The 72,089-nt window shown below is 38.9% G+C and overlaps 1 protein-coding gene across 1 annotated transcript; it reads right to left on the bottom strand.

The window, feature by feature from the left end:
• Positions 1 to 8,377: 8,377 nt before the first annotated feature.
• On the bottom strand, positions 8,378 to 40,300 carry SLC30A8 (solute carrier family 30 member 8). The gene is made up of 8 exons (XM_045560672.1): positions 40,230 to 40,300; positions 32,833 to 33,032; positions 26,295 to 26,441; positions 22,508 to 22,661; positions 18,542 to 18,692; positions 16,772 to 16,877; positions 9,991 to 10,125; positions 8,378 to 8,632 (listed from the first exon to the last, which is right to left on the bottom strand). The coding sequence occupies exons 1-8, from the start codon at positions 40,298 to 40,300 to the stop codon at positions 8,487 to 8,489; spliced, it is 1,110 nt and encodes a 369-aa protein (XP_045416628.1). The 3' UTR covers positions 8,378 to 8,486.
• Positions 40,301 to 72,089: the final 31,789 nt, after the last annotated feature.

Here is a 72,089-nt window from a genome sequence, read left to right on the forward strand (position 1 = left end):
ATTTGATTTTTCAAATAAGTCCATAAATACTTCTTTTTAAGTAAAGACCCCATACGTTCTACGACATTGTCAGTGTGGTTTTAAGAGCAGGTATCTAGTTCAGAGAGAAACCAACTTTAATGCTCTCAGTCCACGCTGTGTGCCAGCCACTGGGCTGAGAGCAGCACATTTGTTATCTAATGATTACAACAAACTTGTGACATGAGTGTCATCACTCCCATGTTATCATGAGGAAACTGAACTCTGCTTCATAACATGGCCAAAGCCATACAGCAAGAAAGATATACTGGACTAGAACCAGGGGCTGTGTGCATCTAAGTCTAGAGTTTAGACACAGACATCTGATGCTTACAGTGAAACATACGAAAGAATTAAAACACCCTTCTATCTTGGTGATAACTATTGATGTCTGCTAGATGAGGGTATGTTACTGCAGATGCGGTGATTCACTGAATACTGCTCTGTGTTAGGCCCTGTGCTAGGTGTTTTTATTCAAATGTTAATAGAAATTTACACTCTCAGGAGAGAAACAGATAAAAACACGACAGGATACAAGGGACAAAAGCAAAAGCATAAGAAGGTAAGTGGTTGGAAAGGTAACACTGAAGACAGAATGGCATTGGGTCAAGTGTCAGAGAATGCCTTCTGGAAAAGGGGCTACCTGAGCAGGTTCTCAAAAAATGGTAACTAGAATTTATTGAAAACTTACTATGAACAGTGCATCACATGAAGTGCTTTACATATAGCTTCCCATTTAATCCTCACAACTACCCCAAAATGGTATTATTAATTTTTTTTACCATGAATAAAACTAATAATTAGGTTGTTGACTAGCTTGCTAGTGCTCAACCACTGTATCAGATAGGGTTTAATGAGACCACATCAATTATTTTATATTACATATATATTTTTTTAGCCAGGTATTGAAGAAATGAAAGGCAAAAAGAGAATACAAAAATAGCAGAGGTAGAATTTCAGACTGCAGCTAACTCCCCTAGGGTTTGGGGAATTAATAAAACTCAAAAGCTTGGAGATAACCCCCAGTGGAGCTAAAACCCTGCCCTCTGAGGAGGAGGCACTGATCAATTGATGCTGGTATCTTAGCCCGCAGAGGACCACCACGGAGCTGGGATCTAGACTGCTAAGGAAAGAATACAACAAGGTGGTGCTTTTCTCTGAAGTTTTGTGATGAGGATGGTTCTACAAGTGTTGGGTAAACTGCAACCTGGTAATACTGCAGGAATGAGAATGAACTGCTGCTGCCAGGGTGAAGAAGCATTGCTGGGTTGACAGTGTTTGAAAGAGGACCGAGCAGGACACAAAACAAGAACAATGTCCCCTCTTCCTCCCTCTAGGCTTCTGATCTCCCTCTAGGGCCTCCTAACAAGGAGCAGTCAGCAAAGGCTAAATAGTTAACACAATCCTTGGCCCAGAATCATAAAGCCAAAGATAAATGATTGAGTTGGGAGCTGAGAGACAACAGCTTAACAAGTGGTGCAACCAGGCAATCATGCTTTCATCGTTGTGTTTTCACTCTCCACTCTCCTAGTTGATGATTTCACTCTTACTCCTCTTGTTTTAAATCCCAACATCTTCTCCTTCATTGTCACTCTCAGTTGATGACCTTGCTTCCTACTTCACTTGGAAAAATGAAGCAATCAGAAAAGGATACCAGATTGCCTCCACCATATCTACCTGTCTACCGGCAGAATTCTGTCACTGTAGACACTCTGTGTTGTGTGTAAATACCCCCACCTGGAGCCAGGCCCGCTACTTGTGCAGTATATTCCACCCTTTCTTGCTTACTCATGTACACCTCTCCCGCAATTTTCTCCTTTCTCTCTGAGTCAGTGGAAGTTAGTACCCGCCAATAATCCATGTGTTTCTCTATATTTCCCACCTTCCTTTCACTTGGGTTGGGCCTATGTGATTACTTTTGGCCAGTGGACTCTGAGCAGAAGTGGGAAGTACCCCCTTAAAAGACACTGTAAGTGACAAGTGGCTAAAAGCCAGAATTTCTCTCCTCTCTCTCTTCCCCTGTTACCTCAGAGGCTAAATGTCCCAGATGCAGCAATTACAAGATGGAAGAGTCTTCATCACCATGTACTGCATGATTGTGTGAAACCAACAAGACTACTACCCTTGTAACTGTAGCCCAGAGTCATACAAACAACTGCCTGTCCGACATCTTTACTTGTTTGTTTAACAGCTCAACTTGCCCAATGCCGAATTCCAATCCCATCCCACCTCATAGGCATCCCCTCCTCTACCCTTTCCCCAGGGTATTTCTGAGATCTATTCCAGAACTAACATTTCAAGATGAACACTAACACTCACATTATTGCACGATATTTGCTGTTGTACAATGCAGACACTGACATCTCAGGAATGGGAGAGGGGATGTGAAGTGAAATACCTCTCCAAGTCCTGGAACAAACAGGAAAATTTCATCAGGAAATGTGACTAATTCCATAATTTGATTACACTTGAGCAATACCTTTATGAAATGTAGTTTTTCAAGGGAGAAGCAGTGCAAGTGTATTTACTTGTTAGAGTCAATGCCTACCATATGAGTAGTAGCCTTTTGTTTAGGACCTCTAGGATTTAGCAGTTCAGTAATTTTCAAATCCCTGATATGAATAATAGTCTTCTGGACTAATATAAACTTATCTAAAGCAATATTATACTCCCTGACATTGTGCTTGACATGTAGTTGATCAATAAATATTAGTAAAATGAGTTAAATAAATGAATTAAGTAAATGAATGAATGAAAAGTAGCAGGGTACAGGATTAGGAGTTTTCTTTAAAACCTACATATTAAAGTGTCTCTATTATTGTGAAAATGTATACTCAGATAAAAAGACTTTCATAGTTGAGGGGTAAGTGGTAAATTCTAGGGTGTTTAAAAGCCACCAAGATGAAGAAAAAGAAGGAGAGAGAAATAGAAAAAGAAGAAAAATAATTGTATGTCCTCATCAGCTATGTTTGGTCACACACACAATGCCTCCCTTAGAAGTTTCTGTTTAGTCAACATCGAAGATTATCTAATATAAGATCCTGAAAAATCCTCTTCATGGCGTTATGTTTATAAAAGATTGGAAATTGAATGAAAAGGAAATCTGCTTCTTGTTTATGAACTCAGAGTTTACTGAGCTGGGGAAATCCGAACTGTCCTTCCCCCCATCCAAATTGATACAAGGTGCTGAACTCCATGAGAAGGTGGAAACCAGAAAAAAGAGATTTCATCTTTCTGGGCCATTAATTATTCATAGAAAGTATTGCTCTAAAGAAATGTCAACACAGGGTATTCAAACTTTTTTGATCATGGACTTTTGTCATGTCAGAGGCAATTTTGGAGTGGAGAATAGGAAAGTAACAGAAATTCTTGTTCATCATTCCCATGTATATGCCAAATAAAATCCCCTCTTCATTTCTGAAAAAATGGGAGAGGGGTTGGAGAAGAAACAGGGCATTGGTTTATTAAATTTCTACTGATTCCTATTTGAAGAATTCATTTTAACTTCAAATGAGACCCCAAATTCACATCTGATCCTAATTCCATTGTATGGGTTAACTCGCCATGGTTTATAATGTCTTCAGTACAGCTAGTACTTACTCTTTCTTCTTCTGCAATACCCCCAAACTCTCCTAAACTCTATAGACATAGGGAAATAGCATTTGACGGCACCATTGGCTGTGTACAACCACCACATGGTTTTAATGGCTGTAAATAGGACAATTATGTTTTCAGCAAATGGGTACCCCTTTGAAGAAAGGAAATATAGGGCAATTATACTGATACATTGTCTCCAAGGCTTGACTAACACTCCTGAAAGGGGTGCAATTCAGCTTCACATCTCTCATCACTTCCTGGTCTTTGTGGTGGAAGAAGCACAAGTTTGTTTTTTACAACTGTCAAGAGCTACCACTGCCTCTGACCACCATCTTCCTCCCCCGCTGGGGTTTCATGCCTATGACCAGGATGATTTCAAAAGTGCCCCCAATTCTAACACATCATCTTCTATTTCTCTTAGAAGAATCTTCTCCCTAAATGGGTTCTTTCGTCCGGTAAAAGATGGAGAGTGGAAGAGTGTTATTGTCATTACAGTCCTCATTGCTGTCATGAAGAGCATTTTCTGCCATGATTTTGGTGATAAAAAGATAATGACTTAACCCAACTCTCTTTTTTTTTTTCCTGACTTTGTTTTAAACAACATACATTACCATTTTAAAATAGAATTTAAACAGGTGCCCAGTAACAGAATGACAAACGTTAAGTGTGAAATCGGAAAGTTAAGAAACTAATCCGCAGATGGTCACCTTTTTATTTTTTTCACATCCGCCTGCGCTGGACTGTTGAGTGGGCTCGTCACTGTCAAGCCAAGAAGGACTCGTAAAACTCAGGATGTGGGCATTCAGAGACAACATTTGCTTGCTGCCTTTAATGATTTCTGTAATTAGTCATTTAAACAGATTGCCCTGTGATCCAAAACAGGGAATACAGAGAGATGGGCTAAGAAAATCATTTCCTGAAGGCGCTTTAGAGCTAATTGTGGAAAATGAGGCTTGTCTCTTTGCAGGGTTCTCTGGATCACATTTCACTGGGTGAGAGGGAACTGGAGAGCAGCAGCATCTCCAGGAATCTATAAAATGGATATGACTGGGAGCCTGGTTTTCTTTTTGACACCAGAGTGCTAAAGGCCTTTGTTGGTTCCACATCATTTAACAGATATTAAGAGTCCTAAATTTGCCATTGGCGATTTAGAAACCAGAGGAAGGAAATGCACCTGGTTAGAGCAAATAGGGGCTACAAGAGAGAGAAAGAGAGAGGGAAAAGCCAAGAAGTGATATTTCACAGGAAGAGAGTAAGACTTGGAAGACTTATGACTTTGCCTTCTTTGAACTAGACAGTTGTACTTAGTGTTAATAAATGTACTTTGAGTGACTAATTCAGCTTTTACTTTCAAGATAAAAGTAGACATTTCCAGAGACTATCAAAAAGGGATTTGACTATTTTAATTAATCCACAACTCTCACTAGGTAACACACTCTCAGTAAATGGCTTTATCTCAGCAAGTATCCAGTGCTCCATGTTAGAGAAAGGCCTATTTAATTCTCACCACTAATTTTGCCACTCTTTTGTGGGAGTTGTGTTGATGGCTCAACATTTCTTAAAAGTTAGGATGATTTAATACTCTGTGATTGTACCCACATACATATACACTCACTTTTTATATAGCAATAAATAATGGTTAATATGTACCATGTGCTAACTACATGCTATGCCCAACTCCAACCCCTTTAAATGTCTTAATTTATTAAATTCCCATACACTTGGGTAGGGAGGTTCTACTGTTCAGGAAATAGAGGATCAGAGCGTTGAAGTAACTAGCTTGAGATCACAGAGCTAATAAAGGGAAGAGCTAAGATTCAAACTCAGGCAATCTGACTTCAGCACTGATGCTTAATGTGTAAACATTCTTTCCTTCATGTCCTTCAACATCCTCATTTCCCATCTGTAACCAAACATATGGAACACATAAATTCCTTTTACAGGCCCTAACATCACCACAGAGCCCTAGATAAATCTTTTCTGGATGCTGGGTGACAAAGAAGCATATTAAAGAGGGAGAGTGGCGGTAAAGTTGACCTGATTTCAGTACCTAGAAGAATAAAGTGTGTTTCATTGAAAGACATGAAAGATCATTAAGGTTTTGAGAGCTGGAGTGAATACAACGCCACGAAGTAAAGAATTCTACTACCCTATTTCACTAACTTCAATGGCCTGGAGTTCTGACCACACCAGGGAAGGGGCTGGGGAGAGTCAGAACTTCAAAACTGATACACAGTGCATAAAACCCCTCGGTGGCATCTGTGTTTTCATCTTAAAATCCTGAAAATCCCCATTGCAGATTGTCCTGCCACTTTACCACAAAAACATCCACCGTTCAGAGTTTTCTATTTTTTTATTTCAGAATATTATAGGGGTACAAACGTTTTGGTTACATGAATCACTTTTTTACAGTTTGAGTCAAAGTTATAAGTATGTCTGTCACTCATATAATGTGCATTGTACCCATTAGGTGTGAATTTACCCATCCCCTCCCCACACCACCTGCTTGATTTCCATTGAATTTTACTACCATGTGTGCACATGAGTGTTGATCATTTAGTTGCAGTAGTGAGTACATGTTGTGTTTGTTTTTCTACTCTTGCTATACTTTACTTAGGAGGATGGTCTCCAGTTCCATCCAGGTTGTTACAAAAGGTTACAAAAGGTTCACCATTTTTTATGGCTGAGTAATACTCCACGTTCAGCATTTTCAGTCTAGCAGACTAAGAAAGTAGAATTTCAGGGAAATAGCAGAAAAAAACCCAGGGCCATGGGACAATTTCTTTTTTTGACACACAAATCTCTCTCCCTTAAGATTACCTGACATTGAGTGCATTTGTGACATAAAATCAAATCTCAATATAATTTTAAAAAGGAAGCAGAATCAAACAATTACACTGGAACGTGTGATTTGCCAGGTCATCTGGTCTTCAGAGCCCTGTCCTGCACAAAATATGGAAAAGCAAAACCATCCAGTGGCCCTGGAGACAGGAGCGATGATGTGGCGTGAGTCCTCGCTTCCATCTTGAGAGCCAGATGTAGCAGCAGACATTAGGAACCTGAGCAGCTCAGATCCCGGTTGCCTTAAACGTGCTCACTGAGGTGGGGGACAAGTATATTTGTCTTCACTGAGCAGGGAAAGCCGTCAGCAGAATGCTAAGTAGCTGTTTCAGCGGCGCTGATTGATTTGCAGAGATGGCACAGATGTGACCTCCTCAGTCAAAGTCAATGTTTTCTTGGCCCTCAAATTTCAGAAAAATACAAATGTAAATGAAAAATAATGACAAGGCCCACACATAGCCCCAGAGTCAGTGCCTCACCAATTATTAATGCCTGCTAGGTTTCCAGCACACTGCTAGAGGCTAACGATGACATAAAAATCATCTAAGGCATAACTCCTGTTCTCTACAATATTAATAATCATGAAGTTGCAAAATTTATAGAGTTTTAAAAATTACAGAGTTGAGAGCGTTCTTTGCCACATGTAGTTTTCTTTTTGAAATGAAAAACCAACAGACAAACATACAGCATGCCTTGCGCATAGTCTTCCTTTTGTCTAGAATGCTCTTCTCTTCTTCAACTGCCAGGAGAATTTCCATACATAATTCAAAGTTCAGCCAAGTGGCTGTCACCTCAATGACATGAAGCCTTGCTGGCAATGCCCACTCAGCAATATTCATTGCTTTCCCTTTATAACCCACCACATCATTGCAATTCCAGATACTGTTGTAGTTGTCTGGGTATATGTCTGACTCCCCTGCTAAGTGACTGTAGTTGAGGTTCTTTAGAATCAATTATCCTTAGGTAACTTTAAAAAAATGCCGAAGTCCAGATTCCAAACTAGACCCATAGACCAAGGATGTCCAACATGTCAGCTTGCACATCTTATTTTAGTTACTCTCCACAGGTGGTGTTGAGTTACAACCAGGACTTAGAAGCACCCACTGCATCCTGTTCCTCTTTAGAGCTCCAATTTTGAACATAATGCCTGTAGCACAAAGTGGGACTCAGATCTTGCTTGTGGAGTGAATTAATTCATTGCATCTGCTTTATTCCTCCTTGAAGGCAAATATCTAAATTATCTGTGGCACCAACTTGCTGGAGTGAACTTGGATGTTTCTGTAGGCTCTTCTTGGAGATCTCTGGGTTTCCACAACCACATTCTTTGGTTGGTCCCAGTATTTGAGCACTCTTCCAGGTGGAAATAGTTTCTTTTGAACAGTGATTATATGAAGTTTTGCAATCAACAATTCAGAATTTAAAAATAAGAGGGATTTATTGCCAAAATGTGACAGAGAAATAAAGGTTAGCCTTTCTGTATATTCACACATATACATGGCCCAAATTCAGCGTAGAAAAAAATCCTATTATAGCTGGCTGGGAGAATCAAGTTCTTATGGGGTGTCAGCCTCTAGATTCTTTTTGATCCCTGTCTTGGCTCTTCCTATTTTTGTTTCTCATGTTTGGGGGGAATTTTGTGACTATTTCTCCCTGCCACTGATTCCTGGCAAGACTTTCCTGAGTTCAGCTTTACCCACTCATTCTCAAGATGCATTATTAAAAGGGAGATGAACTCCTTATTGCCTGTAATTATAAACAGCTATTATTTCATCCCCACTCAGGAATAACCTATAAACACATTCCTATAATTGAACACACTACTGATGTGTATATAATCCAATCAATTGATGGATCTCAGTGTATCTTTGTTCATGGTGGGTGAAGCTAAATAAAGGATAAGATGTGCATTGCACTGTGACATGAATTTCTTAAATTTCTTCCTTTGGTTCTTCTTTTCTTATGATCTAGAAACTGCATAGCAGCAAGTTTGAGAGTGACATCACACTTGGAAAGCTGACAGTGTGACTGAGCTAGTCACGGGGGTCTTCACAGAGAAGGCAGTCAGGGTCCTGGTCAGCTGGAGATTCCATCTGAATGGTGAGTGAGTGCACGGCAAAGCTTTTGCCGAGGGCTCTAGCAATCTCTCTTCGAACAACGTTGCCGTCCTGGCTGGCTGCTGTTGATAAAGAACCACAGTGGCATTAGCACGGGTTGCACACACGTGGGCGACTGCTGCTACTCTGCTTTCAAATCCTTTGTCTTTGACCTGGTGGGGCACAGGCCTAGCACTCAGAAGAAGCCATGTTGGCTCTGACAATCAGCTACCGTCACACAGGCGAGGCAGGGGAAATTCTGTTGTAGCAAAGTACCCTGTCACTATCCTGTCCATAGTCATCTCTGGAGGCTGGCACTCCTAGGAGCTAACTATGGAAGGGGAGAAGAGCCCTGGAAAAATCCAAGACAGAACTATAATTTCTTATACAGCCCTGCTTGCTAGTCCCCCAGGGTCTTTGGGTTGCAGATCTTGTGTGTAATCAAAATTTATATCAAGGCTAGTGACAGGAACCAAGAAACATTTAGAGCACCCAACAGATCTTTCTTAGAGCAGTGACCCTCCCCGCCATCTTTTTTCTGTCCCAAATAATATCAGGAGGCTATAAAGTCCTCTCCATAGTAACCTGATTGTTTACTAGACTCTTTTATTTGAAATGAAATATTGGTGTAGTGAATGCTGTAAATTCCCTGAAGGCAGACCTGAGCCCCTTAGAGATGATGAGGATGTCTGAGAAAGCACAGTCCTCGAATGACTGTCACCAGCGTTCCTGTCCCCTGCCCCGAGGTAACTTCTTGAGTCATTTTTTAGCAGCCAAATGTATTGTCCTTGGCTTGAGCTCTCTCCTGAGGCAGTGAAAGACCTCCCACTGCCTATTCTCCCAGCTCTAGGACATATCGTGGACAAAATCACCTTCTAGTTGGAAAAAAGTAGTTTTTTAGCAAAAACCCAATATCATAAGAATTATCTCATGTGGTTACAGAATGTCTAATCATACAGTGAAGGAGCCACCATAATTCCTATTAGCACATCTCTTAGCTTGTTATAACTTTAAAGGTGGGGCCTGTGTCTCTTTCATCTTTCTATCTTAGCATCCGGCAAAGCATCTTGTACACAGGAGATACTCAATTAAGATTAACTGTTGAATTGGTTCCTATTATTTGACTGACAGGGCACCAAGCCAAACAGGTGAAGTTGAATTTTTAGAATCCAAGGCCTTGAAGTTGAGGTTGAATTTTAGCCCTTTGTTCTGTCTATTCTCTACCCTCCACAGTCAGCCCCAAGGATGGCATCAGTATCATGGTTGCTATGACAACATCGATAAGCAGATTGGTTTCAAAGGCCCTTGGTGGTGCAAAACACTTTACATTTGTTTTGACGGGCAGCGAACAATAAAGGCAGCTGTACTGAAAGAAGGGAAATTACTGCCTTTGCAGAGCAAGGACTGAATTTTGTCCAGGGTGTTTATAGAACTCACTGACCTGTAGCAACATGAGCTGAGAGAATTACTTGGTTCATTGTTAGAGACCAGACGTGCAGGCTGTGCACAGACACCACGCCGTTGACTGCAAGGATGAGCTCTTTCACACCATCATAGTCCAGGCCCTTTGGCACACCTGACAAAAGATAAGAGCGGGAGGCTCTTGTTATTCCACTAGCCACAGCTCATCAAGAAATGGCTTCAAAGTCCTCTCCAAAATATCAGTGTGCCCTTCCTTTTTCTGGTTTCTTACTGTAGATGTGTACAGATCAGATTCATCTGACTATTTTGAAGGGTTTACCATCCATCAAAAATTCACAGACAGAATATTTGCAGAATTTACTGTGCAATAACCAACAACAGTAATTATCCTTACTTTTTAGGGCATATTATTAAACTAATTTTTGTTGGGCAGGTGTGGTGGCTCACGCTTATAATCCTAGTACTCTGGGAGGCCAAGGTGGGAGGATCGCTTGAGGTCAGCAGTTGGAGACCAGCCTGAGCAAGAATGAGACCCCCGTCCCCCTTCTCTACTAAAAATAGAAAAATTAGCGGGCTGTGGTGGTGCATGCCTGTAGTCCCAGCTACTCGGGTGGCTAAGGCAGGAGGATCACTTGAGCCCAGGAGTTTGAGCTTGCTGTGAGCTAGGCTGACACCACAGCACTCTACCCCAGGCGACAGAGTCTCACTCTGTCTCAAAAAAAGGAAAGAAAAAATTAAACTAATTGTGCTTTTCCCAATTATCTTTACATACACTCTGGAAAGCAAAATGAAATAACATGGGATTTGGTATGAAATAATCATAGGTTGGCATTCTGACTACAACTATTGTGAATTTACCCAAATGGCAGAATTTCTCTGAGGCTCAGCAAATTTGTAGTAAAATAAGGGTAAAAAGAACAACATGTACATCACAGAGTTCTTTGAGGAGCAAATCATAAAATATCTGGTTATAGTAAACTGTAATGCTACACAAATGTTAGCTATCCAACAGGTCATTTAGTGAGCTGTGTGAGTAGTGGATCCTAATGACCCAAGAGCTTATTATATGGTTTTTAAGTTTTCTTTTAGCTACACTAGTCAGTATTTAATGTGTGGGTCACAGAATGTAATAGTTTGATTGTCACTCTTGTTTCTAAAGGAACATTGTAGGGCACAAAGGAAGGCGAGGAGTCGGGCTATTCTAGTGGGCTGAAGGAGCTGGTTGTCTCTATCCTGGTGAAGAAAAGGCTAAAGGAATCATGAACACTCTTTTCAAATGTTGCCAGATTTGTCATATGGAAGATGAGAGAATACGAACATGGAAGAACACTTACTGTGGCTAGCTTCAGAGAGAGAAATAGAGCCAATGGTCTGTTGGAATAGTAAAACAGACATCAGCTCAATATTTAAAAAAAATATTTTTAAATTGATTCAACCCACACAACAATGGTAAAGCCATTTGCTGAGATAGGAGAATACCCGTCAACTAATGACAATCCACAGAGGGTGCTGTAGAAGAGATTTCTAAGTACAACCCCTTTTAAGCCTCTGCTTCAGCTACTTATATACAATGCAAACATTTGTGGTGTTTATTTAAAATAAATATGCCACAACTCCATTCCAAACCTCCTAAAGAAAATATCTGTGGATGAGGCTCTGAAATCTACAGGTTTTCAGAGTGGTGCTCAACCTGGGATGCACATCAGTATCACCAGAAGAGATTTTAGGAATCCTGGTGAACAAGTTAATACCGAAGACCAGTTGATTCAGAATCTCTGTGGATAAGACCCAGCATCAGTGCTCGTTTGGTGAGTCTAGCATGTAGCCAAGACTGAGAACCATCACACTAACATTTATAAGCCTCTGCAGCTCTGCCCTGCAGTGGTTCTCAAGCCTGGCTACACATTAAAAAGTATCAAAACCAGCCTCAAACCCAGACAATTAAATCAGAATTGCTATGTGTAAGTATTTTTTACAGCTTCCCAGATGATTATAATGAGAAGCTAGAGCCATGAACCACCTACTTAAAGAAATAGGGAATACTTAACCCTCCTTTTTCAGGATTTAAAAACCTTGCCCGTGGGGCATTTCCTCCTTGGGGCTAACTCAGAATTCTCTACAATTTGAGCTGAGTTTATTCCCACTTCATAATGTTTTAGGGAAGTAAAAAAGAGCTGGTCAACATATTTTTTCACTCTGTGAGTGGCAAAACAGATTAAAGGAGTTCATGCTTCAGATTAATTTTAGAATGTTCATGAAGCCATGGGTAAAATTGTAATATTGTAATAATAAGGAGAAAACTTTATTAAAGACTTACCATTTATAAGGTTTGTGCTAATCACTTTATTTATAGCAATTATCTCATTTAATAATTCTAAGAAGTTTAGGAGCCTGTTATCAATGTTACAATTTCTATTTAAGTAGGAGAGAAAAAAGTGGGGTCAGAGAGGTTAAGAAACATTGTTAAGGCCACACAGATAAGTGGCAGAACCAGGGATGTCAGATTCTAATGTCCATGCTCTGAGTGTAAAGTGTTATGGAAATACTAGAGTCTAGGTATTTCAATCAAAAAGGTGACTATTATATCTAATGTATGTCATTTTGCAGGAGGGACTTTCAGTTGACCCTTTGAAGACCTGCTGTCATTCATATAGGACCTTTGAGATGAAGTCATAATCCCACTACCCTTTTTCTCTATTCCTTCCTTCATCTCTTTATTATGATGGAGAACAAAAATCTGCCATGACTTATTTTACTCTAGGAAGTGATGTTGACAAGCAAGAGGCATGCCCCCGCTGGTCTCAGTGCTCCATCACATCCTAGAAACCTCTTTTACTGGGGGTAGCCTGAAAAATATTAATGCATCCAGGAAAATATCCAAATTGGTGTTTAAAAAAAAAAACTTACCAGACTAATAAATATATTTTTAAAACCACTCAATACTACACATAAAGAACTGCATTTAAAATTAATAAGATATAATGTTTCACCTATCAGATTAGAAAAGAATAAACAGCTTGATAAAACCCAATGGTGGTAGGGATGTGAGGAAATGGTGGTTCTCATATGCTGTTGGTGGGAAAGAAATTGATGTGGTATCTTTGCTAGAAATGGCAATATCTATAAAATTTTAAAATGCACATAAGTTTTAAAACAACAATACTGCTTCCTGGAATTATTCCACAGATATACAAGTACTAAAAACATATGTACGAGAGTGGTTATTACACCATCATTTGTAATGGCATCGTAAGACAGTACTTCCATACAGTGGAGTAATTATAGCTATGAAAAAGAATGGGGTGTATCTATGTAAAAGCTCTCCAAGAGAAAAAAACAAGGTTCAAAACAAAATATAAATCAACATGTAATCCCATTTTTAGTAAAAAATATACACCTCTATATCACATTTATACATATACATATATACATGTGTGTATATATATAAATGTATAAATATATTTGGAAAGATATGTCAACTTATTAATAAGTGTTACCCCTGAAGAATGGAACTGAGAAATCAAAGTGGAAATATGTGGAGACTTTTTTCTTATTATTTTATACTTTTCTATATTATTTTAAAATTTTACTAAGTACAAGTATTACTTTATACTAATTTAATCTGTAAATGTAATTTATTTTTGACAGAGTCTTCCTCTGTCACCTAGGCTAGAGTACATGGTGTTATCATAGTTCACTACAGCCTCAAACTCCTGGGCTCAAGCGATCCTCCTGCCTCAGCCTCCTGAGATGCTGGGACTATAGACGTGTACCACCATGCCCAGTTAATTTTTCTATTTTTTTGTAGAGATGGGGGTCTCACTCTTGCTCAGGCTGGTCTCGAACTCCTGACCTCAAGCAATCCTCCTGCCTCGGCCTCCCAGAGTACTAAGATTACAGATGTGAGCTACTGTGTCTGGCCTGAAAACCTAATTTAAAAATTAAGTGTCTTCCAGAAAGGAGTTATCTTCCAGTTTCAATAATTAGCTGAGGTAGCCCAATATCTGCACTTCTCCTTAAATAAGATAAGAAAGATAGTATCCAGGTAAGAGCTATACTGAGACAGAAAGAGTGGAATATAAGTCATCTCAAACTGTGCGCCAACTTGTCTTGTACCCTCTTTAAGTCAATAACTTCCACAATGGCCACAACAGCTGCAGGTCAGCCCTTGGCCCTTAGGAAGGAAAATGAATGCATCCGTGACTTGAAAAACCAAAGATTCTCACATTTGGAGCCAGAAAGTCCACGTGTTATTCCATGATATTTGACTCCATTATCCATTTCACTGTTGTCAACACTATCGCCTTTCAACCATTTTACTGCCCACCAAGAACAAACCCTTAAATGTATACTCAACAGTGAATGCTAATGAAGTGTGAGCTGTCACTGAAGGCAACTGCACTCTGAGACTGTGTCTACCTTATGTCAAAATGTGCTGGACAGAAAAGAAAAGTTCAGCTAATGTCTGGATATTTTCAATCATCTGGGCGTTTGGTAGGATGCAAACCTCTAGGTCTGACTGAATCTTCCAAGTGACATTCTCAGTGCCATCATGTAGGAATCCCTTAAGTTGTATGAAAAGATTAGTCCAGTGGATCTCAAAGTGTGATTCCGATTCTGGGACCATCAGCATCTTGTTAGATATTCAAATTCTCGCCTCTCTTGTCCCCCAGCCAAGACCTACAGATCCAAGAACTGTGGGGGTGGGCCCAGCCATCTTCATTTTAACAAACCTCCAAGTGCTTTTGGTACCACTAAAGTCTGAGGACTGCTGGCTTAGTCTAACAAGGGATTTAGGTAAGTCTTTCATAATACCTGTTTTCCTGGAATGTAGAATAGAAATAATGTCACTTGTATCATTTGCAAATAGTCAGTGCAACAATGATTAATCACCTTGCAAATATAATCACGTACCCGGTGTCTCTAATATACTTTAATATTCTAAGATGACATCACTGGAAGTCAGTATTTCTCCCATTTCAAGCACCATTGAGTAGTTTTCCTGCTCTTGATGAAGGATTTCTTCTGGACTCTCTTTTCTGGTCCTTCCGAGGCCATCAGCATTGATGGCTGACCAGGGCTATGGGCACAATCTGTGTCCAAGAATTGGAAATTTCTTGGTGTGAGGCTACAGTACAGGGCTCACCTCCACGACCTAGCTTCATATTTCCTACATTTTAGTCAACCAAAAAAGCCAGCTCAGAATTTACATTTCCTCAGTACCTACTGTGTTCTAGACCAGCGGTCCCCAGACTTTTTGGCACCAGGGACTGGTTTCATGGAAGACAATTTTTCCATGAACAAGGGGCAGGGCAGGGGAGAGGCAGAGCTTTGTGAGCAATGGGGAGCAGCTGTAAATACAGATGAAGCTTTGCTCAGCTCACTCACCTCCTGCTGTGTGGCCTGGTTCCTAAGTTTCATGGAACACAATTTTTCCATGAATGAGGATGGAGAGAGGTGGAGCTTAGGAGGTGATGCTAGTGATGGGGAGCAGCTGTAAATACAGATGAAGCTTCACTGGCCCTCTGCTCACCTCCTGCTGTGCAGCCAGTTCCTAACAGGCCAGGGACCGTACTGGTCCACGGCCCAGGGGTTGGGGACTGCAGTTTTAGACATTATACCATTTAGCTCATCTGATCCTCCCAACTACACTGTAGGGTAGGTGTTGGATTCCCATATCTGAGTTAAAAAAAACTGAAGTTCAGAGAAGTTAAGGGTCTTACCTGAGGTCCTATGGCTAGAAACTTGCAAGACTAGAATTGGAACTGAGGTGTGTTTGATACAAAGACCTTGCTTTTTCAACTACATAAGGCATCTCTGTGAGCTAACTCTACCAGCAAAGTTGTGGCCCAGAGAGAGCAGAAACCAGCAGTCCTTCAAAATCTTTATGCCAAATGAAAAGAAAATCACGAAAATGCAGAATAAGGGAGGAAGTCAGTAAGAAAGAATTTCTTTAGGCATAAGAAAGAATTTCTTGGCAGTGAGGGTTATTTATGTCATCTGATCCTGTGTAATCAGAAGACCCAAGGAGCCAAGTAGGGATTCCACAAGTCCAGGAGAGTCAAGGCTGGAGTCTACCTATGAAAATGAAGTTAAGAAGCCTAATGTCCTATCTGGGGTCAGAGTGGGCCTCAGCAAAGCCTCTGTGACCACTGGCTCTCCTACTCCCCAGCCATGTTAAACTCCCCAAGAAAAGGCCCACACCTCTTCATTGTAGCACTTAAATCACTATTCCATTTTTGTCTAATTATTTGAATAATCTCCCTCTCTTCTTACTAGGATTTTAGCCCCACGAGGACAATGCTTTGCTCTGCTTTGCTCACCTCTGTAACTCTAGCTTTGAGCATGCTGTCAAGCACGGTTGGGGCTCAGTAAACATTTGCTGGACAAATAAGCAAAGGCTCACCCTGGTGTTCTTGCACTATGAGATACAATTTCACTAAAATGTTTAGCCATAGTGCTGCCTGAGGGGTAGATTTATACAGTCTTTCTTAGGTCTTTTCCAGGTATATTTAGGAAATAATTTATATTTTTGCAGTATCTCCCTCATAGTGTTTGTAATAGTTATTGTTTTTGCACTGTGACACGTAACAGTTGCTGGAGCAAAAATAGAAGCCAGTTCTTTTTATTTGTTCCCATATGAATAAAAGTCAAACATTTGTTTTCACAAAAATTCCTTAGCCATTTAAATTTTCCGTATAACACAAATCAACGCTGAGCATGCCTTGCAGCCATTGCCTTTTGTGATCATAGGGAAGAGAAAACACTGACCCTGGGAACAGTAACAAAATCACTCCTACCTTCCATGAGTAGGATGGAGAAGTCCTTTAAGATAGTGATGGTGCTGGCCAAAACCAGGATGGAAAAGATAAACGTGCAGATTGGGTCGGCTATTTTGTAGTCTGGCTAGAAAATACAGGGACTTTGGTTAACTGAATGCATACCTCCCATTCAGAACGTCTGATTAATAAAATAAGTAAACCTCCCTGTTTCCTTTTCTCCCTGGCACCCATTCACTATCCTGACAGGACATTCAGCCCAGAGGCAAGACTTTCTTTCTGTAGCCTCAATCCTTCCTTTTTGCTCAAAACTACTAAAAAGGGGAGACCATAGGACATGCTCTCCCCATAATTTAAGGATTAAAAAGAAAACTCTTTTCAAGTGTACTCTCAGGAAGCCTGATGTAACTTTTCTCACGTTAATAAAAGTACAGAGTATGGGATGAAAATATGTGCAAATATGCCCACAATGTCCAATGACTTTTTGTCCTTAATTAAGATGAGGAGAAGAAAGGATATCATTTGCTCAGAGGTTGTATATATGGCCAACGTATAGCTGGACTTTGGTCTTCACTGACTGGGGTTAGTTTATTTCTTTGCCTGTCAAGTGTGACACATACTCGAGGCAGGCATCTTCGATACAGTCTTAAAGGTAGGAGCCAAGGGAGTGTCCTTGTTCTCTCCCCCACTGGAGTCCTTGGCCTTGGGGTGCAATACCTGCTTTTCTGCCCTTGATGAAGTTCTATGCCACAGAAAAGTCTGTTCCCCACTAGGTCTAAGAAACTCAGCATCAACCTAAGCTTTATAAGGGGTCTCTCAAACTCCACTGATCCTTACAATTTTGAATTATTTTGCTTTAGACTTGAAGCTATCAGTGATCATTTTGTTCCACTGAGCTAGATATGTCCTTGTAATTTTTACTTACATGCTTTCACTTTTTAGGAAAAATAGTAGAGAGTTCTTGCAAATTAGACAACCATGATACAAACAGAGCTATATTCTCTTCTCTTTCATTGCCCCTCCCCAACCCACCTTATCTACTTCTTGGTATTACCAGGTAGAGACCCATAATGAATATTTATTTATTTAGGGTCAGACGCCTACCCAATTCATTCCCACTTTTCATCAGCACCCTGGCTTTTGGGGGAGAAGTTAACTCTTCCCCCATTGTGGGTACTATTGGTGGAACAATAAATCAGGTGCTCTAAACTCCCCCTAGCCAAGTAGCAGGTACAAGACACAAGCTGGATCAACTGGACTCCCCTTCCTAAATATTAATATTCAGCAGTGACCAGAAGAGGAAAAAAATTGGCTGAGACACATTTATTTCAGCATAGTGCCTAGAACAGGAGTTGGCTAGTTTCTGAAATCTAGATTTAAATAGTTGCCCTTATTTCTACACTGATTTCTGCCCAGGAACACAACCAACAAATTTCGGCTAGTAAATATATTTTTTGTTTAAGTGAGCCAGAGATCTTTTCCATTGCTTACAACCCAAGAACCCTAAGGTGTTCATGGTTTCTTTGCTGTTCATCTTAACCATGACAAAGGAAATTGCTTTCTTGAAAGACTGACAGCCCAACAATTAAATACACAGCTCTTAGGAATTTGGAAGAGTCTAAGATTTCAGGCCTTGGGTATTTTCTCATTTGTTTATTTTAATCTTGTGAAGTAGTTTGTATGGCAAACATAGGCTGTCTACCCTCCTTTAAGTTAATATTGGAGGGTCAACTTCTATACTACCTAATCCATAGAATTACTATGACAGTGGGTAAACTCAAACATACTCACTTTAAAGTAGATAATAAGTGCACTGATTAGCACACTGATACTCTGAAATAGATCTCCAAGGGCATGTACAAAAGCTGCTCTGACACTGGCATTAGGTTGCACTTCCTTGTGATTGTGGCCGAAGCATCTCTGGTGTAAAACCATAGCTAGTCTGGAAGAGAGAACAATGTTCTTGGCATACATGAGGTTAACCTTAAAAACATGCAGCATAATAGAAAAGTTGGCTATAGCATGCATTATCCAAAACAACAGGTAGTTGAAATATTTATTCTTTAAAATGTACTACATTAAACTAACGTTTGAACACACGTGTCTCATAGGATTTTGAAATTTTTACACCAGAACACACTATGGAGATTCACCTGTTTTCTCATTCATTCACCTAATACTACTCTGTTTAACATTAAAACTGGAGAGCATCACTTCTTAGATGAAAGTCAAGAATTTGACAATGAAGAGAATTCACTGAGGGTCTACGAAATGAGAGGCTCTGAGCTAGGCTTAAAGTTGAGCTTTGGTGGAAGCTTAATTAAATGTAGTGGATTTGAATGTAAAATGCAGCAGAGGAAATAAAACAAAATAAGTAGTGAATTTCATCAAGGTTGAGTTTTATCTTTGTTTCTACTTAATTTTGTTCATTTCCATTAAAATTTGAAATTTGAACAATTTTTTAATATCTAGTGATGACAGTCCTATGCTTATATATATGTAGCCATTTATCCAGAGGTAGAAATATATTAATGTATTATAAATTGTTCTTGTATTTGTACATATACCTACATACATATTACAAAGCTTAGCATCTCTCATCCAAGTCAAAGTGACAAGTTGTGGGTACTATAAATTATGTACCTGATTCCATTTATCTACACCTTTAAGAGGTATTAGACTAAAGGTAAAATGAGAACCTTTTCACTGACAGTCAACAAGGAGTGTTTTGCCTGGAAGCCCTTTCTGAACATTTTGGAACAAAGGACAAAGGAAAATCAAGCATATTGTTCAATATCATGTATCCCAGTCTGTTTGCAGGTAAAGTATCTTTTAAACCTCAGGCTATCACCATAAAGTGGAATAACTGCTACCCACCAAAATTTTGTCATTACAGAATGTATACTTTTCAGATTGTCAGTGTTTGGGTAGAAATTCACTCTCACATAGGAGTTAATACTTAAAGTTCTTTAAACAACCTGATATGGCTGATAGTTCATAGATGCTCTTCTAGACCTGCCATGTGTGTTTATCACATTGTCATTCATTCTTTTACTCATTTCATTAAAAAGAGAGAGAGAAAGAGAGAGAGAGAGAGAGAAAACTTACTTTAGGGACTCATATGTCATGCACTGTTAAATGCTTGGGTGATAAAGATGAGTGAAAACAGACATGGTCATTTCCCAGTGTAGCTTTAAATATGATGGAGAAAGCAGAGATTACACACACACACACACACACACACACAATTGGAAAATTCTAATTACAAGTCCACCAAATACTAATACTATGGATAATACAACAGAAAAGTCTGATTTAGGAAGAGAAACAGAGCAACTAAGCTGAATTCAAAAACTTATGCTACAGTTAAATAGGCTAAGAGGAGAGGGAAGGTTTCAGGCAGAGAGAACTTAGCTCACAATAGCCTTAAGGCTCTGTCTGTAACCTTCATCCTAGAATCTATTGGAACTTTCTGTTTTGATTTTGGGTCCCCAATGAATAGATTTATTCTCAAATTGTAATTCTGGTATCTCTATATTCAGGAAACACAGCATCTAGCAGCACTTGAAACCTATAATCCCAGTTCTTGGAGAAAACACTATAGTCACTCAGCATTTTTATCCATAAATATCTATTTGCAGAGTTTTTCAACTGATTCGCCTTTCTAAATGTAAAAAGCACCTGCAATGTTAAGGTCAATGTTCAAAAGTAGTTGCAGTAAAAAGAAAATCTGGATGGTATCTATTTAGAAAACCAAACCCAATCATTGAGGTCCCAGATTGATGTGGTAGTTTGCAAGGTATAGCCTCCATCTATGTGTAGCATTGACACAAGCTTTGTGACATACGACTCTCAGGAAATTAATACTTTTATTCTCCCTGCTACCTTGAGGACATATTGTCCTCCTTATGCAAAGTTGGCATTATTGACCCCCAGTCAGCAGGACACATGCTCTGGCCTATTTGTCTCCTGTAGTTGGTAGATTTCATTGATCTGCTCACACTTTTTCTTCCAGTGCCAAAGTGGAACACATTTTCAAGTTAACTGGTTGGAGATAGGGATCTAGCCGGTGACAGTAGACCAAACACTACTCTTCTTATTGTTTGGTTCAGAGATTTTGAGCAATGTTCTAAGAGGTGGGGAACTGAGCCAGTAAGAGGCAAGGCTATTAGAATGACCTGGGGACTTTTTTCAAAGTCTACATGCTCAGCTTTCCCTCAAATTCCAGAGATTTTATTGAGCCCTTGCTAAAAACCTGTTTAAAACATTATCATTCTATCACTGTCTTCTTCACTTTCATGTAAATACTCACCTCACAGCATGTATCAACTTGCATTGCAACCTAGATAGGTAGATAGTAAATAGATGCTATATGAGTTGCTTATTGCAGCTGTAACAAATTACTATGAAGTCTTAGTGGCTTATAACAGCAAATTTATTATCTTGTATTTCTGGAGGTCAGTGGGTCTGTAGAACTGCATTTTTTCTGGAAGCTCCCAGAGGGAATTCATTTTCTTGTCTTTTCCAGCTTCTAGTGGTCACTTAGATCCCTTGGCTCCAGGCCCCTTTCTCCAACTGCAGCACCAGCAGGTCAGCATCTTCTCTCCTATCTGACCTGCTGCCTCCCTCTTCTAAGAACTCTTGTGGCTACATGGCCTCCCCTGGATAATACAGGATAATCCCCACACCTTAATATCCTTCATCACATTTGCAAAGTTCCTTTTGTCATGTAAGTCAACATACTCAGAAGTTCCAGGGATTAGGATATAGAAATCTTGTGTTGCAGGGGGAGGATCGTTATTTCTGTCTACCACCCGTAGTACGTAGATAGACGATAGCTGGCTAGCTAGATAGATAGTTGGAGTTTTAAGTAGACTTGCCTGGAATCAGACTATCAAATGGGAAGGAGAAAATTTACCCAAAAGGATCAAAGCCCTAGCTTCAAAACCCCATTGCCAAATGAACTACTTGAGCAAGGAAGGACAGACCAATATGGCAAGGAACATGTGACCATCTCCTGTAAGAATGATTTAAAACTGCCTGGTTAAGAGAGTGGACCGACAGGTAGAAATGAAAGGGAGAGTTTAGCTAACAGAGCTTAACGAAGAATTTTCATGTAGTCACAATGATGCAAAGATAAAATAGACTATTTCTGAGGGAAAGGAAGTAGAAAATAAATTCCCTGTTAGTTCTATTAAGATACTAATATATGAAACTAATAACCATTTATGGGGATGTTGCAAATGAGAATTCAAAAGTAGAAGGGGGACTGACATTAAGGTCCCTTCCAACCTAGCTCTCTGGGAACCCATAATCTGCTCACCTAACAAAAATTATGGGAGTTAGTCACATCCCATATGGAATTATCAACATACACGAGAGAGCAGAATGGGTACCTGGAAGCTCAGTTCTGGGTCTGTGGATCTGGATTCAAATTCTGGTTCTGCACTACCTAATTGGCAATGTATTTAACCTTGCTGAACTTCAGTTTCCTAATCTATAGATTAGGGGTGTGGTGAACACTAAACTTGCTAACATATATGAAAACATCCTAGCCCAGTCTCTAGCACATTGGAAACTTTCAAAATGGTAGTTAGGAGAAGCCAGTATTAAAACACCCTTTAGTTTAACCCAGAGCATCCAGCCTCATTTTCAGTCCTAGAGCCATTCAAACACTTTGAGTTACAAGAGAAAAAAAGTCTCTGTCCAGACAGATTTCAAGATAAGCCTCAGGGGCACCGTGCAGGGGTGACTTACACGACGTTGGCTGCCACTGCACAGGCCGAGACGACGATCATCACGGTTGCCTGGATCTGGTAGTCGGGATGCAGCAGGCGCTGACACGCCAGGTACACCAGCACGCCGGTCACCACCCAGATGCACAGGACCGACAGCAGGGCACCAAAGATCTCTAGGCATTCAAACACACAAAAACACCCCCACACAAATAATTCTATCACCTACCCCCCCCCAACAAGAGCCATAAGAGTCTTTGCCCTCCCCCCTCAAAAAAAAAATGAGGCTCCAAATGAGTTCACTCTGATTCACAAAGTAAAGGTGTGAATCGATTTTAAAACTAAGATAAGGCACTTTATGTTAATGTGGCATTCATAAAACACCAGCGTCTGAGTTCATTATGCTTCACATTACTAAGTCATTTCCAGCAAATTTTTAGAACATATTAGTTGTTGCCTGCCCTCCCTGTTTTCCTCAGGGATTTTCATTTAAACAGGTGCTAAAATGATTGAAACTTATTAAGAGATGAAATAATGAGACACAGAGTAAAATGTGTTTAGAAACTCTTAATTTCCCCATAAAACATTTATGACTTGCAAGTATCGGCACCTTCCGTGGAATAAAATAGTAAAAACGGAAAGCTTCAGAGAGCACTTGATGAAAATGAGTTTTATTTGCCAACCCAACATGTTATAAACAAAGAGTTGAGCTCAGAGGCTTATCAGCACTCTAACTGTATTTTAAGAGCAACAGTAAGAAGAAGCATCAGCATCGGAGCATTTACATTAATATTAATATTTAAAGGCAAGATAGTGCTCAATCTGCCACGAGAGGAAAGCACGTTTGCTCATTTAGGAGTTCCTAGACACCTCACGCTGATCTTTAACCCAACCATGTAGATCGTTTCTAAAACCCTACAAGGGTTAGAAACATTCTGTGAATCAAGGGTCAGGCACATTCCATAATTTGTCCTTCCTCCTTTAAACTAATGCCACCTAGTCGCCCCCTCTAAAGCAGAGTAATGTAATGTATCATTACCCGGTGTGTGTTGATTATTTCCCAGACTTGAGTCGTTTACAGACAACTTTCATGATTTCTGCCATACCCACCAGCTACCTGTCTTATTTTTCCTTCAAAAAAGTTCACTTTTTACACTTAGCTTCTTCCTAAACAAAGTTATCCATTAAATTAGTTTATATTTTCTAATACATGTTAGGGTGTATAATTATTGCCCATATGACACTTAACATGCTCTGACTAACCATCTGTGGAACATTCTTCACACTACGGGAAATACCGGTACAGATGTTTAGGGCATGAATTCAAGTATAGATATACATGGTCTGCCAGTGACAGGCTATGTGACATTAGACAAGTAACTTAACCTACTTGAGTTTCCTTATCTATAAAGTACGTATTATGATAATAGAATATATGCATAACAAGTTGACATATATTATGGGTTGAATTGTCTACTTCCAAAACTCATACGTTGAAGTGCTAATCATTAGTACCTCAGATTGTGACCTTATTTGGAACCAGGGGCATTGCAGATGAAGTTAGTTAAGAGGTCATAGTGAAGTAGGGTGGGCCCACAGACCAGTATGGCTGCTGCCCTTGTTTGAAGGGGAATCTGGGCACAGACGTGTACACAGGGAAAACATCATGTAAAGATTAAAGTGGAGATCTTTAAGCCAATGAATGACAAAGACTGCCAGCAAACCACCAGAAGCTGGGAGAGAGGTGTGGAACAGATTCTCCCTCACAGATCTCAGAAGGAACCAACCCTGCTGACACCTGGATCTCAGACTTCTATTTCCAGAACTATGAGACAATAAATTTATGCCATCTAAACCACCCAATCTGTAGGACATTTTTAAGGCAGCCCTGGAAAACTAATGTAACCTATAGCAAACACTCAAGAGCTTATTATTTTATTAGTCTAATCAGGCTATTTAAACCCCCCCTTTGCAGAAGTTTATGAGGACCAAGCCCTAGAATTTCCAGTTAGTCAGAAACAGAGATCGAGTTTGTAGCCATCAAGTTGTGTGCTTCCTACATGTGAGAATTCAAGTTAGGATCTGAAAGTAGATCGTGTCCAAGTCTAAACCCATGATTAAAGAGGTAGAGTGAGACAAGAGCTTGGTGGATAAAGCCCAAATGACAAGTACAAGAGTCAGGAGTCAGATCTAAACACAAGACAAAATGAAGAGTCAGAAATCCAGAAGTCACTAGTTAGAAAAGGAAACACATAAGGAAACATCAATCAGTGCTACCATGATTGCTAAGAAAACTGCGAGGCTAGCAGGGGTCATCAGGTTAGCCAGACCACTCTGTGGGTGTGTTGGACTCATCTATATATCTATAGAGGTTCTGCTTAATATGGTAGCCATCAGTCATGGGTGGCTATTGAATTTGAAATTAAGTAAAATTAAAAATGTGGTTCTTCAGTAGCAGTAGGCATGTTTAATGTGCTCAATGACTACATTATACTCTGTATTATAGAATATCTCCCTCATAGCAGAGGGTTCTAGTAAACAGGTTATGGACTCTCATGGCCAGGATGACTAAGTAAAATTAGTAATCCAAATTCTGAGTTCATCCTACGTTTACAAAACAGCTTTGACCAATAGTATCAGAAGGGTCAAGTACATGTAAAACTTTATACAGACAAATGATGGGTGATCAGCCAAAGATACATGTTTTCCAAGTGTAGCTCAGTTCGGGAACTGACAAAATCATTCATAGGTCACATTGTCACAAACCCTCTTTATCGTTGTTTATTGCCTCATCTCTTTGTGAATGTCAAAGAGAAAGCAATTCAAAACACCTGTGATGATACCCTTGGAAACTTGAAAAACCACAGTCCACAGTTGTCAGTCTACGAGCTGTGGTCCTGTCTGTGTCTGGGTCTTCACGGAAGGCTGGCCTTGTTGGCCACCCTTGCTCTGCCCTCAGACTGCTTTACACGGATTTTCTCAGCCAGTGTGAAAATGTGCAATTGTGACTATTTGTTCAGATGATTTGCACAAACCACTCAGCCAGAATCTCCTCCAGCTGATACAAGGAATAACACAGAGAAGTGGAGTTGTGGGGTGCTGGGGGGGCGATGGATCAGGGAGGGAGGGTTGTGAAAAATGAGCCAAAGTAAACATTTCCCAGACACTAAACCCTTATCGTGAACTGGGCCACTTCCTAGACAAGAGCAAGCAGTTACTCAGTCCAAGAACCAGCTCCAAGAAAGAAGAAGTAAAATTTCATTCCCTCCTCTTCCTCCTCCTCCTTCCTTTTTTTGCTGTTATTGTTGACTGATTGAGCAAGGTGTTCAGTCGAGCCACTCACTGAATGGTTCAATGCAGTGTGTAAGCAGGAAAGTCCATGTTCTATTCCCAACTCCACTATGAGAAGGTCTTCAATCTCTGTAACTCTCTTGGGCCCTCTGTGCCTTATCTTGCAATATGGCAAATGCTTTGCCCCTACCTGCATGCCCTTCCAGGGATGCTGGGTAATTTAATGAACAGTATCATGGCTGTTACCACATACAGAGACCCGGGGGGGGGGGGTTGCTAAAGTGATACACATGTTCCTATTGTCGCATAGGAGTAGAGGTAGCACCATTAATGTGGCTGTTAGCTGAATTAATACTGAGAACACACATTGCCACATACACATTTATTTCACCCCGTGAACCAGAGATGTGTCTCTAAGGGAATGTTGCACAAGGCTTTGCTTTTCATCTTCCATTCTCACTCTTGGTTTAGCTCTGCACCACTAACTCTGCGTTAATTGCTCAATCAATGAACTGTACCTGCTCGGTGCCATCCAAAAGTCAGCCGCTTGGAGGGTGGCTTCGATGACAACCACAGGGAGAAGAGACTGAGCAGGAAACTGGTCAGGTCAATTAAGAGGTGGGCGGCATCTGTCACAACAGCAAGACTCCCAGCGATGTGCCCACCTAGGGAATGCAGAATAGCACACAGGGTTAAGGCCCCAGAAGGCAACTGGATTCCTATCCATACTAACCATAGTTGGTGAAAATGCCACAGACTCGCAAAACTTTTGAAGGGAAAGAAATCTTAACGCTGATTTAATCCTCTTCTTCCCAGTTTGATAGGTAAAGAAACTGAGACTCAGAGAGTGGATAGGATTTGAACATGTGGAAATTAATTTCAAGGGAGAAGCCCTTCCTGCAATAACAAAGGGACAGAGATTGGAAAGTATGGGGCCCATCTGGAGAACACCCCCGTTAGACTGGGGCATTAGTATTCAAAAGGAGAACACGAGAAGATCAGGCTGGAGAGCTAGAGGCCAGATTCAAAGAATCTCATAATCCAGACCGAGGTCCTGGACTCCTGTTTATATGTTGCAATCTGGCCCACAGATGTGTATTTATTTGACTTATAATTTTACCATGGCCTTACCCCTTCCTTATGCTCTGTTAATTTATATTATCCACCTAAATTGGAGATCCCTGTAATAAACAGCGAGGAGCAGAAAGGAGAAAGGGCAGGAACCTTCCAATGGGCATCTTGAGTGCCCAATAAATCCAATAAAGCATAGGAGTTGGACCCAAGCCACGAGAGTCCTGCCTGGCTTTTCTCTTTATTTGATGTGCTCCCTCTATATCCCGCTAATTCTCCTTTGAGAAAAGACCTCCAGCCTCCAAAATAGAAGTTAAAGGAAAACCTTGCCCTTTCCTTCCCAAACAGGGTTGGCTGTTTGAGAGCAATAACCTTTATTGCTCTTACTACATTTTTCCAGCAAAGAGCTTTTGCTGACTGATCGGTTCTCCCGGCGGCTGTTTATTGCCTTGTGTACTACAAAGCAGCACAGACTGTCAGCCATCAGCCCCGCCATCATCAGACTCACCTTGTCTCGCCTGATGATTTTAAAAAATTACATAGATGGCTCATAATTGCAATAATCCCCACAGACCATTGGCTCTAGCTGTAGTTAATAACTGGTTTGTCAAGGTTTAATGGGCTGAAGCAAAGTAATCTTCAAGCTTGTTACTGAACAGTCAGTGCAAAAATTGGAATGATTCATTAGCCAAAAAGCAACATTTTGCTAACAAATCAGCTGTCTTTCCAATTATCCTCTAATGTTGCTCTATCTGCCAAACTTGGTCCTGATGATAAAACTGTGTTAATAATGCATTATTTCTTGCCCAGGGAATGACTCCATGCAGATTAGCAGTATGCTGCAATAACAGCAATGAGTGATGATGATTCTATGTGCTGGGCTGAAATTATAGTCGAAGTCAAGGAAATGAAGTCTTGTAGGGTTTCTGCAACAGGCTCAGCTGCATCAGGAGGCACCTGAGAAAGAAAAAGGGCTTGCTTTGGAAGAAGCATGTTAATATGGAGACCTGGGAACTGGGAATCATTTGCAACCATCAGAGCTACTTATGAGAATCATCCAGAAAATTGTGAGCAATCATTGCTGAATCTTACAGAGCAAACTGTTTGCAGGAGGTAGTCTGTGACTAAACTTGTATTTGCTTCTGAAAGCATGGGGTATTATTGACAAGTAATTCAATTATCCAGCCAGCATTTATCGATCCCTTACTGTGCACGGTATAGAAATAGGGTATATACAAAGATAAACAAATCACAACCCCTCTTCAGTGATCTCCTTGTCTAATGCCATTCTGGAAACAGGCTAATGGGCCAGGGGATCAGAGAGCCAGTCTCACTGGCAGCATCAAGGAACTTTTAACAGAGAGGGGTAAGAATTAGCAAGAAGAGAAGGGTTTTTCAGGAAGAGATAAGAGCAGGAACAAAAACACAGAGAAATGAAAGAACATGGCACCTTTCTGGAAAAGCAGGAGGTGTGGGGTGTTTTGGAGGAAGAATGGGAAGTGGACTGGGAATTGGGTTGGGGAAACTTGTGTGGGGTATTTTATGTCAAGCCAAGGAATTCAGAGGTTATCCTGTGGACTTAAGGGAATCTGCTTATGATGTTTGTGTCAAGGTCATGACATGTTCAGATCTGAATTAAGAGGGAGATCTTTGCTAGAAGTATGGAAGATGACCTGGATGGAGGAGAGGTTGAGATGCAACAGTAATAGCTGAAGGAAATTATGATAAAGGCAGGGACTAAGGCAGTGGCAGTTGTGTTTCTGGAATACTTGCCAAGATGTGGAGAGTGGAGCACTTACAACAAGACAAGAGAGGCACAGAAAGGCTTCGGGCCCAGAGCAGACCCTACTTAGGGCCAGAGGGGTGAAGGTGACAACAAGAGAGCAGGCGAGCCATTGGGCCTGGGTCTCACATGCACACACCACCTCAGAGTGAAACAGCTGGCATTAAGTCCCCATGAGGGTGTCCATGGGGAACAGAGACTTACTGACAGGACTGAAAGATGGGAATGTTCCTCTGACGACATAAGCCTTGTGTCCCATCACTGGGCTATACCAGCGTATGCTATGACTCCACATTTTTTAAATTCTTTAATTGTCTTATGAATAGCATTATTATACTATATAGTACGTTATGTCAAAAACTCATCAAGTTATTATTTAACAAGTGCAGCAGGTCCTCAAATAACATCGTTTCAAAATGCCAGCACCATTTCATTCTAATGTTGATGAGACAAAAAATGGATTCCAAAGAAAAATAATAATAAATAAAATTAAATTAAAAAATGGATTCCCATAGGGCCATTGTCTGTGGAGTTGGCAATTCTCCCCATGTCTAGGTGGGTTTTCTCAGGGTTTTCTCTCTCCGCTTTCCTCCTACATACCAAAGATGTGCCCCTTAGGTGACCTGGCGTGTCTGCATGGTCCCAGTCTGAGTGAGTGTGGCTGTGCGTGAGCGCAGGCTGTGACAGGATGGTGGCCTGTCCAGGCTGTTCCCGCCTTACACCCTGAGCTACCAGGACAGGCTCTGGCCCCCTGTGACCCTGAAATGGAATAAGCAGGTAAAGAAATGAATGAAGGAATGAATGAATGAAGACAAATGATAAATGAAAATTCATAAAATGTGTGATAATCACACAAATGCACAACAATAAACAATGTGAGACAAAAGTGCTCAGGCTGCCACATTTGTGATTGTTTTTGAACTGTGTGGTGGGAGAAGATGCTCTTACAATTTTCACTTTGCAGACATTTATTCCTTGATTTAAGCCACCACCACTATGACTACTGCACTCACTGATTTACCAAAAAGTGGGTAAATAATTATCGTGTTTGTATTCATCTTTATGAAATGTTATGTATAGCTTGCATTTATTTTAATGTTTAATATTAGAAGTGTTTTGGTCTTTATTTAGAAGTTTGATGATGTTTTTTGCCCAGAAAAATGCCATAGACCTTAATTTATTTCTATCAATTAGCCTATGGTAAAATTGGTTTTGTTACATGTTGTTTTGCTTAAAGTCAAAGTTTCCAAGAACCTGTCAATGACATTAAGTGAGGTCTTACTGTATTTAAAATATACCACAGTTTTCACAGTCATGTTTTGACATTTCTTAAATTTTTAATACCAAGAGACTCAAAAAATATCAGTGGCCAGAGCCACTGAGACATTCTGGCTGTAGGACAAAGTACCCTGATCAATAAAATATGAAGTTAACACACCACTTAGCTATATCTTTCTCTTAATAAGAGAGAATTTTTCCACTCTGAGATACTTACCATATTCCGAGCCTGCTCCCAGCTCTGTATTCTTATCTAGTAATCTAGTTTTTTCTCCTTTCTTGCTTAACTCTGAATAGTCCTGTTTCAGATGCCTCTCCCTGGCCACTCCCAATGTCTTCCGTACTTGAGCTTATGTTTCTGAGTTCTCAGTGTCTGAATGTTTATCCATTTACACAGTGTACATCTGCAACATTACTCCTCTTTATGGCCTTTCTACAGTGAGAAATTTTCACAAGCAATCAAAAAGAGTCCCAACTCAATAAGCTATAAGGCCCATTAAGAGTAGACACATGCTTATACCCTTCCCTAGTTCTTCCTACAATCAGCTCTGTACCCTGCAGCAACCTCTCTCCTAAATATGGCTCTATGACCAACTTCTCCCTGTGCAACATGTCAATTACTCCCCAAGGTCTACAGAATGAATCCACATTCCCCAGCTGGGCCCCAGCCCTTTTTGACATGCCCAGTGACCATTCTAACTATATTCTTCATTAACCACTTTTCATCTTACACCCCTCCCTTACATAGACTCTTTCAGCTATAAGTCATAAATGCCTAACCCAAACTAACTTAAACAACAATAACAACAAAATGATAACATATTGGCTCACATAACTGAGAAAAAATCTGGGTGAGAATGCATCAGGTGCAGTCTAATCCTAAGGTTCAAAAAATGTTCTTGGGGCTCTGCTTTGTCTCCACCTATTGCTATTTATTATTTTGTTGAAGAAAGATGTCCTCCCTTTAGCAAGAAAGGTGGGCCTCTGGAAATTCTAGGCCCGTATGATTTCAGCTTAGTATTTGTACAGGAAAGAGAGCAAGCTTTCTTCCAACTTCTCTATATAAAGACCCACAGACTCTGATCAGTCCAGTTTGGTATCTCACATCCAGCCTTGCCTATGAGCATGAGGTTCTCAGGCCAGGAGGACCAGAATTACAAGCAGAGGAAAGAGTTTGAGAAAGCCTGATGAACAGGAAATAGCAGTCTACTACAAAAATCGGCACCCAAATTTCTAAGAATGTAGATTTTCTGTTCTGCTTCAGACCTACCACTTGGAATCTTTCAATGTAAGGCCTGATATTTACTATCTCCCAGATGACAGCAGTGAATAATATTCATTCGGCCCCCTCCATCTGAAATTCCCTTCTCATCTCCCTTTTGGCCACCTCTCAATTCCTGGATAAATGGAGAACACACCATATTCCTGGAGGAAAAACTGAGTATCTTAAAGACATTATATTCCCAAACTAATGTATATACCAAGAAAGTCATAATTGGAATTGAGGAAGAACTGAAAAAAATTACTCATCTTTAATTACGATAATAAACAGGGATGAATAGCCTTTACTTTTTTTCTGTCAAATAAAAAATCATGAGGAGGAAACAACAGATGTTATAACATATAAATCTACATTACTTATGTTCCTGACAGAGAATAAGAACGCAGATCAGTGAAACACCTTAGAAGCAGACCCTACTATTCATACAATTTTGGTAAATGGTAAAAGAAACATCAAAAATCAATGGGAGAAATAATTATTCCATAAATGATGCTGAAAACTTTGTTGGCTATCTAGAAAAAGAATTTTCAATCCTGAAAGCACACAATATCTCTAATTTCACATTGATTTAAAAATTAAATGCAAAAATTTAAATTAAAAAGCATTTATCTTCTAAATAGATGGGGAAAGATTACGAAGCACTAAAATAGTAAAAGAGTAGCAAAATAAATCATGTCAAAATGAAAAGTTTGATAGTTACCTATGTAAAACTTGAAACTTCTCTAAGTCAAAACAAAAAAGGTTAAATAACAAACTGTAAAAGTAGTTATAACTAATAAAACAAAAGAGCTCCCAGAGGTCAGTATGGAGAATTACAAAGTTCTCTATGAAACAAACGAGCAATAGACATTAAGAGGCAAGGAGGAAACACATTAACAGAGGGAAATATAGATCACTAATAAGCATGCAAAAATGCTAACTGTAACAATTAAAGAAATAAATATTAAAATAAAACATTCATTTATACATTAACAAAGGTTTTTAAAGATTAAAATAAGTTCTGGTAAGGCTTCAGAGAGAGAAACATTCTTATGTAGAGGTGGAAAGTGTATGAATTGTTTAACTTTCTGGATAGCAGTTTGGCAATATGGATCAAGAAGTAATAAAAATATTCATGTCCTTCAATCAATTATTTCCAGTTTTAATAATCTCTTTGAAAGGATTAACAAGAAAGTCAGGCAGAATTTTATTTAAGATTTTTCATCACAGCATTTGTTCATAAGCAGGAAAAAATTCCCCAAATTTCTAACAAGAGAGAGATGGTTTATGTATTAACATATTATAGTGGAGCATATTAGAAAATATTGTTCGGTCATAAAAATGTTTTTGAAGAGTATTTGATGGTGTGGTCAAAAGCATTCAGTATGCTCTCAATTATGAAAAAAAATCTGTGAGCAATGAATGGAAAATATATTATGCAAAATAGTCCATAATGTGTTTGGAGACTATGGCTTGAATGTGGGATAGTGATGAATTTTATTTTATTTCCTTCTATTTTCCAACTTATCTACAATGAGCATATTGTTGCTTTATACTAACAGAAAATATTAAAACTTACTTTAAAAGAACTTAGGTAACCCTTCCACAATGAGGCAAAGTTTTGTTTGCTTGTTTAATCAGAGAATTCTTGAGAACGACTCACCCATGACCTCTGCAATCATGAAAATGAAGCATATTGCTGACGCAGCACAGAGTTTCCATTTGGCATGGGCTTGCTCATTCTCCCTGTTGTCCGTGGTCTTGGAGTCACTGTGGCAGTGGTAGATGCCTCCTGACTCCAGCTCCTCTGGCTTCTCTCCAGGACGCTGATCTTTATTCACGGGTTTCTGCTGGAGTTCCACACTACGGATGAGTTTGACAGAAGGAAGAAGTGAACACGGTTGCAAACAAGCACCTCACTGACTGCCCTGCCCATTCTTGGAACCGCTATTAAGACTAACTGGCTAGGAACATAAACCACAACTCCTTCTACGAGAATTATCAAGTGTAGGGAAAAAGCAAGAACTTTTCTTCTGCATTCACAAATACTGAAAGTTTTACTTTTATTCAGTCAAGTTCTTACTCAGTCAATACCATCAATGATGAAGAGATATCAAAGAAATAGGAGAAAAGAAGCAGACCCACTTTGATGCAATTCCTTCCCAGTTATTTCACTTTGAAAAGACTTTGGACACTCTGCTGGGGTGTCCAAACTAGATTTTACTATTTTTTTAAAAAACTCATTTGAAGACATAAATGAAATTCTTGGAATTAAGAACTTTGCATTTCTGGCTTTGAAAGGAAAATAAATAAATAAATAAGCTTTAACCTGAAAAGTTGTTTCATTTAGTTTATCACCATCCAGAATTAAAAGTCTGATGGTTTTGGTTTAGATGATAATTATTATTATGACTCTATCATTATATTTGGGGTTTTTCCAGAATAAAACAATATATATAATGTTCATTATAGAAAATCTAGAATTACAGAAAAGCACAAAGCAGAGGGAAAAATCGCTAGAAATTTTACTTCCAAGAGACAAGTATTATTGATATTTTGTTGTGTAGTTTTGCAATATTTAAATGCATGGGTTTTTTTTTTTTCACATGATTAGGGTCCATATTAGTCAGAATGCTTTGGGTTGCAAGTACAGAAAACAAAGCTCTTGCTAGAATAATTAAAAAGTAAGAATTCATTAGTTCTTCAACTGAAAATATCTCTAGAGGCATCCAGGCACTCTTTAATCAGGGCTCTAGATCCATTTCTCTGTAGTTCTCAACTATGCTTCAACCTCCAGCTGGTCTTCCTCATGGTAGGAGTGGTTGCCAAAGGTAATCAGGCTATGTACTTGCTTTTGCACATACAGGGAGAGTCCCCCCTCTCACAACTACTAAACAAGAATGTTGAGGTGCAGGCTGATGAGGTCAAATGAAAACCAACTACTATAGATAGAGAAATATGGATGAGCTGATTGGCTTCGGTCTTGTACTCAAAAGATTGGCTAAACCCAACCATGCTGATACCTAAAGCTGAGAATAGGGTAAATTCTACCCAAATCACATGGCTACAACTCAGTGAGGAAGGACTAGAGTGGACATGATTAAGATGACAGTGTCACAAGAGGATTCTACTGAAGATACGGCTTCTGAACCTGATTCTTAACTATACATTTGTTAACATTTCCCAATTTATTAAATTTTCTATAGCATTATTTTTAACATATGGAGAGCATTATTTTTAATATAGAAGATATGGCATAGCATAATTAGCTGGTTCTCTATTATTGGACAATTCATTTTTTTCCAATTATTTGCTCATATAAACACTGCTACTATTCATATCCTTATAGTTAATCTTTGCTTGAAATATTATATTCTTAAAATGGAACCTTAAAAAGGGAATTAATTGGTCACAGAGTACCTAAATTTCTAAGGATTTTGATGTAGTATATATTGCCAAATTGATTTTGGAATGTTTTTATCAGTGATGCTAATGGCACTCAGGATTTTGAGCAGTTCCAGATAATCTTCTTTGTTGGAATAAAAACCAACAAGTAATACTTAAATTATTTATATCTTTAAATGAGTAGATTTTTGCCTTTGTCATGTAACATATACTCTGATAATAAACAACAGTAGAATTTGGTAGTGTGGGTCACCAAGGGTCATCAACTCAGAGGAGCCAACACAAAAGCATCGTGGAGATTTGCTCTTTTCTTGTACTGAAAAGACGGCATGAGCAAGGCAGGTCACCAATTGTTCTAGCAATCCCTGGTTTGCTGAAGCTTTGCTTTATTTTATGTTTTTCATGAATCTTGTGGCCAGAAAAAAACAGGTAATAAGTGACCAGGAGAGAGAATTTATCCTGTAGCAGCTTAAAAGCCAGACCAAGGCAGGAATCCTACCCAGGGAACAGCCTCTGGGTAATCACACAAAGGGAAAAGTGTGAACAACCTGGGCAATTTTTACTTTGGTCTACTGCTTCCCTGTCCTAGATTCTAAGATTAAGCAACATGGATATACTTTGAGCTGAAACAGCTCCTTGAAGTGCTAAGCCAGAAGTCCAAAGGTAGGCTACAGAGGGTCCACTGAAATTGCATACAAAATGCACATATGTGTGTATATGTGTATGTTATGGGGGAGGCAAGAGCCCACAGTCTTCATGGGCTCCCAGAAGCATTGATGACTCCAAAAGAAGTTAAAAACCATTCCTTGTCATATCATTAGAGCAAAGTTTCAGATCAGGCTCTTGATCTGAAAAATGATGTGAATTCTAAGAAGTATTATTTTAAAAAGAAGGTTATAAAAAGAAAATGCTATGATGCATAAAAAATGAAATGTGAATCCACTATTAATAAATAAATCCCAATAGATTTCCATGCATGCAACTACGGTCAAAGCTTTGAAAAGGAGGAATGAGAGCCCAAAGAAATTTACTGCAGTATGAAAGATAAAATAGGGAGAAAAACGGAGAGAAAAAATAGGGAAATACTAGAAAATTTGATCCCAGTAGCCTAGAACTTCAAGTTCACCCTTTAAAATAGGATTTACATATCCTGTGTTTGCATCACCTGAGTCAGAGCTACAAGTGTACCCAACCCCTAGATGGCGCATATCCCACTAGTTAGCTATAATTTACCCATCCCCTCCACCCCTTCCCACCTGCCCAACACCCTATATATATGTAACCAAAGCATTTGTGACCCCATAATCTAAAATTAAAAAAAAAAAAAAATTAAAATATTCAGTGTGATATGTTCTCAATTTGAAGAAAAGTATTTAGAAAATGGGGTTTTATTTTTGTAATCTTAGGAAAGCATTTTTTAATTTTTTCTTTCATTTTTATTAAATATTTGGTGGTAGAAGTTAAACCCCTTTGCTTATGTATCTCTAAAATAGAGCTGGTTATATTTTTTTTTTGCCCTCCTATTTCACATATTGATTATATAAAATCACTTTGTTTTTGTTGCACTTCTAACATTTCATGCATTCACTCAGCAAACAAATATTTATTGCATGTCTACAACATGTATGCACTATTAAAAGTGCTCATGTTACCATTTCTATGAGAAAAAGTTCTGAATCTAAAGATCTTACATCTTAGTAGAGGGAGACAAACAGTAAATGAGTCAATAGTAACAAAGGCCATATAGTGTGATGGGCAACGACTGGGAGAGGGAAGATGAAGCCACTTTAAATGAGTTGGGAAGGGAAAGCTGTCAATCTTACTGATACTCTCATACATGATGAATCTTTTTTTTCTCTTGCTTCTTTCAAGATTTTCTCTTTGTGTTTTGCTTTCAATATTTTTACTACAATGTGTCAGGGTTTAGATATGATTAGAATTTGCTTGATCCTTCTTAGAGTTTATTTTGAGCATCATGGATATATAGATTAATGTTCAACAAATTTTAGAAGTTTTCAGCCATTATGTCTTTGAATACTTTTCTGCTCCTCTCTCATTCTCCTCCTGGTACTCTTATTATGCATATATTAGTGCATTTAACCATGCACCACATTTCTCTGAGGCTCTGTTAATTTTACTTCATTCTTTTTTTCTCGGTGTTCTTTATGTTGCATAATATCTATTGATCTATTTTCAAGTTCATTGATTCTTCTGCCAGCTTCTTCCAGTAGCTTTCTATTATTATGGCCTGCCTCTCCCATGGCTAGTACCTTCACACCACTGCGCCAGAGCTGACAAAAGGGTCAATGATCTATTTCTGAAGTGACATTCTTGCTCCTTAAGTGGAGGGCTTAATGGGGATGATAGTCCCTAGTCTTCTTTGCTTGTGTCTATTGGAATAGAACCTATATCCTTTGTGTGAGCCAAGGCAGGGATATTCAGTACCTTGCCATTCATGGGCTAGAGATTTTGCCTTATGATTGTGGGCTGGGTGGAGGAAGGGAGCCATGGTTCTCTTGGCCATGTCTACATTGAAAAGAGGTTCTGCAGCATGGAGCTGGGGCAATAAGAGATTCCAGCAATTTTCTACTTTGAGAGTGAACTCTAGACCTCAAATGGAAGCTGGGAGAAGAGGAAGCCCTGTCTTCTGTCTACATCCACTCAGAGTAGAGCTTCCATTGTACTCAACTTGGGGAAGAGGGAAGGTTAATGGAGCAGGTCTTTGCTCAAGGGCTACAGACTGTCACTTCTTACTGAAATTTAGTAGATTTTCTTGAATAAATAGTTTTTAATATTCTGCATGCCCTTAAGACAACTTTCAGAGACTTTTTTAAAATATAATTTTCACCAGTTAAATGGTTCTTGAAAATATTCCAGCCGTTTATCCTACCATCTGTCCCTGCCCTTGCTTGGGAAAAATAGACACTCAATCCTTCCCACCCAGCATAAAGAAAAACATATTGACTATGTAGGTTGACTTTACACAACTATCTTTTTGCTGCCATGATCCCAAAGCATAGAGAACCCCATCATTAGAATAGAAAATGGAGGGAAAGGAGAGGATACACAACAGGGTTCATGACACCTACAGGGCCCAATATCACTGATTCCTGTGATAAAATTTCTATAAAGCACTGAAGACAATTTCTGTTACCCAACAGGCACATGCCATCAACAGGTAGCATCTATGCCCCACCCTTGGAATCTGTGCCTTGGGACTTGCTTTATCATATTAACTATGGTAAAAATGGTGCTGTGCCAGTTCTGGGCTTACGCAGTCTAAGAACTGTCAGCTTCCACTGTTGCCCTCTTGCTGTTCTGAACTGCCACATAAAGAACTCCACGCTAACCTGATACAGTGGGACACCAAGAGAGAGAGAAGCCATGGGAAGGAGAATGAAGACAACCAGCCAAAGGCCAACACAAAGCCCCCAGGCATGTGAGTAAAGCCCTCTTGGACCTTCTAGCCTATGCCAGGTACCAGCAGAATGCAGTCTCCTGAGCAAACCCAGCTGACCCCACATGGAGTCCTGCCCAAATCCTGACGCACAGAACTGTGAGTAACAAAATTATTGTTGTTTAGGCCACTAAGTTTTGAGGTAGTTTGATGCACAGCAACAGGTAAGTGAAACAGTCCCTTTATTTCCTTCAGATTTAGTTTCTTAACAGCTCATAGAAATTTAAATTGAAAACTCATGAAAAGTAGAAAAAAATGCAACAAAGGAGAGAAGAGGAGGAATATCAGAGAACAAAGTTATCTATGTAATAGAGACAGAACAAAATAAATGAGAAAGGAGATCAGGAGAGGTGAGGAGACGAAGTGAGTAAGAGGGAATTTAGGCATATGTAACCTCAGGAGGAAGTAGAGTAAGGATTCAGGAGGCCACATGGCGAAGGAGAGGTGGAGGGGAAAGAGAAACACTAAATTCACAAACAAGGGACATGGGTCCAGAGCCCAGCTGTGCCATAATTAGCCATCTGACCTTGAGAAAGACATTTGCTCTATCTGGCATTCAGGTTTTTTGCCTGGTAAAATGAGGGATCAAAATAAAGAAACTCTTCCAGATTTCATCTTTTTTATTTGACAAGAAAATAAAAATGAGTTTGACAATTTATAAACATTGTGTCCTGAAAACCATACCCATTTATGAGGTAAATAAAACCCTCTAACCATACATGATTGGCTTAGTTGTACAACAGAGTGTTAATAGTACATTTTAATGAGAAGAGAAATACTGTAGAGATGTTGATTTCAATAATGTAGAGATGCTCTATTAATAGTGTCCATAAGGTTAACAATTTTGTTGTCAAAAAAATTCTGCCTAATCCAACAACCACTCAACACAAGGCTTTGTTTTTAATGTTGATGATTTCAATAAATCATATCTAATATGATTTTCTAAGAAAAATAATTCTTCTGATGTGAAATAATAGATGTGCTAAATTCTTCATTTTAAGCAAAGCTATAAATATCCTTTTAAAAAGTCTCTTTGCTGTTGCTAAAATATTTGATGCTATCAAACATAATATAGCTACTCTTTAGAATATTAATTTGGTTCCATGAAACAAACAAAAATGTTATACATATTATTAATGGGTAAGTATTCTCTTAAATTCTGTTCCTAACATGAGTTTATTTCATATTTTTATTCATTCATTTATATATGCTGGATGTGTTTCTTTTTGCTCCCCACTCAGATTTAACTCCCCCAACATACCAAGCTCTTATTCTCATATGTCTTTATCTTTACTATGCAGTTATATCAGTCTGGAAAATTTTCCCTAAACCTACTTTTTATGTAGGGTTTCCCTAACCCTACTCTAATTCCTTTTTATTTTTCATTTCTTAGCCCATCACTTCTGAAAAATCTTTCTGTGACCCAAAGTCTGGGTAAGATGTAGGTTCTCTGGATGTATTCTCATTAAATGTCCCCAGCATGATACTAACATGCTATTTTTAATTGCCTAGTTCTTAGATGCATTTCACATTAGACTAAGTTTAAAGAAGGCAGAGATCTGGGACCAGAAACTTTTTTCCTTTACATTATGTATGTCCAGCATTTAGCACAGGTGTGTTTAATCAATAAATGTTCAACAAGTTAAAAATGAATGGCTATATTCCATGTGGCACTGTGGGAGGTATTAAAAAGAACTATAACTATGTAAAAAATTAAAATCAGCCATACTTATTATAGGTATGTATTAATATATTGATAATGGTATTTTATGAGTAAGAAGATAACAATTCATTTTAAGATCAATACAACCACAATTTTGCCACATAGTTGAAAGTCTTTTTTCTAAATATAATTTAATATAATTTATTATCTGCTTTAAAAGTGGAAATAATTAAGAAAAGGAAAGTAAACACATTAGATTGTATATGTCTATTTTCTGAAAGAAAAACTACAGATGAAAAACACATTAATAAAATGTTTCCTTTATGCACTTAGGATATTTAAGGAATCGAATCAACTATGTATAATATTGCAATTTTTCAGTCTATAAGTTATCCAAGTCAGTCAACGGCTTATAAAATGTTCCAAAATGTCCCCAAGTTGCAAAGCAAAAATTTGCAATTCAGAAGCAATAGGATTTAGAAATGTATTGGATATCAGGATAGAAAATTGGGAAGTAGACCCAGGTGTCTGTTACCTGTCTAGTGTGAAGGCGTACATCCTGGTGCCTTTATCATTCACCAGGTAAGTTCTTTCAAGAAACTCCATGATGGCCAGGATACAAGCTGTTGCTGCTGCTGCTGCTACTGCTGCTGCTGCTATTGTTGTTGTTGTTGAACTCACTGTCCAGTTTTGCAATCAAAGCAGGACTGCAATTATTTACACACTTTCCAAAAATAAAAATAAAAGGGCTCCAGGCATGAAAGTAACAAACTTCCAACACCAAGGTTCTTGGTAGGTCTGCTAAAATCACAACCTCCTTGGTATATTAACTGGTCTCATTCTTTCACCCACAAAAACTTCTTTCCCAGGGAGATTTGCAGGTAGGGTCATATGAAGAGTGAGTGTGTGTGTGTGTGTGTGTGTGTGTGTGTCTTTCCCATGCTCTCTGATTCAATTGTGCTTTCTAAGAGGTAGAGGAGCTCAAGCGTTTTCTACTAATTGCTGATGTAAGGATTTGACCTTCAGAGCACACCTGGGCGAGTGCAAATAGTTACCCTTCTGGACTCTAATACACTAATCTCATCTTTTCTTTTTATTTCACCCTCTTCTTTTTTTATTTGGGGGGGTTCTCTCTATCAACCTCACATATTTCTTTTGGGATTTAGTTCTAAGATGACCTGTAAGCAGCTGTTAGAATTTACTACTCCTCTCCTAGGACCATTTTGGGATTTGAATATTGAAGGGGAAGACAAGGGTCATTAGTTACTGAAGGCTGTGATCTGAAACCATTCCTGATGTGGCAGCTTTGAAACACTTTTGGCAGGTGGGAGAAGGGCAGACTTCGCTTATAAGTAAATAACAGCTGTCAATCATGCAAGAACTGACTGAACTGTGTTCTCCCTGGCCAGGGTACCCTCTACTGAGGTTAAAAGACTCCCCCAAGGAAACCCTACCAGGCATACCAATCACAACTCTCAGGAACAGAGCCTTTGAGTTGCTCCCAAGAGAGACCTTCAACTCCCCAACTCTTAGGAATTGACCATTTACTTCATTGCAAAGCACATTCCTTCCCAAATAAGAGAAGGGACGATATAGCCCAATGGCCAGAGCCTGCTCTCACACCAGGCATTTGTATGAGGGCTGAAAGGTGTCCAAGACCTGTACAGATGCATGCAGGGGTAGGGGGTACAGAGTGGAGAACAAGACGTAAACCCCAGACCCTGAAGGAGTCCTTGCTGTCTTCTTACACACACTAACTTCCTAGTGAGAAAACTCAGTAGTTTAGTCCTGGTGTAACCCAGTGGCCCTGTATCATGGGAAGTTGCCCAGCATGCTGAGCTGAGATCTCCCACCATGGCCCTAATGAAATAAATATTGTCTCCTAGAAGGATAATGGGGCTCAGTGGCAATTGCAGTGAGAGGAGAAGCCTCCTTTAGCTGACAGTGAGAATGTTAGGTCTCCTGTCACGTCCGTGGTGGAGCTGTACTTTGCATCAATCCTAAGATTTCAAGGACCCTCGTCTATAACATAAATTCCAAGGTCTTCTCCTAGGACCCCACTGCCTAACTGATCCTTAACTTTGCTCTCACAGTTGAGATCCAAAGTATTGGCCCCAGGGAGGCCACTTTTCCATGCAGGTGAAGGCATGAAACTCTGGTGTTAGTGTTAGCAGGATAAAAATCAAAGTATTCTTTTCACATATATTCTTACTCTCAACTTTGCAAAATGACAGGCTTTTCTGTGGAGGCAAAAGTAGAAAACCAGAAAGGAATTACTAGCCCTCCTGTGCGACACAGTGCCCTACTTCACAGCTTGAGCAGAAATAGAATTCAAGCAAATGAATGCCAAAAAATGAAGAAACTACTCTACATCAGGCTGAAATCCATTAAGGATAGTGCAAAGAAGGGGAGATAAGCAGTATTTTCAAAGCAGGAAAGGGAATATTTGGCTAGAGATATTAGCAGGAAATAAACACCCTGGAAGGTTGAGATTCCACATCACGAACTTTGTCACTAGTACGGATATGGATGCACAGGTTTATATCTGCCTGTTGATGAGTCTGTGAGTGTGGAGGATTCATACCAGGTCGTTAATGTGGATGGCCTGTGGGACAAGGATAGAGTGAGAGTAGGATGGGGCCGATATAGGACAGGGAAAGGTGGAGATGGGAAAAGAGGGAATGGGAGGCCCAAGTAAAACATATAAGAAAATACTGCCCCCCAATGTATCCTATGATCCCTTCTATTTATTTATAAGTTGAACAATATAAAATTGGCATTTTAAAGGCTTTATATGGTTTAATATCAGCAATTTTATGTTTCAATTTAATATATATGCACATCTATAGACACCTAAAGATATATATATGTGGACATGTACAACACATTTAAAAATAAATAAATGTGCATATTTGAAAACTATTGGAAAACTGGTTGCCAGTTTCATCAAAGATTTATGAATTTCTAAGTGCCACTCTTGAAGATGATTACTTTAAACCCAAGTTTGTGTTGTGAGTAGCCTAAGAGCAGGGAACAGTGGATTGTAGTAAATAAAATATTTTTATGTTAAAAAAGTAAGTTTTGCTGCTATTCATTTAGAGGCAGATAAGTTATGATCAAGAATTGCCTGTATTTTATTATGTAAAATATACATCTGTTGATCACCTTATCCTCTTAAAAATTCATTTTAACTGCACCATTTCCCCTTCCAAATATTTGTGTGTCAGCACAATTTCATTTTGTGTGAAAATTTTGTGTGAAAAATTTTCTATCCTTCCTGCCTAACCTTTGGTCTACTTTGGCATGAACTTCCCACCAAGGGCCAACTGCCCATTAAGAGCCAACAGCCCTAATTAGGCTTCACAAGCAGCACAGAATATGTATTTGGAAAGTAGCTCGAATCAAAAAAGAAAATCCCATATCTTGTTGACAGTTCTTTTTGGTGGGCATCATGTTGTTCGTCCCAGTTTCCTAGGCAACCAGCTTCTAAACCATTCTGAATTACAGGTTGTCCTCTCCGCCTACTCTCCACCACAAGCTCGTAGCAAGTGAATGGGCAAAATGCAATCTATAACAGTTACCTCTGGGAATAAATATTCCATCAGACACCAGAACATCACTGGCATAAGCAAAGAACTGATTTGGATACCCAATGCTAGCTATTGCCGGCAACAATTTCTTAAAAGGATTTTACAAACAGTAGCTAATGCTTGTGCAAAAATAATTTATATAAGTGTCTTACACATTGTTTGATATTTCACTTGTAGAAAGGGTGTGTGTTCATGCAAAGCTACTATGATCATCCCTAGACACTAAGTACCAAGTTCTCACAATTTATGTTTCCAAAGCTTAAACTTATTATTTCAGTAATACTTCATGTTGCCATTGTTTGCATGTAACTATGTTTTTAAAAGAGACACAAAAATGCATCTCTTTTTAAATAATAATTGTGGACTTTCACCATGTTTGGCTCTTTCCTGTTTGTGTTGAGAGGCAGTGTGGTGAAGTGGTTTAATACATGGTCTTTCTGGCCGGGTGTGGTGGCTCACGCCTGTAATCCTAGCACTCTGGAAGGCCGGGGCGAGAGGATTGCTTGAGCTCAGGAGTTCGAGACCAGCCTGAGCAAGAGTGAGACCCCATCTCTACTAAAAAATAGAAAGAAATTTGGCTGGGAAACTAAAAATATTTAAAAAATATATTAGCTGGGTGTCGTGGCGCACACCTGTAGTCTCAGCTACTTGGGAGGCTGAGGCAGGAGGATCACTTGAGCCCAAGAGTTTGAGATTGCTGTGAGCTAAGCTGATGCCACAGCACTCTACCGGGCAACAGAACAAGACTGTGTCTCAAAAAAAAAAAAAAAAAATACATGGTCTTTCAAGTTAGATAGACTTAGTTTTGGTTTCTTTTTTGACCTTAGATGTGTGACCTTGAACAAGTTGTCTGACCTCTGTGTTTTTCATTTTCTCCTCTGTAAAATGGAGGCACTGATAGAATCCATCGTACAGAGTTCTTCAGAAGAAGAAAGATAGTATGTATAAAAATTCTTAGTGTAGTCTCTGGTGTATGACCAGTTTTCTATTGCTGGGAATTGCTATACACTTGGCCATGTACAAATAAAATGTTTTGACTGTCCTGAAAAATTGGTCCCAGACTCAACAGAAAGCTAAGAATTACCCATGAATGGAAACATCCATCAAGGAAATAGAAGTTATTACAAAGAATATCTGACAACTTCAGCCATTAGCTGTATGACTTTGGGTAGATCTCTCAAACTCTCTGGGCTAAACTTTCTCAAATTATAGATGTATGCCCGCCTCATACTGCCCCACACCAGTAGAGCGCCATTCAGAATGAGTCCTCAGGACTCACCTATTTTCCACAACAGGTGAGGAAATTCAAACTCAACCAGTGTAAACACCTACTAAATATTCCGGACTTATGTATTCTCACATAGACTATAAAGACCTATTATTTCCAAGTTGAGAAGTATTTCCTTTAGCAAGATAACTCACATTACTACAGTGTGAGTTTTTTAAAATTTCCATCCAGAAACATGAAAAGGAAAACATTGGAAATTTAATTGGATTGTATTTTAAAGAGCATTATGAAAATTTTATTTTAATCTAAAGTAAACATGTGTAAGATACAAACCATTTCTGATATTTCATACATTATTTGAAAACATGCTGAAAGCCATATGACATTTATTTCCTTCTTGACAAATTAGGATCATATAACATTTTTTTACAATTTTTATTTTTTAAAGAGATTGAGCTGTAGAAATGTTCCAGTGAAAATGCAATTTGTATTTGTTGTGAAAAGAAACACTTGATAAAATATTGATACTAAAAAATTAAAAGATATTTTATTAAGTCTCATAGATGCAATTAAATAATACAAAAATAAACTAGCAGTGTTTGGGTGGGGAGAATATTGGGGCTCAGTGGTTGAAATGTTTATGAAATATGTATTTTATTTATTAGTCTTCATATACCACACTTCTTTTTCTAAGCAGTCTTCAAATTTGAACTAATTAACCCTTAAAACACCCTCTAGTATAGATATGATTATGTCTTACAAACTCCAAAGCAATGGTCTGCTGACTTCACAATCTCATAACTATATGTCTCTCTTGATTTTATTTATATAAATAAGCAAGAGAGAATTGCAAGGACCTGATCTATTATTTTAAGGCATCATAATGCAAAAGGTAGGGAAAAATATGCTTTTTATTATTTCTAATATTCGAACTCCTTGGTCTATAAGTACACAGAGCATCACTAAAAATGTAAACACTAGATTTCTGAATTTAAAAAAATAATAACAGAGACCTCTTGTTATTATCTGGAATGCCACCATTTAATTTTCATGAGTACTGTTTACTTTCCTTTGTGGAAAGGCTTTAGGGAGCCATGATTCATCTTTGGGAGAAAGATTTTCACAGACAGTCCCAGGTGAATGCTAAGAGAGCAAAGGCAAAGCTCATCTTCTCCTCAGAATCTCAAAACCAGGATTTATTTGACTCCCGGCTGACAAGACTGCCTCTCAGGAGACAGTCCAGGAGACAAGACAAAGCTGCCTCAGAGCTTTCTCCTGAAAGACTGAGCCAGTTGCTTTTTACGTCGAATCCAAAATGCATCAAGGGACAGCAGCTGTCTTTCCTGCTTGGAAGCACAACCATAAGGCATTGCAACTAATTCATCTCTTCTTTTGGTATTAGTAAATTCGCTTCCAGTAACTCTACATTTTAAAATGCTGCTAATCCAATTGTAGAAAATTTCACCACTACCATCAGGGGACTAGTTCTTTGAATTTCCATCCAACAAAGACAAGTGAGGCACCATATTATCTTTTGCAACCCTAAGTTCTCTACCCAGTCGCATAGATATTGGTCAGTGAGCAGATGACAGGAGCTTCTACTTCCTTTGCAGTCAGCTACGTCCAAAAATGTGTATTTAATTATAACAAGCAAACACAAAGCATTATTGCAAATACTATATTTAGCAGCAGATCTTTTAAAAGGCTTATGTCCCCAGTATAGTATTCCTCTTTACCATTCAGAATCTAAAACAAAAAAAGATTATTTTCTGAGTCTCCACCAGAAATATGATACTTCATCATTCACAAAATGAAAGTTTCATTTTAAACATTATATGCCTTCATATTAAACTATTACCAAAAATATCCAAGACACAATGACCATGTTCTCCATTTTAAGTATTATTTACACACAAAAGTCAACATGACAAAACAATATGAAGAGTTTATGATGGGATTTGGTTAAAATGGGATTTGGCATAACCTGCATTTCTCAGTCACAAGTTAATTTCTAAGAAAGCAGGTGAATAGTAAATTCAGACATCCCTTGGACTTTTTCTATTGAAGGCAACAGAAGTAGAAATCAATTCTATGATTAAAATCATATCCCAGAGAATACTAATATTACATCACTTCTTAGAATCATCATTATTATGATGTTGCTGTCAACAAATGAGGAACAATTATTTTCAATCCACTTTATACTACATAGTCATTTCTCCTTAACTTTTTACTAAGAGTAGGCCCCCAACTAAAGTGAGGTATACTGATTAGTCCTAAAGTTTGAATACAATGGATTCCTTGTCTGCTCAAATATATCCTTTGAACTGCTGACTGGCCAGATGAGCATCTTTGGAGCATTCTACTCTTATCCAACATGATTATTAGCCACTAATTCAAATTCCTTTCTGAGTAGATGTGATTATCTGATTTCTCCCCAATGGTATATTAAACCCTGCTTTAAGCATAGTGCTATAATATTCTGAAATTTAAAACATAAATTAATTAATTTAAAAAAAAGAATGGCATACTTGACACCTGAATCCAGCCCAACCACCCATTTCAGTTCATACCACTGCTGAAATGAACATGTTTTCATGCTGAATACATGTAGTTAGAATATTCAGAAGCTGTGAGGTCTAATTCTCTCTCTTTCACTAATTTGCAGCGTTTTGATGAATATAAGCTTGCTTTTCTCTGCCCCAATTTCCTACCCAGAAAACAGAGGATGACATTACTATGCCATCTCAGAAGGCTCTTGTCAGTAAAAAGAATCCCCTTCTTCTTTCTGACTAGAGAAAACACTTTCCAAGTATTTCATTGTGTTAAATATTCACATTAAAGATTGAGAAGTCATTTGTTGATAAAAATAAATAAAATGTACTATCAGGTAAATATAAGCTAAGTAAAAATTTTAACACTTTTTATTTAAAAGGTAACACAAAGTATGTTTAAAATTTAAGAGATACATAATGAGCAATAAGTCCTCCTCTTACCCAAGATCCTAGGCTAAGATCCAAGGAATGAATCAATTTTTTAAGAATATTTTGAATATCTTTACAAAATTCTTCGTGCATTTATGGGTGCATGTGCGTGCACGCGCGCGCACACACACACATACACACACACCCATGTGTGCCTTTTTAAACCAACTTTGCCAGATTTTTGCAAGGCTGCTGTCTGGTGACTGCTAAGGCAGCATCAATAATGAAGTTATTTTCTTTCCTATGGCAGTTGCTGGGAGACTTCCAGGCCTTGTCCTCCACCTCCTGCACCAGAAAGGTTTGATGCTTGTGGCTGCCATTCCATAACTCCCCCATGAGTCAGAAACTGCAGCCCCACTTCTCACCTCCTGTCTTGTTTACTAGCAAATTGAACAGGCTCAAGTTCACAGAAGTGGCTTTTCCCTGGGAAAGAAGTGAAAGAAGAAAGCAAGCAGACCTAGGAGACAACTCAGCTCAGGGCTCAACCCAACCATCGCCACATCCTCTTCCTCCCAAGCCCTAACCAAATTCCTGCTGCTAGCGCCTGAGCTCTAAGCTCATGCTAAGTGTTAACAGTTTAAACAGACATACCTTCTGCTCTCCGAGAATTTATAATGTGAGAGAAAATTGCCTTTGAAAAGGAATACATTCAGTGCTGGGTGGTATACAATAGTCATCACAAACTAGCAGCACGTCACAGCACTGCCAGAATTTTATCTTTAAAGTATACAAATTCATTCACAAGACCTGAACAAAGAGTGAGAAAGGCAAAAAGTGAATATTGCCAGCACGGTTACCTTTAGTGTGCACACTAAAAATAAGAAACTCCTATGTGAGCCCCTCAGATTATTAGATATGCCTCTGTCAACGAAAAACAGTATCACACATCACACATTATCTTACAATTCCTCATGGCTTTAAAAAATAATACTTACTCTGTAGAGCCTGAAATTAAAGACATAAACTTTTAACATTATTCTGAACAGTTAGACAACTTAAAATGAAACATTTACTTTGTCACATGAATCCAGATAGTTTCCTATCTTTACAGGAAATGTCACAAGAAGGTGAATCTTTTCCGGCTTAGTCTAATTGCAGGAGTAATGATAGCACACAAGAAATATCTCCTCCGACACCCTAAGGGCAAAATTCTCCTTGTCCCTCAGTGCCGCGGGTCTCTTTTTCAGACAGTTGCAGTTATTACTCTTCAGCATGGTGTTTACAAACACTCAGCAACTTATTATTCAGTAGATGAGAGAGAGGAAATGAGAAGTTTACTCCCCAAAAGTAATTTAACTAAAGCATTAAGTAATGTGAAAAGACTAATCAGAAGTGTGAGTTGCCCCTCATTTTCCCCTAAGAGCTTGGGTGAGGCAAAGGCATTACGTGTAACTAAAATGTTTGTATCCCCATAATGTCCTGAAATAAAATAAAATAAAATGAAATACCATTCTGATAAAAAGAATACAAAAATAAATGTGGTTCACATATTAATCAGAGTTTAGAGTTGCTTTGCTAAAATAAACACCTGTGGATATATTAATAACAGTGGCCTTAATGTAATCAACAAAAACCTGAGGACACACCAAGTGGCCTCTCTTCCAGAGAGTAATATGGTGTATAATTGATTGTAGATAGTTTCCACTGAACTCGCTACCTTGTGTTTTAAATTGGCACTCCAAAGAGCAAGCTTCACTGACCTATAAATTGCCCCACTAGACACCCACCCTAGTACTGCCACCTCTGCCTGTAATACTCCTTTTTCTTCTAGCTGTGCACATGGGGACTGCCTTCTCACCTTGCCAGATAGCACCTGCTCAGAGGGCCCTTCTCAGATCTCCCCATGAAAAGCAAAGAGATCTCAGCCATTGCTAGTTTTTCGCCTTTACACTATACTCTTTATTCCTTTTAGAGCTGTATCACTATCTCTGTTACCTCTTTGGTTTTATCACTTTTACTTCTCATCTTATCTACCCCTGTGAGAATGAAAGCTCTTGGTAGGCAGAGGCTTTGGCCATCTTCATACCATTATATCCTCTGTTCTTGGTTTAGAGTGTCTGGCACATCATGAGTGAATAACGCATTTTTTTTAGAACTTAATAAATAAATGGATGGATGGACAGATGGATGATGGATGGATGGAATATACTGCTGAGAAAGTATTACACAGTGATTCAGAGTAAAACCTTTGAAGTCAGGTAGACTTGGGCATCATTCATCAACTGGGTTATCATAATCTTCTGAACTTGTTTTCTTATCTGTAAAATGGAGATAATTGATTTTTCTCTAATCCTAATTTCTCTAGGATTGTTACATACATTAAATGCAATAATTTAGAGAAAGTGCATTTCACATATAAAACTCACAGGAATGCTTAATAAATAAAGGATATTCATATGGAGACTTGATACATAACACCAGCCTGTTATAGAGGAAATTCTGACTGATGAAATACCAAAAAAAAAAAAAAATCACTAAGTACTTTCAAATCTAGTTATCAACTCAACTAACATGGAGAAAAAAAGCTATACTAGATTGCTCTTTTCTGCTTTTAAAAAAATAATATTTGGAGTTGTCAGGGATATTAAGCTTGAAATTGCACTGTAACTGGCAGCTTTTATGCTCCCTTAGGGGAGAAAAGACAGATAGAGAGAGGAGAATCATTGAAACTGATCACTTCTGGAAAAAAAAAGAAAAACTCTGACATTCACTAGATAAATTATTACACACCCAGATCCTATTTTAATTATTTTTCTTCTTAAAATACAGAAATTTTTATTGCCTTATTTCTTGTACTAAAACTTGCAGAATATAATTAATTCTAGTGCTACTTAAATTTCTAAGTACATTTGTACAGTAAATGTGTATTCTCAAATATATGTGGAGAGAGCCAATTTGTTATAAGACATGAGGAGTTCTGCATTATTTCTCATTGGTGCAAAACTAATTGACTTTTCTCAGTCATTGCACAAATATTTACTTTTCCATTTTATCATCCTTATAATTGCAGCTGAAATTAGCAAAGGGCACAAGCACCTGGCAAAATCTGAAGCAGGAAGCTTTTCATTCCTAAGCATCATAGCCACATTGATTTCCAAGCCTCAAGAGTTGTTGCTGATAGAGGTCCCTCACTCTCTATCTACAATGCCATGCCTTCCTGATAGCACAAATTTCCCATACACATCTCCATTCAGAACAACACTTTATGGATTTTTTCCTTGAGTTGAAAAGAAATTCCTAAAATGTATGTGCTGTCTAAGGCTCCAGAAGTTGGAATGAAAATTAGTGGTATAAACTCCTGGTTCCTCCGCTGACCACATTAGAGTCACTCACATCTGGGCTGGTGTCTCTTCATGTAAAATGGATAAAGAATGAAAAAAGTATAAACGAATAGAAAAATTGAAAAGAAAAGAACCAAAACCCATCAGACAAAACTACATTTCCAAATTTGGAGACTAGATAGATTCAAAAATCTCAGCTGAAACAAAGAACTTTCTTAAACACCAAAATTTCTTATTCTGATTAAAAATCCTGGACACATTCTGATTTAACTATTTGGGGGTCTCATGGATCCTTGAAATATTAATAGCTGCCTTTAACTTTAAATTGCATAGTCTTCCCTGTATTTTGGTAACTTTCTTGGAGAGCACAAAGGGTACAGAGAGTAGGAAGATGTTTGCCACCATGTAAGCTACCTTCATGAAGCAATATCTTCAACAAGAACATAAACTCTCTTTCATCTCTTCACAGAAGAAATCTATGCACACAGGCATTGATGAATGCAGCAGCCTTTACAGAAGATGGGGGCAAAAGAAGGTGTTAAATTGCAGCATGTGAACCATTGCAGCTTGTGCAAAGAATCCTGAGGCATCACTGTTCTAAAATGGTACTTCAGTCATTTTACTAATAGGTTTGAGATGTTCACCGATCTTTCACCCATCTTGCCTCAGTCTTTCCATCTTGGTGACTTCTATCCCTCCATTTTATTTTTTTGTTCTTTCCTCTTCTTCCTTTTAGAATCATAGCAATTTCTTAAACTTATCACACTCAGAATAATTCAGTAATAATCTTCTGCTGCCCAGTTTGTTAATGTTCAACCCTCACACTAACACATCTATCAAGATACTTTTCCAAATAAAGAATTCTCTAACTAAAAAGAAATTCTGATGCTAGAATTTTGGTGTCTCAATCTTGTTGTGTGTGTTTGTTTTTTCCCTTATTTCATTAAATACTATATATGTGGAAGTATTTACTGCTATTCACTGATTTTCAATTCTTCTTTTTTTATTCTGGACACAGGGAGGATTTCTTGCCTTTTTGAAATTGGAAATTAGATGTGGTCATGTTGCTTACTCTATTCCATGGGTGAAGAGTGAAAGTCACATGAATTACTTTTTGGTTGAGGTATTTAAATGCCAATGTAAGATCCTATAACACTGATCTTTCCCTGCTGTGGCAACTGTGAAAGCATATGTAGAAATTGAGCCTGCATCAGCCCGGGTGCGTGAATGACAACACTGAATCAGCAGAGCTTTCCAACTAACCTGCATTGGACTTGTAACATAAGGGTAAACAAATCTTTGTTGCTATGAACATTTGAGATCTGTGACTTCTTTGTTTCTGTAGCATACACTAGCCTCTTCTGACTAGTACGATATTCTTGCTGTAAAAGTTTGGTACAATTCTCTGCTCCCCTCTTTCTATGACCAAAGATTGCATCTCCTTAGAACAGTTTTTATTATCAGGGGAAAAGGACATTTAAAAGGGTCTATCCTTTCACAATATTCTCTCTGAGTCTCAATGCCAGAAAAGACACTATTTTTGGAGAATGTGCTCATAGGAATCACTTGGTCCTCACGCCCATCCATGCCCTTCCCCAGCTTTGCCTCTGCCTTGGACATCACCTGTCAAGAGTCTATCAAGTTGAAATTAACCAGGCACTTGCTTCTTAAGGCTATAATAAGGTTGTGCAGACAAAAGCAGAAAGATGAGAGGTTTCCCCACAGCAAGTTAACATACCAGTTATACCAGCTAGTACCCAGTGCAAGCTCTTTGTTCAATTTCCTCAACAATAGTTCCCAAAATCTTTAGTGTCCTTTCTGTAGTTTATAAGTGAATTGAGAAATTGAAATAAGCAACTGGCTTGTTATGTGAAGTACATTAAGAATGACATATTGTATTCTAAAATTAGAATTCAGTGATACTGCACAACTCTATAAATTTACTAAAAATCATTGAATTGTACACTCAAAACAAGTGAACTTTATGGTGGGTGAATTATACCTTTAAAAAGCTGCTAAAATGACAAAGTAAAATATATAATTGCTTTAAATAAAGTATAATTTTAAAAATTAAATAAATTTATTTATATTTTGAAGTTTTTATATTACTCTGAACATAAAAGATACCCCAATAAACTTTCATTTCAGTATTTCAAGAAATATTATCATGTTCCCAGGGTATTAATGGCTAATAATAAAATTAGTTCAGGTTTCTAATTAATATTACATTTAAAGTTTCCTTCATGTTATTTTAATATTGATAGCCTGTTCATGTAAATGTCATCCATTAGTCTCATTCTGATGTCTTTTTATGCATTGCATAAAATCAGCTAGATCACATTTTTAAAACATGAAGGCATCTGGTCAGGGAATAGACCTTTAGTCTCTGTGTCATCTGAGTAAATGAGAAGGTTTAAATGTTGGCACATTCTATCTATTGTCATGTATTAAAACTTAGGTCCAGAAAAGGATGGTTAATTTCCCAGTGGCAAGGAGCAAATGGTGAAAATGAAGGAGATGAAGCCTGGCCCAAGGTCTGGCCCCTAAGGTGAGGCAGAAGACAAAGAAACTTCCCACCATTTCGACAAATGTTTGTTACGTGCCTATTTATGCCCAGCAATGGCTCAGTGCTGAAGTTCAATGGTGAGTAAGTCCAGTAGGTCCCTCTTTTATGGAATATGTGTTCTCAAGCTATAGAGGAGTGCCTAGTACAGTGTCAAAAACCATAACAAGCTCTGTCATGATTTGGGAAGCAATCGACTTGAGGCTTTCTAAACAGAGCAGAGCCCATGGAGGGGATGAAAACTGTGGTCCTTTGAGAAATAAAGGCAGAATGTGGTCAACAACAAGGACACCAAAGATGCCACAAGGCTCTATAGTTCTTACTCATCAGAAAAGAAATGGCGGCTTCAATGAGGTGGTCTTCACTGGAGCACCCAGAGCTCGAGTGTGGTGTGGGTCCTACTAAATGAGAATGTGACAATGTTTAAAATTGTTTTCCTCAACTATGGGTTCATCTGAGGCCACAGTAGATGTCAGCACTCCGATGAAGACTGTGAGCCCATCTGTTGGAAGCTGTGAAGAGTACAGACAGGAAGAGGGAGAGGGCGAGTCCAGACTACCAAGGTTAAGGGTATGAGCTGTAGAGGTGGAAGGCCTGGGTTCGAATCCCAGTTCTGCCATTTATGAGCTAGGTAACTTAGGGTAAGTGGTTTAATCAGTTTCTTTATGTGTAAAAGGTGGATGATTATAATAGGTACCTAATTTATTGGATTTTTGTAATCATTAAATGAGATAATGTTTGAACAGTGTTTGGAATATTGCCTAACCCTTCACAAGATCTCAAGACATGTTACCTATTATTAAAGGATGTCAGGGCTTAAACTCTGCAGCTGCAAAGTAGGTTAAGTAGGTCTCTTAATCTTATTTCCCCACAATGGATCCTACTATAAATAAACAAATTAGAATAAGTCTACAGGCCATAAAATGCCAATTTTATCACTTCTTCTAAGCCTTAGTTACTAATAAGTAATTAGCTTGAGTATAAACACCCAGTAAAGCAGCATCAAATGGAATGACCACTCTAATAACCTGGTTTCCATTTCTGTTAAATTCCACATATCAAACATGATGACATCTTACATTTTACCTTTTTTATTGTGAAAAACATAACATGAGACCTACCATCTTAAATGTTTTTAAGTGTGTAGGATAGTGTTGTTAACTGTAAGCACAATGTTGTACAGCAGAGCTTTAGAAGATTTTTTTTATCTTCCTTAACTGAAACTTTAAACTCATTGAACAGCAACTCTCCATTTCCCCCTCCCCCACCCCCTGGAAACCATCATTGTACTTTCAGTTTCTATGAGTTTAATTATTTTAGATACCTCATATATGTGGAATCATGCAATATTTCTTCTTTTATGACAGGCTTCTTGCAGCTGGCATAATGTCCTCAAGTTTCATCTATATCGTAGCATATGCTAGCTATGAATTAGGGATTAGGGTCCATATCAAAGAGGTCTCAGAGAACACCATGTGAGGCTCCAGGAAGACGGCACCATCTGTGAACCAGAAAGCAGACCCTCACTAGACAGGGAATCTGCTGGCGTCTTGATCTTGGACTCTCAGCTTCCATAACTGTGAGAAATAAATTTCTGCTGTTTATAAGCTACCCAATTTATGGTATTTTGTTATAGCAGCCTGAACAGACTTACACAGCAGAATTTTCTTCTTTTTTAAGACTGAATAATATTATGTTTTATGTATATACCATATTTTCATTATCCATTTATCTATTAATGAATGTTTAGGCTGCTTCCAAATCTTGGCTATCGTGCATAATGTGACAATAAACATTGAATGTAAATATCTCTTTGAGATCCTGATATCAGTTATTTTGGATAAATACATGGAAGTAGGATTGCTGGGTCATAGGGTAGTTCTATTTCTAATTTATTGAGGAAACTCCGTATTATTTTCCATAGTGGTTGCATCATTTTGCCTTCCCACCGACAGTGCACAAGGGTTCTAATTTCTCTACAATCTTGACAACACTTGTTATTGTTTGTATACTAATTTTTGTTTATTTTTGTTGATGGCCATCCTAACAGGTATGAAGTGACATCTCATTGTGGTTTTGATTTGTGTTTCCATGACAATTAGTAATGTTGAACATCTTTTCATACATCTGTTGGCCATTCGAATGTATTTTTTGGAGAAATCTCAAGTTTTTTTTGCCCTTTTTTAAATCAGGTTATTTGGGTTTGGGAGTTTTGGTTTTTTGTTTGTTTGCTTAGTTGGTTATTTTTTGCTTTTGCTATTGAGTTATAGAAGTTCTCTATTATTTTGGGCAAATCCCAGGACAGTATAGAAAAACCACCTCCCAACTGAGATGGAGCTGAGAGACCAAAGAACGACTCAGACGAGCCCAGCTTGTTGAGTTAGGTGAGTTTATTAGAGGTTAATTACAAGGGTGCTTACTCCTGGTCAGGACAGGAACTCTCTGGGCACACACTCCGGGGCAACAGCAGAAGTTCTTTAGAGAAAGTTCTCCTTTCTCCATTGTACATTCTTAGCACCCTTGTCAAAGATCAGTTGCCTATATATGTGTAGCTTTATTTCTGATATCTCTATTCCATTCCATTGGCCTATATGTCTGTATTTATCCAGGTACCATACTGTTTTAATTACTATGGCTATGAAATATATTTTGAAATAAGGGAAATGTGATGCCTCCAGCTTTCTTCTTCTTTCTCAAGATTATTTTAGTTATTTGGAGTCTTGTGGCTGTATGTGACTTGTAGGATTTTTTTTTCTATTTCTGCAAAAAATGCCAGTGCAAATTTGATAGAGATTGCATTGAGTCTGTAAATTGTTTTGGGTAGTCTAAACATTTGAACAATATTAATTCTTCCAATTCATGAGCATGGACTGTCTTTTCATTTATTTGTGTGTTTTCTGTCATCAATGTTTTGTAGCTTTCAGTTATAAGTCTTTGACCTCTTCGGTTAAATTTATTCCTAATTATTTTATTCTTTTTAATGCTATTGTATATGGGATTGCTTTTTTAATTTCCTTTTCTGATAGTTTGTTGTCAGCGTATAGAAACACAATTGATTTTTGTGTGTTGATTTTATGTCCTGAAACTTTATTGAATTTGTTTTTTAAAAAAATTTTACATTTTATCTTAATATAACACTGCCCCTTTCCAATACTACAACTTCTGCCATCTTCCAAAACTCTAGGCTTCCTGAGAGAATTTTAAAGACAGAGTGTTATGACATTAGCCATGCAGAATGAAACTTAAATTTAATGACCACACTTATGGCCAAATGATGTGATCTAGCAGTGGAGTGGGGCAGGGGAGTTTGCAGCACCAGGGAAGAATGGCTGAATAGGTGGTTGGGTAGAATAAGTCTTTAGAGAGTATATTCTTCTCTCTTTCTCCTTAGCTTCCTCTTTGACTAAAGTGGGTGTGGCAAATGGGGAGGGATACTTCAGCAGCCAGAACCCTGGCATTGGCCAGGAGTCTCCTTTTCTTTCACCTTTAGAAACTCAGTGTAAATTATGACGATGGAAAAGAAGCAGTATGGACTGACTCCAAAAAAATTCTAGCCCAGGGTAGGTCTCAAATATTTCCCTAACACAAAGTAGATAAACTAAGGATGTTAGAGACAACAGCTGAAGCTGGGAGTTGCTTTATGACCATAGTGGAACTGCGAGATTATTGTCGAGGAAGCACCCTCACATGCTAACCTCACAGTTCATCAGCACCACATTCAAGCTTCTCTTAGCCTATAAATAAAGCCTAGCTGGAACCTTTCCCAGAATACTATTTCTGATATAGGTAATCAAAACTTGGATTTGTCCTTTTGAAATTAAGGTTCTATATTCCTTAGCATGGAAGCCCAAAACTGGGGACTGCCGTAATTGACTTCTCCCAAATCTAAACTCCCTGTGGACGTTAGACCTTTCTTAGAGGCTTACAGGCATTTGCCTGATTTCCAAAATCACACTCTTGTGTGAATTTCAATGTTAACTGAATTATTCATACTATTTTCTTTCTATAAATTCACCAAAATTTTACCATCGCTTGACAGCAATGCAAAGATAAATGACTCACACTTGTTCAGGTAATAAAAGACCAGATTTATGAGCAGTTTTATACATCAAAAGAAAATGATAATATCTTTCAAGTGAGGAGGTACACTGAGAGAAGGAACTAGATATGTGTAGAGACATTTATATTTGGACTGGCTGATATTTTTAATATATTTCTGCAACACATAAAAGGGGCCAGTTGCAAAATATTTCACATTAGGCTACATTAGACTGCTATAGACTTTCAAGTTCTGAAAATATGACTTATCTGGCCTGGTAATGCATTAAGAATGCTCTGTAGTTAAAAAAAATGAGCTATTGATCTTAGAAGATTTTAATTTAGATTAGTTCACTTAAAAGTGTAATAAATGGCAGAGCTCACATGTTGAATCACTAAGGCAGCAATTATTTTAAGAGTATCAGTCATCTGTGCTTCCAATTTAATCAAATCTCTTTACTGAGTTTTTAGACAGCATTTGAAATAACCACATAACCTGTCTGTGAAAAGGTGTTTTGAGTTGTATGTCATAAGTTGAAGATTAATGAGAAAGACAACTTGTGGTTTTAAAAGACCAATGATGACAGATGGGCAGTTGCTTTATTTTATCTGTGAGCAACTGTTGTTTTGCAAGGCTTTTCTGTCTTTCTTTCTTTTTTTTTTTTTTTTTCTTGAGACAGAAAGAGAGAGAAGGTATAAAATCCAAACTGGAAAAATAACCCCAAATGTTTCTGAGTTGAATTTGCAACAGCTAAAGGTCTTTAAGAATTTAGGACAAGAGCAATTACATAATTCTGGTGACCTCTAGCAAATGAATTCTTAGTCATGTTCATAAGAAAAAGGCAAATATAATAAAAAAGGAAAAGAAGAGACAGACCTTGCTGTTAGCATTAACTTGCAATTTTACCTTAGAAGTCAAATATTTAGTCTAAAAGACCTTTTCACCTCTGACCTTTTCAAGTTTCAAAAAAGATTTCTTCATATTGGTACATGAGATGCTTGTAGCTCCCTGCTGAGACGATGACAGACCATGCCTGGAGCGAGGACTGCAAGCCCACCTTACGTCTAATAAAATTCATTTAGAGCCATCTTCCCTGACATCAGTAATGAAGCAACATAAAACATTATAATATAAATTATATCTGAGGGATTCATCTGAAATTGTATTTCACCATTTAATAATTAAAAGTTGAAAACCTCTCTCCATAGCTTTATTGCACTCTCTAACAAGAATAAATTTTTTTGATAAGGCATCTTCCTCCCCAACAGTGGGAGCCTTTGGCACAGCTACAGAAATGAGTTTAGTGATTAATAACTTGTATCCTCTAGGATCTGATTCTGTGGCTGACATTCTTACTGAGGTTGTGTTACATATTCAGAACTCCCAAATTATCCACATATTTGCAAGTGTGTGGATTTAGCATAAGTGTCTTTGTCCAGTGTTTGTTCATAAAATGGAGATGGCAAGAGTGTCTGCCACACAAGGTTGCTGCAAGGATTAAATGGGCTAATATAAGTAAAGTGCTCATAACACAGCCTGGCACACGGAAAACACTACATGCATCAGCTACTGTCATAACTGCTAGTGTTTTTGTGTTTATTCAGAAGAGCCCTTTTGCTTCCCATGAATGAGAAATTCTTCCAAAGAGAGGCCCTTTCTAAAAGGACAAAATATCTGGTAGCTACAAATTATTTTTTATTACCTTTGAGTCCAAAGCATTTCTAGAGTGTCACAGCAATCAGTTTTAAGGGTGTAGAAACTGCAAGGTATCAGAAGAGGGAGCAATGTTCTAAAACATTAGGATTGTATAGATGGAGATCTACATGGGGTAGTTTCAGGAGTTCTAGGAAGGACTTTTGCCCAAATATTTGTCTATTATAACCCTGACTTGTGTTCCTATTCAAATGCATATTCTTGGAGAATAAACATATAGAGTCACTGTCTCCTACGGAGACTTGAGTGTAAACTAAACCAGCAGAACGTTTCCAATTTTGCTGTAATTGGTACCTAAGAAGAGATTTTGATGGTAACAGGAAGAAAAAGAGGGACTTCAAGGACAGCCAGGTTACCTCCCAATTTGGGAGGTATGCTGCAAGTAACAAGTAAGGAATAGTTCTAATTCTAATTCTTTATATAAAAATCAAGGCAGACTTGAAAGTAATACCCATAGCTATGCTACTCATGCATTCTGGTATGTTTCTTGGAGAATAGAAAAGGGTGCACTTACAGCTAGTGTACTTGGCATTGCCTTTATTCTGCCTTGCACTGTATCTGAGTCATTGCCTTTACGAGGAGGAGTCACACATACGCCATTTTATAGCTGCAGTAGTTATAAATGATTATACAGAACTTCCATTGTGATATCAGCATTTGCATTAGTATTTTAGTTCAGTGTAAGTAGAATCTGGGTGTTCCCATGAATTAGGTATTTTATTAGATCAAAACATGAAAATCACCATTCTGTCACTTCTAATCAAGTCCTCCAGGGCCATCCTATCACATTCTGAACAAAATTCAAGCTCTTTGCTGTCATGGTCCATCTATAAGGCCCCATGGACTTTAGGCCTCAGCTCATCTCACCCTGGCCCGCACATAACAAACTCCAACCACATTGCCTCTATTAGCATTTTTTGTTTTTAATCTAAGACTTTGCTAAAGTCCCCAAGAAAGGGTGTACAGAGGGTTGGTAAGGGAGCTCTTCTGCCCTCCATAAAAATGTCTACAAACCTTCCTCAAGCCACTCAAACATAAGCATGCAACCAACACATGATGTAAGCAAAAACAATGTGCTTGCTCTGCAAATGCACCTTCCAGACGAGTCCTGAACCTCCGCTTCCTACAAACCTATCCTCAAGCACCTCAGGAACCTGCAATGTGTTGAATGATCCCTTCCGGGTCTCAGAAGACCTGGCCCCTTCTCACAGGGTCTCAGCTCATGTGCTACGGCCCCAATGAGCACTTACCCCAGCACTCTATAGAAAGTGACTCTGAACTTTTATCCCCAATCTTTATTCCTGTAACTACTGAACTATCTTTCTTCCATTTATTGCTCACTGAAATTAACCTATTTCATTTATTTGTTTGATTGGTATCTGACTCCCTCACCTAAAAGGAATATCAATGATAAAAAAAACTTGTTTGTCTTCTGCCTGACACAAAGTAGATGTTCAATGCCTATTTGTGGAAGGAAATAAAATTACAATCATGAAAGAATGATTGCAAAAAGAATACTTACTTCTTCTAAAAAAAAATGCAAACATGGAGAAGTGTTTGGGGGTGTGGCCAAGGGGGTCCTGAGTGGCGGTTGCACAGGAGACAAAGTACCCCAGAAAGGAACAAAGAGAACTGGAACAGAAGATCAATGGGGGGAGAGAGGGTCAGGATGGCAAGGAGGGAGGATACTTGTGAAGATAACCTTTATCTATTCCCAACTTTGCTGCATGACATGCTGAATAGAGCAGTTCTTCTTGCTGGTTTTTCATTTACAGAAACAAAGAAGGTGATTGTCTTGTAGAGCCTAAAATATAATTTAGAGCTCTACATTCTCATTTCTGAGGCTGCTTACAGCCTCTGTGGCTATCACTCTGGAGGGTTGCCTTGGTCACTTTCACACAGCTAGGGAATACTCTATGACTGGGGTAGCATAACCTACAAAAAGATGGCTTTCTGTATACCACTCCCTCTTGTTCTCTCAGTAGACTCCATTCTCGAAGTCTCACATAGCTAAGAATCCACTGAATGTGCAGAGGTAGGAAATTACAGGTCTCCATCTCACTAAACGGCCAATTAATTCACTTTATAATATGAAACACTGTGTAATAGGAGGGCTCTGGATTTAAAACTGAGGGAGGTCACCTTAACCTTTGGTAGAGGAGTTCACTCTAGTGATTACCCCATGGCTTAAGTGTTCAGTAGTAAAACTTAATTTCTCCAGATTGATTTTCTACTCTCTATCATCACCAAAGAGTTACTACTTCACCAATATACTCCTTTAGGGTTCAAAGTCTGTGTCATGGAATCTGCATAGCAGTTCGGAGGGGCAGGATGGAGAGTACGAGACAGGTATGGAGGGCTCAGTGATGGTCCTTGCTGGTCGAACATTGGCATCGTTTTTCTCATCCAAATCCTAATCAACTGGTAATTATTCCTAGGTGTAGATAAGCAGTAATATAGGGCTTTCCTGGAGAAATTTTATAAACCATGAGAGAGAAAAAGAGCTTCTGTTCTAAGTGCTGTGAGTCTGAACTCTTTATCTTGATGGCTAAGACAAGGTGTTTGTTCCCACCTGGAGCCAGGTCATCGTTTTCTAGCATTCTAGTGATAGTTTTCTCCAACACCTGTGGAAGTCTCACAACCCAACTGTCCTGTGAGTTTGCTAAAGGAGCAGGCGATAAAAATATGGTCTTTAAGAAATCTGTCGTGTTCTGGTTTCACAAATCTTCTGTGTTTTATTTAAATCTACCCATGTCTTTACCGATTGTCTGAAACATGCTCAGAGCATCTACATTATTGTACTATGAATTATAATTATTTTGTCTATTGCATCACCATCTTAAAATAAATACTGTGTGAGGGTAGAAATGAGTTGGACACATAAAATATCTATCACAGCAATTTCTGTATATCTAGAGCTAACGACCGCAAGCTGGTACCTTCACCAGCCTGCTATTCACACCTCTGAATGGTAGAGATAAGAGTGCCTTAACATAGAATCACAATACAGGAAATTGTTAAATCAGAATCAAATCCTAGTTCCTGGGCCGATGCAGCCAGGCCTGAGACACAGAAGCTTCTCTAAACTTTAAATCTTACAACAGTTTGGCAACTATTCTCTCATCTGATCTTCACAATAGCACCTGAGGAAGAGCAGATATTTTATCTCTGTTTTGAAGGTAATACATTGAGTTATAACATAGGTAAATGACTTGCTTCCATTCCATTGCAAGCATCAGAGCAGAAAGTTGGCAACCAGTAGCAGTCAAGCTTCTAAACCGCTACTTCATTCTTTTCCCACTAAATTACACTGTGACATAAGGCTTCCTAGAGCTGTGCTTCTCAAACTTTTAATGTGCATACAAGTTGCCTAGGGATCTTGTTAATACAAAAATCTGATTTGGGATGTCTGGGGCAGGGCCTGAAATTCTGTGTTTCTCTGACAAACTCCTAGGGAATGTTGATGTTGCTGTCCTCCAGACCATAATTTGAGTGGTGAGATCGCAGACGGTAGTGACCATGACTAATCCGTCTTTATATCCCCACTTCTTGGCAGATAGTAGGTGCTCAATGGTAGGCTCATAGTATGTTGACTTAAAAGATCAACCATGCTTAACCCACTTTTTGTATCTTTAGTGCTAAGCAAATAGTAAAACACTCAAGAAATAAGTAGTGAATTAATGAATTAATCAGCAATCAATGAAACAAAGAAAGTGCTGATTACGCAGATCTGCATGTGATCCTGCTCAAAGGAAAAACGAATAATTTGCAGAGCAGGGGAGTCCTTGGGACACACCCAGCACTCACCCTATAGCTAGCTATTGAGTCCATAATAACACATTTTGCTTATGTGATTGCATCCATTAGAGTATATCATTGAACCTATAAGTAATATGATGACTTTTTTCCAAGTACTTTTTGTGCTTTGAAGACATTGTCTCCCTAATACTTCCTGCCAAGGCTCAATAAAGTAAACCAATTTCAGAATTCTCATTTTGCTCTGGGAAAAGAAAGCTTAGTTGCCCCATTCTCTCCCACAGAGCCAAAATTAGAGCCCGGCCTCTCTGTCTCCCAGCCCAGACCTTGACACTCAGCCAGTAACAAGAGCCTTTGATATATTCCAAATCCTTTATGTGCACAACATCCACCTGTGCAGTGGATGGGGGCTGTACTTTAAACAAAATATTAATATTTAACTATTCTGAACTGAGTTATTAAATAAAGGGCTTTATTAAGAGCAAGAGATGAATACGACAGAGCTTAATTAAAATTCTCTGAACGATTGGTGAGATAGAACAATGCAGCCTACATTAAACCATTTTCCAGGAATCCCATCTTTCAAGGTCTGGAGCGAAAGACACTCTGGCACATTGAGTCTGTCTCAGGAAAGCATGAAAGCACCTGCCATTTATAAATTAACCCATGAGGTGGCATCTTCACAAACTCCTAGCAGCAATTAAATTTTTCAGGAAGTGGGTTTGGGGGAGAGGAAACGGTAAGTAGAATACAGAGCGATGGGATGTCATTCCTGTTCTTTACAGAGGGACACAGCCCAGATGCTGCTGCTTGTCTCCCAGTCTCTGCAGCCTTCCTCCCAGCCTACCTGGGGCCACACAGCTCCCACCTGAGACACAGATTGGCCCCGTTATCTAGACATTTCCAGATATTAAACAAGAAAGACAATTTGGAATTGAGAATCAAAAACTCTCCAGTTACAAAGAGGAAGAAAAAGATGCCTAAACCATTTGTCTTCTCTGCCCACCCCGTGCAGCAAACCAGGAGCTGAGCTGCTTTGCTGCACAGCTCCCTCAAACCATGTCACTGGGGACTCAGCTTCCCTCCATCTGTCAGCTCTGTGTTCCTCCAGGTTGACTTCACTGTCAGGAGGGAACTCCCCTTGGGTGTCAAGATATGGCCTCCAGCCCTCAGGCCTACATTGTAGTGGCTCAGCAGCCCCAGAGGAAAGAGGGGGCCTTTCACCGTAGTTTGCACAGGATTCACTCTAAATAGATTACTTTTGTCCACTTGCCAAGATTGACCTAATCCCCAGAGCCAGGGAGTTTTGTGCTCTGAATAGCCAGGCCTGGTTGGGTACCCGCTCCTGGGCTGGACGGTGGAGCCACACAGCAACCAAGAGCTGGGAAGGAGTAGTTCCCCAAAGGAAAGTTGGGTGCTCTTGCTAAAAGGAGGGAGGGGTGGTGAGTAGGCAAATAAGAGATTGCTGCTACTATAGTCTAATTTTACATTTTGTCTGAATTTTGATAACTAGGTTTCTCCTTGGTTCCAAAACCCAGTTCCTAACCTGAACACCACATTTGACAACTGGCTCACTATCTTTTCTTGTCTGGGTCCTGTGTTGGGAACCCACCAGAAAACAATAACAATAGCTACTGATGTTTATTAAATTCTTATTTTGTGCCAGGATTTGTGCTAACTGTGCTGTGTTATCTAATTTTATCAACAGAAGCACCTAAAAAATGTGTTTTGTCACAATTCTATGTTTAGTTGAGACACCTGAGGCTACCGAGTTCAGTAGCTGTCCTAAGATAACGTGACAGTTATGGAAGAACCAGGATATAAAAGTCTGTTTGATTTCAGATTCTAAGCCATTAATCACCGTGCTGCATTGCCTGGCCACATTTTCATGGACTTGCCTACAGTTAATGCTTGCCTGTTTTAAGGCAAATCACCTGACATCTTCTGACCTTATTATCTTCATCTGAAGTGAGAAAGATGATGCCTTCCCTGATCTGCCTGTCTCATCCCTCAGGGCTATTGTGAGTACTAAATGAGTGGATGCACGTGTTGCATTATGATCATGATTATTTCTTATATGAGCAAGCAAAATGACAGATACAGATATGAATTTGGATATAGAAACACATACAACACCCCAGCTCCCATAGTCACTCACTTCTATGGAAGCACTCTTTTCAGTTCCCCGATCCTCTCAGACACTCGGGGACTCAGTGTACTTTATATCCCTAAAAGGCGAAGCTTCATTGTATGTCGCATGCATGCCCTGGCGTCCAGCCATATTTCTCACCCCCAGCTTTTTATAGTCTTGCTCTACAAGCCTGATGGCCACTCTGGGAGGACATCCTGCCCTTTTCTGCATTGCCATTCCCCACCCAGGGCACCATGACATGTGGTGACCTTAAGCCGTTACCTCTGCTCTTTTTATCTTCTTGGCACTTACACCCACAGGGCTGGAAAGAAGCCCTCAGTTCTGTCAATCAGAAGGACCAAGTGACAGAATGCACAGTGTTAGACTACATTTCCACCTCTTTGATGGCTTTCTTTTTTAACTAATGTTACTGAGTCACTATAAAATCCAGAGAAATGAAAAGAATTTGAACAAGCCTCAACATCTCTCTGGGGCCCACTCCAAACCTCAATAGCAACTACATTTTCTGTCATCTTCATAAGGAGGGTTATTTTAATCAACATATTTTTATTCTAATAATCTTACCAGTTATAACTATGTTACAAAGTGTAATGGGGATTTTAAGAATTCAGAAATTCTTCTTCATTAAGTGAACAAAGTGCTTGGCACTTCAGTTTAGTTTTTCAAAACAGAGAGGGCTTAGAAAAGTCAATAAAGAAAGGGTAATTTGAAGCATCTTAATCACTATAAATGCTGAACTGGCTCTTCTGTGAAGCTGTTTCCTGATTGGTATCCAAGGTGGTAATTGCTCTTAGATCATCCTCTCAAAAGAATTTCTTCTTTGAATTCTTAGTGTTTGTCCTTAACGGCACTAAGGCTCTTTGTTAAAGAGTATTTACCTTGGGAGACAAAGTTGGAAAGCATATGAGTCTGTTGAGACAGCAATTTTTCAACTTAATAACAGCATGTCTTCAGCAGACGTAAATACAGATGTTGTAGTTTAAATGAGTGTTTCAGCATTGTCAGATAAGGGGCCATTTATTAAATACAAGTGAACAAACAACTTTCCAGCCAAAACATACTCAGGGCTCTTGGGAATTTATAAAATCTGGTTAGTTACTTCTCTTGGTTTTTTGTTTTCATTTTTTTTCACCCTATTTACAATGGATAGATTCAAAGGTGAATAGAATGCTTCCTCCTGACCTCAGTGACTGGAGATGTGATGGATGTCTCAGAAGATTTTCTCAGGAGCTGGAAGATGAGGACTGTGTCTCTACTGTTCGTCACTGTCTCTTTATTCAAGCTACTTAACCGTACTGCGCCTCCATTTTCTCATTTATAAAATGGAGATCATTTTCACTCACCTCTAGAGGACATCTGCTGCCAGCTTATTTTTACTCCCTCCATTTTCTTATAGGAATAGCTTGCTTTTCTTTGAAGAAGCCATTCTATTATGTGAATTTTACCTGAAGCCATTCCCCCTCCCCTTGCCTTCAAGGTCAGGTGCCTGACACAGGGGTGGCCATTAGCACGTTCCATTCCTCTGGCACATAAGACTGGTTTGGGCATGAGTACATGATGCAGATCAATCCAGTAAAACTCAACCTGGGACTTTTACTGGAAACCTCAGTCAAGACACCTTCTTTTTCTGTGGGGTTTCCAAGCTGGGAGAATGAAGGCTAGAGCCAGGGAATGCTGCCTCATGGGAAGAGCCTGCCAGAGAGCAAAACTGGCACAGAGGAAAGAAAACTTTCAAATAAAATGGTGATACTGAAACCTCAAGTGTAGGTTTGTGAAATTAACCTACAGTGTCTAGGGCAGGGTCATGCACAGATGCTCAATAATGATTTATTAGTGATGTCTATAAGGATATTTTGGAATTTACCCATTTAAATATTTCCCATCCAGTAGTCCTACTGCAGAAAAAATTCCCATTAAGTTTAATAAAAGTTTTAAATGTAAGATATTGTTAGGAAGTGGCTAATATTTTATTCATCCTGCTGATAATTGTTTTAAATGTTTTAATCACCCTCACTGGTGTCCCACAGCTGGTTAAGGAGGAAATATAATTTACTCATCAAAATAAAATATTTTACAATGTAAAATGAAGCTGATAAATATTAAACAATAAACTCTCCTAGAATTTTTTCCCTAAAAAATTGGGAACCCTATACATCACTAATTATACATTTCATAGCAAGCTGGTTTATAACAGAATAATATAGACAATGACAATGAAAGAGAGATCATTTGGATTAACTTGGTTTTGTGACATTTATTATAACTTATGATACTTTCTCATAAAAGCAAAATAAAAATAATTACCCAACCCCAAATCACTGTCTTGATTATAGTTATTTTATAGTGGCTTATCTCTCTCTCATAGATTTTTCAGTGTTAGTTATTACCGTTTTTTAGCTGTGAGATTTGGGGGACCTGTGCTTATGGCTCAGATATCCAATCTAAACTTGGTTCTCTGATAGCAATGGATGGATGACTCACCTCTCATAGCAATGATGGAACTTGGATCATCATGTCAATCATAGATAGTGGATTAGATGTCTGGCCCCAAATAATAAAGATCTGCACCAAGAGATAGTACTATCTCCTTCCCTTAAATAACAATCCTTATTTCTAGCTGGTAAAAGCATTTCATCATCAATAATTGATCAGTATGACAGAAAATCTGTTGTTGGCCAAGCATGTTTAAAATTATATTATTCAATCATTCTCATCTCAGAGACACTTTCCATCTGCTCCTCAAATCCAAAGCGCATTGCAAGTCACAGGTCCATTTCATGCAGCAACTGATTGCCATTATCTTTCAAATTTACTTTATGTGGCAAGAGCAAAGGCAAACCTTCCCTTGAGTGTTTCATGGTCTATATTTTATACTTTGATATTAAATTAAATGCAGAGTCAATATGACATCCTGCTTTTGGTATAGTGCAAAATAGTTTGAAGCTCATTGTAATAAGGACAGTGTCCTGGCAAAGGTGCACTGTCAATATAAACATGTTTATTTTGCACAGTGGAAATGAACAAAGTTCATGGTATTAATACAAGAAAGCAGATCACTGGCCCCATGAGAAATTCTTAGGATGCTCTGCTCACTCTGTTTCTGGCATCTAGACATTTGTCAAGAAAGGTACTATTGCAAAAATTGCGTCATGTGGACCAAGTGACATTTTCCCTTAAAGAAAATCCTGCTGACTAAGTTCTATGCAGACAAAATGGTTTTCTTTCTCCAGAAAAGCATATGAGAGGTACGAATGTCCTTGGCATCATTGCAGAGGTGATAGGTGTATCGCAAGCCAACTGGCTACAGGAAGAGAAAATGCCAGATCATTCTGGCATGGTACAGACAAGATGTAATCATTCTGAAACCATGTGCAAGGTTGAGTTCTATTTTTAGAGGCATTTGTTAATTAGAGTCAAAGTGTGCTGGGGATTCCAGGTGGAAGATCAAATGGTCTAATTAGATGGGGATGTAGACCAGGGTAAGGAAATAAACATCAGATTGAGAGACAGCCAATCCAAGTGCTGGGTCCTGCACTGCTGCTAAGAACCTCTAACCCTTAGTAGCTCAGTTGACCTCTGAGTCCTCATCTACAAAAGGACGACCTCTAAAATACTTTCTTCCTCTAAGTTCCTGCTTACTCTGACATTCCCTGAAGCAATCATCAGAATCTAATTTATCCCTGTATCTTAGTAAAAGAAACTCAATAATTTAGAACTACATTTCCCAATACGGTAGTTTCATTTGGGTATTTAAATGTAAATCTAAATTAATTAAAATTAAATGAAATGAAAGTCTACTTCCTCAGTCCCACTAGTTGTACTCCTAGTGTTCAATAGCCACATGTGGCTGGTGGCTACTGTATTAAATAACACAGATTTGTTGAGCGCAGTGCCTCACACCTATAATCCCAGAACTTTGGGAGGCCGAGGCAGGAGGATCCCTTGAGCCCAGGAGTATGAGACAAGCCTGGGCAACCTAACAAGACACCATCTCTACAGAAAATTTTTTTAATTATCCAGGTGTGGTGGTGTATGCCCGTAGTCCTAGCTACTCAGGAACTGAGGCAGGAGGATCACTTGAGCCCAGGAGTTCCAGGCTGCAGTGAGTGCACCACTGAGCTCCAGCCTGGTCGATAGGATGAGATTCTGCCTCTTAAAAGTAAAATAGTGCAGATTGTAAAAAATTTCCATTATCACAGTAAGCGCTGATTTATAAAGACTGTTTTCTACTCCCTAGAGCCTGGTGGAACTCTGGAGGTGTTTGTGCAATGAATAAGTACAAAGACTGGAGACAAAGTCAATACTAATACCAGTCCAACAAAAAGCTACAAGTAAAAAGAAATCTGAAAAATTATGATGTGTATTGAACATGAAAGGAAACTATTTTCTATACCTGGATTTCTATGCATAGTTGTGCTCTTTGCAATTTAAGAGAAGGAAGCTGGAAGTGGAGACTAGATAGAGACAAGCACCTATAAAGTATAGTTGTATGTGTTGACTTGAGTAGGCTACAGAACTCAGTATTTAGTCAAACACTAATCTAGGTGTTCCTGGGAAGATATTTTGTAGATGTATTTAACATCTACAATCAATTGACATCAAGTAAAGGAGATTACCCTCAGTAATGTGCGTGGCCTTCATCCAATCAGTTGAAAGATATTAAGAACAAAAACCGAACTTTTCCAGAGAAGAAGAAATTCTACCTCGAAACTGCAACGTAGAAATCCTGCCTGAGTTTCCAGCCTGCTGGCTTCCCCTGCAGATTTCAGATTTACCAGGCCCACAATCATGTGAACTGATTCCTTAAAATAAATCATATATGTATGTGTGTACATATACACACAGATGTGTACATATGTATGTATTAACTGATATACTCATATAAGAACATATATTACATGTGTGCGTGTTCTATTAGTTTTATTTCTCTTGAGAACACTCACTGATAGATATTTTGGCACCAGAAAGTAGGGTGCTGCTATAAAAAATAACTAAAAATATGGAAGTGGCTTTAGAATTGAGTAATGAGTAGAGGCTGGGAGAGTTCTGAGGTGTGTGATAGAAAAATCCTGGATTGCCTTGAAGAGACTCTTGGTAGAAATAAAAATGTTGAATGCAATTCTGATGAGAGCTCGGAAAGAAATGAAGAGGATAGTAGAGAAAACTTCTATTGTCCTAGAGAATACATGTATTGTCATGAACAGAATGTTGCTGGAAATATGAACATTAAAGGTGCTTCCGGTGAGGTCCCAGACAGAAATGAGGATCATGTTATGGGAAACTGGAGGAGAGGTCATCCTTGTTATGAAGTAGCAGAAAACTTGACTGAATTGTATTCTTCTGTTGGGTGGAAAGTAGAATTTGTAAGCTATAAACTTGGATATTTAACTGAGATTTCCAAGCAAAGTGTGGAACGTACAGCTGGTTTTCTCCTTGCTGCTTATAAAACATGTGAAAGAAAAGAAATAAATTAAAAAACTGTTACAGAGAGATAAGATGGCTGACCAGAGACATCGGCTGCCAGATCATTTCAGAAAGAAGGAAAAGTTTTAGATGAAAAAGAGGGGGAAAAAAAAAAAAAACATAGACAGGTTTAAATCTGAGGGCAAAGTGCCATAACCTACCAGAGATTCCACGGGAAGAAGTTACTGAGCAGAACATAATGAGCAAGGTATTGGCAGAGATCAACCCGCGAGAGGCTTGGAGTCCAGCAAAAAGGGTGGGTGGGATGGTTTGTTTCTCCCTTCTCACGTCTCTGGCAGTCAGCGGGCTCCCAAGCTGCTGGAGAGCATTTCTACCCTCGTGATCCCACAAGCTGCTGCTGCCAGTGAACTGGGAGCTTCTTGAGGACAAAGCACCAGGCTGCCACCGCCCCAGGGTTGCTTCCCATTACCATAGAGCCCAGCCGAGATGTCCGGTACCATATGGCTTCTCCACCCACCGTGTGCCTTTGTCCTCCCCAGGGAACTTCAGCCCGTCAGGTTTCATCTAGCTTGTTCCCACACAAACATTTCCCAACTCCGGCCCAGACTGCGGGAGCCGCAGGGGCCAGTGGGTCCCAAGGGATCTGTGTGACCCCAGAGCCTGGATATTCCGGGAAGGCTGCCTTCCAGAGAGAGGGACAGAGACAACCAGAGTGCCAGCTTTCCTCCATTCAGACTCTTTACCTCCCCATCCCCTCCCTTGCCCGTGGCTGCTGAGAGAGACGGTTGAGACAGGGCTCTCAGGAGTGGCTGCTTCCCCTCTGTTGGTGCATTCACCACACCAAGGCTTCCACAGAAAGAGGGGCAGAGGGGCTCAAATCTTTCCTCTTGAAAACCTGCAACAGACTAAGGGATGCTCAGACTGTGAGCTCCCTGCTCACTGGCCCTCCCTGGTGCTGCTTGACCAGCTGCTCCATAAGAGCAGGGCACACCCCGAAGTGGAAGGACATCACACTTGCCTGAGCATTGCATAGGCAGCTCCATGTATACCATGGAATACCACTCAGCCATAAAAAAAGAATGAATTAATGCCTTTTGCAACAATTTGGATGGAACTGGAGACCATTATCGTAAGTGGAGTATCTAAAGAATGGAAAAACAAGGGACACATGTACTGGTCATTAAATTGGAACTAACCAATGAGCATAGACGTGCATAGAGGGAGGTAAAACTCAGTGGAAATTGAGCAGGAGGGAGAGAGAGAAGAGGATGGGCGAAAACCTACCTAATCCTACCTAACAGGTACAATGAACACTATTTGGGTGATTGCCATGACTCAAGCATTACAAAAGTGATCTATGTAACCAAAAACATTTGTACCCCCTTAATATTTTGAAATAAAAAAAAAATCTGTCAAACAAAAATGAAACCAGAACTTGATGATTTAGAAAATTTTCAGCCTATCCATATTGCAAAAATATGAGAACACATGTTCTAAAAGAGAACACCAAGGAAATTTATAATTGGACAACCTTTTGCAGAAGAGATTAGGCATATGACTTATGCATCCAACCAATCATCTCAGCAGAAACCAGAACAGAGATAAGATATCCAGGAAGACTCCGTGGAGACACTTTGTGTCTAATAGCATGGAGACCCTTGACAT

This window comes from Lemur catta, chromosome 9 (assembly GCF_020740605.2).
Source record: "Lemur catta isolate mLemCat1 chromosome 9, mLemCat1.pri, whole genome shotgun sequence".
In the NCBI taxonomy this organism is placed as follows: domain Eukaryota; kingdom Metazoa; phylum Chordata; class Mammalia; order Primates; family Lemuridae; genus Lemur; species Lemur catta.

Excerpts from the sequence above, each read along its gene's own strand:
- SLC30A8 (XM_045560672.1), bottom strand. The coding sequence starts at position 40,300 with ATGGAGTTTCTTGAAAGAACTTACCTGGTGAATGATAAAGGCACCAGG. Across the intron at positions 18,693-22,507 it reads GCAGTGGCAGCCAACGTCGT|ACTAGCTATGGTTTTACACC; the intron begins GTAAGTCACCCC and ends TCTCTCTTCCAG. Across the intron at positions 10,126-16,771 it reads CTCCATCCTACTCATGGAAG|GTGTGCCAAAGGGCCTGGAC; the intron begins GTAGGAGTGATT and ends ATCTTTTGTCAG.